At 42.1% G+C, this 71,807-nt stretch overlaps 2 protein-coding genes across 4 annotated transcripts; both read left to right on the top strand.

Annotated features, from left to right (window-relative positions):
• The first annotated feature begins 4,553 nt into the window (after window positions 1-4,553).
• On the top strand, window positions 4,554-44,596 carry OBI1 (ORC ubiquitin ligase 1). Of its 3 annotated transcripts, XM_043478009.1 has the most exons (7): window positions 11,947-12,161; window positions 16,207-16,282; window positions 17,013-17,148; window positions 19,239-19,330; window positions 21,808-22,056; window positions 25,324-25,412; window positions 41,852-44,596. In XM_043478009.1, exons 1-7 carry the CDS (start codon window positions 12,145-12,147, stop codon window positions 43,365-43,367), a joined length of 2,175 nt encoding a protein of 724 aa, XP_043333944.1. In that variant the 5' UTR covers window positions 11,947-12,144; the 3' UTR covers window positions 43,368-44,596. The 3 variants fall into 3 exon arrangements, with proteins under 3 accessions (XP_043333945.1, XP_043333944.1, XP_043333946.1); XM_043478010.1 differs by lacking the exons at window positions 11,947-12,161; window positions 16,207-16,282 and adding an exon at window positions 4,554-4,918; XM_043478011.1 differs by lacking the exons at window positions 11,947-12,161; window positions 16,207-16,282 and adding an exon at window positions 16,351-16,369.
• Window positions 44,597-53,836: 9,240 nt separating this feature from the next.
• POU4F1 (POU class 4 homeobox 1) lies at window positions 53,837-58,383 on the top strand. The gene is made up of 2 exons (XM_043477983.1): window positions 53,837-54,194; window positions 54,886-58,383. The coding sequence occupies exons 1-2, from the start codon at window positions 54,072-54,074 to the stop codon at window positions 56,026-56,028; spliced, it is 1,266 nt and encodes a 421-aa protein (XP_043333918.1). The 5' UTR covers window positions 53,837-54,071; the 3' UTR covers window positions 56,029-58,383.
• Window positions 58,384-71,807: the final 13,424 nt, after the last annotated feature.

The raw sequence follows: 71,807 nt of genomic DNA on the forward strand, positions 1-71,807 counted from the left end.
AATAAAGTAAACTTTCCTTTCCACCAACCTGGACTGTTTATTGGCTTTTGAGTGGCAAGCAGTTGGACTCCACATTCTTTTGGTAACAGAAGCATGGAATCTTAACCATTGGACTGCCAGGGGAGTCCCTGTGGGGCACCCTAAAGACAAACCAGCCAGGATCTTGGAGCTGGGGTCCCTATTCTGCTACTCTGGCAAGTTCTACAACCTCTCTGTCCTGTGATTCCTGTTTTGCCTGGAGGTAATATTTCTTACATTTATTCTTCAGTATTCAACAAACATTTGTGAAGTACCTCTTAGCCTTAGGTGGAACTAAAATATTCTTTTAAAAAATTACCTGATTTAAAACAACCACCCAATTTGCAACATTTAAAAATATTAAAAATTATAACTTGCTACATCATAATGCCAGGAGCTAACCAACCATGAGAACACCCAGAAGAGAAATCACTGTCGAAACAGACATTTTTACATTAGAATAGAAGACTTGGACTCGGTACTCCCATTTATAAAGTGACTCATTAATAGTACAGGGGCTGGCATATCACTGATAATCAATAATTTGTTGAATGAATAAATACAGGCAGGGACACTGTCTGATTTACAGCTGTCTACCCAGCTCTTACTTCAGTGCCTGGCACATAAAAAGTATTTAAATGTTGGTGGAATAACAACTAATTACATTTGTTTACTTATTCTGTGATCATTTATATTGTGATTACATACAAATTTGATGAGCAAATTCAGTATTAAAACCTCAAATGCTACTCAAGAGGCCAGGATTTGGTTCTAAGCCAATGCAGTATAACTGCAACTTTTCTACTAGAATGTAAGCTCCATGAGATGAACTTTGAGTTAGTCTTCTGTAATGTTTTAAATAAAAATACATTAGATGAATGAATGCTAACTTCCAACATCTATTCTAAAAAGAAAAATGGCAAGAAGACAGCAACAAAAAACCACTGTGGAAGAAAAACCTAAGTTCCTCTGTCTGCTGTAGTAACAAGCATCTTTCATGACACCATCTTGAGACATTTTAGCTCAGAATTTCCAGTCCATGAGAAGATGGCACCATGCTTGACATCCACACAATTGGGCCAGCACCTCTGATTAATTTTTAATCCAACTTTTATGAGTTTTCTCAGTGTTAACCACAATCCAAGTGGGGGTGTATAAATTTAAAACCAAGGGGGAAAAAAAGATCTTCTTCAGGAATGAAAAATAAACGTAATCTGAAATCAATATTTATGAAGTTGTGATTAATTGACTGATGACCAAATGATTACAAAACGTCTGAAACATCTACTCAAATTTATTAGCTTTGACCAAAAAAATTAAAAAACAATCTGAACTGGGTCAATGAAAGAATAATGCATTCCTAATCAATTTTTAATAGCACTTAAGATTTTATATTTTTTTTAACTTGCTTTTAAATAATTTATCATAAAAATGAATCTGATTTAAACAAGGGGTAAAAGGTGTTCCATGGCTATTTGATGGTTTTCTTAGCAAAGAAATTCTATTATGACTGACTTTTTATTACTGAACTACTTTATTAATAATAATACATCTTGCACTTACACTAAGGCATTTAGCCAACAATCTCAAAGAGTCTAAGTGCAATCTAGGACTTAGTTTTTCTTCCACTGTTACCTGGTAATTTATTTTATCTGGGTCTTGATTTCCCCATTTGTAAAAGGAAAGGCCTGCATATAAACCCCTAAAGATCCTTCCAAGTTCTAAAAATTTATAATTCTAAGGATCTGGGGGGCTTTAGCTCATTCCAGGTATTGTATCTGATCAAACTTCTCAGGTCACAGGATGCTTCATGGGGCCATAAAGAAGTTGAGAAAGAAATTGAGCAGAAAGTTAATGAGCCATGTACTCTTGCCTATTAACATAATAGCAACACTATTTAATGATTTGGGCCATACAATGTCTGTTTAGAATATGATTTGTCAAAAAAGAGAAATGCCTTTCATGGGGCAGAGGGAAGAATGAGTTCCTGGCCTTAAAGCATTTGCATTATTTAAAGCAAAGCCTGGGGATTGACCTGGAATCAATCTGGACCTAGAGAAAGTCCTAATCAGCCTATATTGCCAACAGTATTACTCAGATATGTGTGTGTGTGTGTGTGCGTGTGTGTGTGTGTGTTACTTATCTACAAAGCATTAGTGAGCAGAGCAGGTATGTTATGGTATGATCCTATCTGTGCTTATACACACAGTAATATATGAAAGAAAATGTAAAGATATATTACAGAATGTTAATAGTGATTACCACACAGGATCGAGAAGTGAAGCATAAGGCTAGGGGAACTTTTGCTCATTATTTTATATATTTACAAATGGCATCATTTTCAAGATGATTCTTATTATGCTTATAATTAGCACAATGTAAAACAGTTTAGAATACTTAAGGTAGCTGGGTCTCTCATAAAGTTAGTTTGTGGCTAATGAAAATATTATGGTTTGTGGACTAGTCACTCAGTACTAGATATGAGATAAATTGAATATAATCCCAGACTTCAAGAAACTGTTGTGGGGGCAAGCACATAAACAACTATAATAAAATGCAATAAAGTTAGCACGGAAACAGCTACATGGTCAGAGCACTAGAAGGGCATTCAGAAGCTATGATGATGATGGTTAACGTGGGAAGGGCTGTTGGAAAAGGTCTAGGTTTAAACCTTCTGGGCTTCCCTGGTGGCTCACATGTAAAGAATCTGCCTGCAATGTGGGAGACCCAAGTTCAGTCCCTGGATCAGGAAGATCCCCTGGAGAAGGGAATGGCTATCCACTCCAGTGTTCTTGCCTGGAGAATTCCATGGACAGAGAAGCCTGTTGGGCTACAGTCCACGTGGTTGCAAAGAGTCAGACATGACTGAGTGACGAACATTTTCACTTTATCATTCTACTTAAAAGGCAGGTTTTTATTTTCTAAATATATTTTTGTGACAGTATTAACACCAATCATCAGGATGATTAATAAGAAGTGAACTTTCCCTAGTAGCTTTGGAAAAAAAATATTTTTTTTAGATTATCTTCAACATATCTTCCTACCGCATAGTCTCCAGGGATCGGTGGGAAAGACAGAATAATCTCAGCCCTTCATCCCACTCAAGATTGTGGGAATGATAGGTACTAAAACACCATGATAGGTTTAAGCAAGGTGACAACAGGACAAGGAAGAATACAGTAAGATGGGGAAAAGGCAAACCTTGAATGACAATAGGTAATGACCTAGATCTTTCTCTTAAGCCTTAACCTACAGCCAGGAATATGAAAGATGCATTAGCAAAACATGTGAAGCCTAGACCCCATTGAATATGACTTCAAACAGCCAGAAAATAGCCAAACCAGATGACTTTTAGCCCAGGCTTTCTGGAAAAGTGGCCAGTTTAAACAAACAATGTGACTATTTTGCCCAGATCGCCAATTCCAAGCACACTGGGATGGTCTCCAATTCTTAGGAAATTAAGTTACTGAGCTGTTTGGAAGAATTCTGTCACTTGTGAGTCGATTTTTAACTGGAACTGCCTGCTCCAATCTCATTATGATCTGTTCTTTTTATAGAGGTGATAGTAAACATATTGACCTCATTCATCACACACACACACACACACACACACACACACACACACACACACGCTACACCAATGAGGAAGCTAAGAAGCAGAGGGGTTAAACAATAGTTAAACAAATAAAAGCCCGTAGAGCCAGGAATTTGTTCAGGCTGGGATTTCTACCTTGCAGTCCAGCTGCAGAATCCCTTTCTTTTATCCATGAGATTGCTTCTTGTAATTATACTGCTCTCCCCTGCAAAAAGAGTACTAAAAATAGTTACAGTTTTGTTTCTAAATCTCCTTGTTCACAGGTTGCACTTGTTTACATAAATTGATCACATTGGCTCTTCCTTACTTATATTGCAGTTAAACTCCAAATCTGTTATTTATACTCAAGATTTACTTAGGAACTTTTAGAGTTTTGTTTTCATTGGTAGGAAGTGCTAACTTATAGCCTCACATTCTTCTTCAGAGCTTAACAGCCTAGTGGTACATTTCATTCCCAGCCAGGCGCCTGAAATGAAGAATTAAACGCTTGTGGGACTGCTGTAGGGAGTGTGGATGGTTCACACTATTAGCAGCTTTCTCACATGTGGGTGTAAATCACAGTCCACGGCTCTGATCGTTAAGTCTCTTTCAGATAGAAACTACAGGAGAACCAACAGTGAAAGCATGTCTTCACGGAAAGCAGCGATTAATGTACCCAAAACGTTTCTGAAACAAATGAGATAATCACCCCGTGTCGTTTTTAAGGTGACATTACATCATTAAAGAATGTAAAGAGAGCTGAGCGCACGAAGTTGTTTGGAAAAATTTAAACGTAGAGACAATATCTTTCCTCTTCCGTTTTTGACTGCGCCGCGTTTCCAGACTGTCAGGTTTAATCTTTAGGCGGAAAACTCTCCCCCAACTCCCCATCTTCCGGGAAAGATTCTGGGATTTCAAATCGCCTTTCCGCATCCTTCCTCTCCTCTCGCTACCATTCAAACTTTCATTTAAACTTTCAAGATCCTCGGCGCCCGTAGTAACCAGCCTTCCTTCCCGTTCTCAGGAATCCTTGCAGCTTCCCAACCGAGGAAAGTTTGTTTTCGAACTAAAAAGGAAGGAAAGGAGGAAGGGACCAGACGCCGGCGGCCGCCCGTTGGGAAAGCGCGTTTTCGTTTCCGCGGCCGGCGCGTCGTGGCCCTGCCCGGCCGCCGTAGCCGGCCTCGCGCGGCCTCAGTCGCTGAGAGAAGCCGCGGTCGGCGGGACTTCCGTGTTGGCGGGATTCTGAACGCTGCCATGGCTCAGACCGTGCAGAACGTTACATTGTCGCTCACTCTGCCCATCACATGTCACATCTGCTTGGGGAAGGTAATGGGTGATGCCTGACACGGCTCCTAATCGGGGTTGGGTGTGCAGGGGCCCTCCGGAGCCCAGGGCTGGCTGGGTGTGCGGCGGCAACGCGGCTCGAGGCGCCGGGCTGGGTGAGGACGCCGACCCCGCGTTCTCCTCTGGCCAGGGAGGCCGCGTCCCCGGGGGACAGAGGGGACGCGTCGGGACTCACGGGGTCATCTGTGCGCCTTTCGGAGGAAGATGACAGCGGCCTGGGTTGGGGAAGAAGGATGGCCTCAGCCGGGTGACTCGGCGTCGAAGGAGGCCTGGTCAGAAATGAATCCCCGCAATTGACGCCCCCCCGGTGCCACCCCATCGCGCCTGAAATCACTTTTTCTGGGAACCTCGCGACGGTTCCTTCGTCCTTTGCACGAACTAAAGTGTTTTGTTCTTGGGCCTTCGGTGCTGGCTGGGGAGGCTTTTCCATTTTCAAGATAATTTTCTTTACTTCACTCGGCCTTGAGAGTGGCCTTTGCTCTGGGTTCAAAATTTGAAAAAGTAAATAGTGAGTACCCCCGAATGACGTTTAGAATGGGAGATGTGGTCTTTAATTCCAAGAACGGATCAGCCACGAGGTAGAATACCCTCTCTCTTGTGATGCAAGAGGTGTCTACCGTGTTTGTGAAACCAGGTGGAGAAAGTTATGAGTTCTGAATTAGAAACGGAGTTTTGAAGGTTCTCATGCGTTTGTCTCCTCTCATTTCCATTTGTGCCTCCCGTTCGGTTTTTAAAAGAATATATTGTTTTACTATGTAGGTCCAAAAGAAACTTACCCCCCCCCACCCCCGCGCCACGGTGAATTGATTATACATTTGTGGGATATGTGTGAATGTGATGTGTTTACGCCCCACCCTGAAACTGCAGCCACAGGCATAGCGTTAAGAAATACAGACTTCATGGAGCAAGCATTTGAGTGCCAGTCAGTATGATCATCTAATCGTCTGCTTTAAGTCTATGTGAATTTTCTGAGTTCAGGAAGTAGTAGGAAGTCAGGCTTGGGAGAAGCTGATAGCTCTTGATAATCCATCAGAATGAAATGCCAAGGAAATAGCAAAGATGCTGTGAGAGGATATAGAGATCGTTAGATCAGCTCTGACTGGAGAGCTTAAGAATGGCCTTTGGAGGGTTATTTGAGCTTGGCACTTTCCACTACTGCCTACCTTGGTAGCTGGGAGGAGAAGATGTTTCTGTTTGTTGCAGTCTACATTTGGCTCCTGACCTGAAGTTCCACAAGTTAACTTCTGAGTGAATTTACTCGCAACAGTAGCCTGTTAAAAGGCTGATAAAATATCCTTGGGAAATAATTTTCACTTGGTTGTAGTTGTGTACTTTATATCTAGTTTCCATTAGTTAATAGGCAGTGTTAAAGATGTCTTCTGCCTGGTTGATTTTCCACGCCTATGCTTTCTGTGTTTTAACAAAAATGATAACTAATAGAATGTAGTGATTTGCAGATTACAGAATGCTTTTGTATGCGTTTTATTGTTTCATTTACCACTGTCACCAGTGCTATGAGAAAGGTAGGGCTGGTTTCCCCATTTTTCAGGTAAGGAAACTAAGGCATAGCGTCTCCAGCATTTGAACCTCTCTTAGCATTTGTGTCTTCAGTAAGTTACATCCAAAAACTCAGCTGATAACAGCAGACACTTTTGGTGAATTTTTCCCTCCTATACTGGTTAGCTGTATTTATCCCTAATTAGAATTAAATCTAATAACAAAAGGTTAATGATTTGTAAATAGACATTTTCTTACGTCTACTATGGAGACAAAAAGGCGCAGTTGGTTGACGCCCTGAGTACTGTATTCAGACTAAGTTCTAATCCAGGTCTTCCACTTAACTGATTCTATACAAGTTACTTAACTTATACAAGTTACTTAACGTCCCTAAGGGCAGTTTCCTTATCTGTACAGTGGGAATAATAATAGTATTAGGGCTTCCTTGGTGGCTCAGACAGTAAAGAATCCACCTACAATGCGGGAGACCTGGGTTCAGTCCCTGGGTTGAAAAGATCCGCTGGAGGATGGCATAACAACCAGTACTCTTGCCTGTAGAATCTCCGTGGACAGAGGAGCCTGGCAGGCTGCAGTCCATGGGGTCGCAAAGAGTCGGACATGGCTGAGTGACTAAACACATACATTACATAGCGTGAATCTTGACACTTATCATTTAAGAAATGTGAACCTTTGTTATGGGCACTGAGGCAGACAGACCCTCAAAAATGAGGAAACCAACCTTTTCAGTCCCTGCTCTTCCCAGTTGCTTCCTGAGGCCAGTACACTCACTTGATGAAGATTTACATTTCCAGACGAGTAGGACCTGTTTGGTCTGGAAATTGCCACAGTACATCCATTGATTTTTGTTGTCCATATTCCTGTTGCCTTTTGTGTAGTTAAAGCAAATCTGATCTCAGCCTCCCCTCCTCCACACCTGTATTTATGGGGTGCTGGAGACAGCCTTCCATCTCCCTGATACCGACATTTCTGGCTACCTCTGGAGTCTGCCTTCAAGTCCTTCCTGGCTAGGCCTCATCTTTTGCTGCTCTCGCCATTTGTTCCTTACAGAGTTAACAAGTCTTCATTTTTTATTTTTCAACAGAATTAGGGACCATTATCCCTGAAGAGTTACTGTTAAAAAAAAGAAAAAGATGCATATTACTTAAGGAAAACAGGGGTGGGAAAGACTTTGAATTTGAAGAGTTAAGATAGTTGCTGCTTGGAATGAGGGTGAAGGTGAGGGAGAATGGCAGGGAGCAGTAGTCGAGATAGCCCAAATATGTATGTGGTTAATGCTTTGCCTTTTCAATACACATGTACTTAAAATTGAAAAGTTTGAACATTTTCCATTTGCCACCCCCAGCTCTACCTTAGTCTTAAAGCTGGATTATCTCTGTTCAGTGTTTAGCAACCTTGCCAATATTGTAAGTAAGAGCTCCGTGTGACCTGGAATGGTGAAGTACACCATGTGGGACAATTCATATCTAACACTTTCTGGCCTATTCCGCTTTAATTTTTTCCCGTACCTTGGGCTAGTAGGCCAGCAAGCTGAAATGATCCAGCCCAGGATATGTTAAGTGACATTTTGGTACTGCTACCAGAATTCTACAGACCAGTTTATCTCTAGATAATTCCAGGCTTTTATCTCTTCAATTAGGATTCAAGCTGTGAAAAGAAATTGTTGCACGTGATAGTTTTATTGACCGACTCTGCGTTTTGCCACGAGTGACAGCCAGATGTGGACTGCAGTTAGTTTTAATCAAAGGACAAAGGAGTTTCTCAAGAGAAGTGGCAAGCGACTAGACTTCTGATACCCTTTAACAGTGACATAGCATATCCAGTTATTTCTCACTTGAGTATGAATCCAGATTCGGGCACCACCCTTTAAGATAAATATACATAAACTGAAGTATTTGAAATCGGCTAGAAAGGATATGAAATTGAGGTTGGAATATAGATGGAACAGAATAGTGTTGGAGTGAACAGACATGAGAGCAAATCATTAAATAATTTCAAATATTTTTGTTTGGAAGTAAATCAAACTTTTTGTAGCTCTACTATATTAAGATTTATACTTAATATAAATGGAAACTTTCTGGCTAAAATAATCAGAAATGAAATTAGCTTTCTTAGGATGTGTCCAGTAGTAGGCTAGATTGTTTTCTACTGGGAATACTATGGGAAAGAACCCTTCTTTCAGGGAGGACTTCTTGCTTTGCTTTCTATGCATATCATTGATTTAAAAGGTTGCCAACATAGGGCTAGAGGTAACACCTTAGCAACCTAGCATTCTAACTCTTGGTGACTAAATTCATTAATCAGTGCTCATCAGGGGCGCTTGATTGGCCAGCGAGCCATTCTCCTTAGTACATTAAGTCCATGGTTGAGTCCTGATTGTCCCTCAGTTCCCAAGAGTGGATTTAAGAACCAGCCTTGTACATAATCATCCCAAGTAGTTTGCATTGAAAAAAAGCCATGTGGAGTATAAGTTCTGCTTTTTCTTCCTTATCTAGATTAAAATAAGCTTCAAGAATGCAGACACTTCCAGAAAAGTATAGCAATATTGTGTTTTCACATAGAGTATAATAAAAATTAATTCAAAAAAGTGTTGATATATTCTTGTAATTTTCAAGTTTGGCATATAATAGGTGGCATATAATTTACTTCACAAATATGATTCCAGTTTATCCTTTAAGCCTTCTGGGTAGGGATAAAGGTGGGAGAGAGGAGGTGTATTATCTTTCTTTCTAACCCAGAGCGAAGTGGAGACCCAGACCAATAGGCATTAAGTAGCTTAGTTCTCAGGATCACACAGTTTTAAAGTTCTAGTCCTAAATTCTGGCCCAGAGCCAAAGATTTCTTGCAACATAGCAAGAGCAATCCAGGAATTTTGTTTTTTAAAATTGCCAAATTTGTAAGGTTGAGAAGGTAGGCTCTTCCTACAGTCATTTATCCCTCAGCTTTGTTCTTCAGTCTTTCTGTAATAGGTTTCCTCTAGTGAAACCAATCGGAGAAGGCAATGGCACCCCACTCCAGTACTCTTGCCTGAGAAATCCCGTGGACGGAGGAGCCTGGTAGGCTACAGTCCATGGGGTCGCTAAGAGTAGGACACGACTGAGCTACTTCACTTTCACTTTTCACTTTCATGCACTGGAGAAGGAAATGGCAGCCCACTCCAGTATTCTTGCCTGGGGAATCCCAGGGACGGGAGCCTGGTAGGCTGCCATCTATGGTGTCGCAGAGAGTCGGACACGACTGACGTGACTTAGCAGCAGCAGTGAAACCCATGAAGTTTTGATATTGGTGCAAGAGAAGGGAAAAGAAAGGTTAGCTCTAGTCTCTGGTAAAGGTGACTGAAGAGCAGAGAAATTGATTTTAAATGTATTTGCCAGACCAGTTGGTAAAGTTTATTTACAGCCTTTTCCCTTGCATCACCTCCATCAATACGGTATCTTTTCTGCAATCCCTGCTGATCCCAGTGTCTCGATTCTTTCAGGTGTGTTTAGTCTATTTCTTACTCCCTGATTATTATTTACTAAACTTGCTCTCAGGAAGAAAGAACTATTTCTTAATTGAAAGAGCACTCAATTTGCATGTTTAATGGTAGTCGAATGCTGGCTCTGCCACTTAGAACACGTATCATTATTTCCTTGAGTCTCAGTTTCCACTGGCTGCAAATTAATTTGATACTATCAACCCCATTAGATTGTTAGGGAAATTCATGTACATTTCCCAGACCAGCAGTTCTCAACAGGATGGGAGTGCATTTCATTCCACAGAGACCTTTAGCATTGTCCAGAGACATTTCTGATTGTCTTCAGAGCGGTGCTACTCACATCTAGTAGACAGAGCCTCAGGGTGCTGCTAGCTAAACATTCTATAATACATAGGACAGCCTTCTACAACACAAAACTTTTTGTTCCAAAATGTCAGTAGTGCCAAAATTGACAAACCCTGCCCTAGACCAATGTGTAACTCCTGTTAGGAAAGTCTAGGACAGATTTTGGCTTCCCCAGTGGCTCAGACAGTGAAGAATCTGCCTGCAGTGCCGAAGACCTGGGTTCAGTCTGTGGGTTGGGAATATCACCTGGAGGAGGGAATGGCAACCCACTTCAGTATTCTTACCTGGAGAATTACAGGGACAGGGAGCCTTGTGGACCACAGTCCATGGAGTCACAAAGAGTCAGACACAACTGAGTGACTAAGCACAGGATGGATATTAATGGACAGCACCTTTAGGCATGACTCCTTCCAGATGTTTGCTTTTTAAGAAAGGGATTTTGGTGGTAAAGTCTCTCAAAACTGAAACGTCTTCAGATAAAAGACACTACATAGTAGGATTATGTATTATTGGGCTAATATTTCTTGTACCTAGGACTGCCTCCTCAGGTCCATTCCAGTGAGAGAAGAGCCTTCTTTTCACACCTTCCTTCATCTTCTCTTTCTCCTTTTCCTCCTCCTCACCAGCTTCACTGGGCATCACCCTGGGATATCACTTCAGCATGCTTACTCCAGATGAGTTTGGAATTGTACATGCCACTTATCTTTGCCGTTGTTGTCTAGCATGTTTTTTTCATAAGAGTGCTTACTATGTTAATGCTACAGATCTCATTTGAGAGTAAATAGGATAAAAAGTCTAATAACATAGGCAGATTGTGACTATTTTGTATCTTGAGAAGATCTTATTAAAGAAAATTATTTGTGTGTGTTTTGCTATTATATATATAATATATATATATATATATTATATATGCTATTATATATACTCCTCTGAGTAGAGGAGATGGGTGGACAGGAGTTGAGGGAGGGCTACATTCTTTGTATTTTGTTTTTATAGTTTATGGTCAAATAAATAACAAGTAATTTGTTCTAGTAGTTCTTTCTCATTTATTGGTTCCTGTTCTCCTAATTTAAAAATTTGTCTAGAAATCTTCATCTGATAAGTACATGATCCAAAGAAATGAACTAGTCAGCTGTTTCAAAATCCAACACAGTGGTGGCGATAATACCAGGTATTGACAGTGGAAACGACTCTCCTTTGGGTGACATTGCCAGCGGCTTTCAGCTGACAGAGCCAAGTAGTCTGCCTGTGGTTTTTCTTCTGTATCATTTTGGCAAATTAAATGGAAAGGTTAAACTTTCACTTTTTCAAAACTTGGCAGTGGCTGTTGACCTTTTGCTTCTTGAGATGCTTTTAGGAGTATTATCTCAGCCTTTCATTTTAATACATCGAAATTCACTTAAATTAATATTAGAGTGTACATTGTATAAGTTGTTGGTGGTGGACACAAAGATGAGCAGGACAGTGCCCCTGCCCCCAGAGAGCCTAAAATCTAATATGGAAAGCAGGATATAAACAATTTTTCAAGTCCAGTGAACATTAAATCAGTGCATAAGAAATGCCCTTATGAGAATTCGATAAGGATCCAATTAATTATAAAAAAAGATTAGTGAAGGCCTCACAGAGGAGATAAACTTTGATTTTCATCTCAAAAGACGGGAAGGATTTTATTTTGATTGGGTAAGTTGCAGGCCAGCAGAACATATCAAGCTAAAAAATGAGAGCCCAGTAAATAATAAATCTCTGTTCTTCATATTCTTTTTGATGAATATCAGGTGTATATCTATGTGGTTGAAGTATTGGTTTTGTCCAGTATTGAAATGGATCAAAAGAAATGGCCATTTAAGAAGCAGATTGCATTATTCTTTGGATGCTGTACTCCAAACTGTGAGTAGGGGAAAAAGTTGTTTTTCAGGAGAGCAGTGCTGTGTATTGTAGCTGGGTGGGCTCTGGCATCAGTATGAAAGGTGGACAGGAGTGAACATGTGGCAGCAAGGATGCTTGGAGGAGGTCATTGCAGTAATTGGGGTAAGAGAAGGGAAACCTGAACTCATTGAGTTGAAGATGGAAAAAGAAGGGATAGATGGTAAGTAAAAGAACATTTAGTGGTAGGTTTGCCACATTTTGACTATTTGGGGATATACTTTATTTCCCCACATTATACCGTCTCTGGAGTCTGGTTGTATTTTATAAGCCGTGGCATCTTACAGAGCTTCCTTTGTGGCTCAGTTGGTAAAGAATTTGTCTGCGATGCAGGAGACCTGGGTTTGATCCCTGTGTTGGGAAGATCTCCTGGAGAAGGGACAGGCTACCCACTCCAGTATCTTACATTTTTCATCCTTTTTTCCTGGTGATGCATAAGATATGGATATATCTTAAAATCCCTGGCTTTTTAGACTGATACATGATACCAGAATTTGGTGCCAGATTGGATGGTGAAGGTGAGTAAAAAGGGTGAGTCAGAGACAGCTCTGAGGATTCTAGACCAAGGGGTGAGGTGGAGATGCCATTAACTTAGACAAGAGGGAGTACAGGAGCGGGGTGAATGTGTGGAGGCTGGGCTTGTCTTTGGGCATACTGTGGTCGGGGCAGCTTTAAGATCCCTACATGGAGTTGGCTTCTGGGTATGTGACTATAGTCCTTGTCTCCCTCCCGCCACCCTTCTCTCTTTTCTTTTCCTTTTCTTTCTTTTCTCTTGAGGAATTGCTAAGTGGAAGTCTCTGTGCTTACATGTTTATATTATTAAATCTTAAACAACAGCTGAATGAAAAGTGCACTAGGTTAAACCATATATTTCAGAACAGGAAACTGATGCCATTGTTTAACGGGCTAATCCAAAGTCAAACAGCTCAATAAGTAGTAGAGCTGGAGTCGGCCCCAGGTTTCTTTTGAAGCCTAAGCTCTGCCACTTACTGAGATCCAGCTACAGAGGCTTCTCAGGAACTATTACTGTGGAAAAGATGGTGACACTGTGTAATACATGAGATTGAGAACAGATAGAACCTTGTCAGGTAAGATGTCCCAGGACAAGACTTTAGGGAAAGCAGCTGGACCACTTCCTGTGATTTGATTGTGAGCATCTCACTTTCCGCTCCTCTTCTCATCACACCGACTCCTCCAGTGTTACTTCAGCCTTTTCATGTCATCGTTGACACCCACAGACTCAGCAGCGTTTGACCATCCTGCTCCATGCATGACCCTAGTGAATGTACTTTCTTCCCTTTCAAAATAATTGCTTTAGTCTATTTTCTCCAGTTGATATTCCTCCCTGCTTCCCACTTGCAGCTGGTAACCTCACCTCCTATTTGATGACAAAGTAAAAGTAGTTGAGTTCTCTCATCTTTCCATCAACAGATCTTCCATCCTCTTTGTGTCTGTTCTTATAGCCTTGGTCTTTCTTCCCTTTTGTTAAATTGAAAGGTAGCTTCTCACTCCATATGAGCCACAATCTCCCTGCTTGTGCTTTGGATCTCATTCCCCTCTTGACTGCTTAACAACGTTGCTGTTAACAACAACAACAACGTTGATCCCTCCCTGTCTTCCTGCATCATTAACTAATACCTGCTTTTTTACTGTACCATCCGCATTATCATTCCTTTCTGCGGTCACATTTCGTCCTCTCTCCTTTACAGCAAAACATGAAAGATGACCTGCCTGTAGTCTCTGTCTTCATTTCTTCACTTTTCCTTGTCTTGCACTCTCGAATCAAGTTTTCATCCCCACTATTCACTGGAAACAGTGCTTGTCAATTACAGACCACAGTGACTTCCATGCAGTTAAATCCTGTAGTCACTTCTCTGTCCTCATCAAATTCAGTCTCTCTTCAACATTTGACATGCGTGACCACTCTTGACAAACTTCCTTGTGTGACACCAAGGAAGGACACACCTGTCCTCCCACACAGGCCCGCCCTCATTTCCCCTTTCCAGTTGCTCCTCCCCTTCCTCTGTGTGCTGGAATGTATACTGTTCTGCCCATGCAGGGGATCTTCTCCAGTGCTATGCCTTTAAATGCCGTCTTTTATGCCACTGATCCTCAGACCTTGCCTTGTCCATTTAAAAGCCAGGTTGGTATCACAAACTTAACAGACCAAAGCAGAATTCTTGATTTCCACTATGGTGTGAGGCCTTTTTTGCAGTGAAAGTTGCTCAGTTGTGTCTTGACTCTTTGCGACCCATGGTATATAGCCTGCTAGGCTCCTCTGTCCATGGAATTCTCCAGGCCAGAATACTGGGTAGCTGTTCTCTTCTCCAGGGCTTCTTCCCAATCCAGGGATTGAACCCAAGTCTCCCACACTGCAGGTGGATTCTTTACCAGCTGAGCCACCAGGGAAGCCCAAGAATACTGGAGTGGGTAGCCTGTCTCTTCTCCGACAGATCTTCCCGACCCAGGAATCAAACCAGGGTCTCCTGCATTACAGATGGATTCTTTACCAGCTGAGCTACCAGGGAAGTTTTTAGTTTGGGGAGATATTTAATCTTTGTTATGAGAGCATTTACTTAGAAAATACCGATTAGAAAATGCCATCTAATATGGAGTGGAAGAGTGTTTTGAATCCCCTTAGTATGCACAGTTTATGTTTTCACCTTTGACTTTCATCCATTTTCAGATGAGTTAATGACTAAAAACAGAAATAAACTCACTGCCCTAAAAGTTCAAGGAGATAACTGTTAACTAGCCATCTTAATTTGGGGGTACATATCCAGCCAGGACCCTTATAGGAATGTGGAGTGTGTGTGTGTGTCTGTGTGCCTGTGTTTGGGGAAGCTACCGGATAGGCATAGTAGTATCTTCCTGGTACTTCCTTTGAGAATTTTTTGTTCTGAAAACATTTCCTGACTTAGGGATAAGATTAAAACACCCTTGAATGTGTTATGGTCTGGACTTCAGAAACAGATGAATTTTTAGAAAAAACTAACCTTCAGAGAGAGTTCAGGTTTGTCTGCCTTTTGAGACTCTGACCAGGAGTACCTCCCAGACGAGGACTCACTCCTTGTTGTTGGTAGGAGCGCTTTGGAAGGAGTGCTGTGCTTCATGGTCTTACTTTGTTTGAAAGTCTGTCTGTCTGTGTTTTAATCAGCCCTATCAAATCAGTTGAACTCAATGAATTAGAATTGGTATTTCTACAAGAGGAAGTCTAAATCTGTGCAGAGTTATCTGCTCTGTTTAGTTTTCTTCTGTTAGTGTTCAGAATCATGGGAGCATCTGAATGTTTGGAAAGCCAAACTAGACCCAGAGAGCTCTTTGCAGGGAGACTTAAAATGACTACCTGCCTGGCATGGATCGTTGTGCATTTGTGATTTCTTTGAGGGTTGGGACCCCTTTCAAACTAGTGGGCAAGATACTCAGTATCCTTCTGAGGCAAATAGAGCAGCATCAGTGTTTGTGAAAAGTGGTTTGTGGTGGTTCTGCCTTTCCTTCTCCTTCTCCTCATTCCACTTTCCCTTGATCTTCTAGTCCCTAATGCAGATGGACTCTACAGTGGTAGTGTTTTTATTATTAGAACAAAATATTGAAAATGGCTATAAAGTATTTTGAGTCCCACGGTAAAAATACCACATAAATAAAGTGAAACCCTAAGCGTTTCTGTGTCCTTTTCTAATTTTGTTTTATCTTGTTACATTTGTGCTGTTTGAAGAATATTCAGTCATTATTCCCTCTGGCAAGTTCCCCAATATGTGGAATTTTAAATACTGTCTTAATAGCAATTACTTTATTCAACAAACCTTTAGAGTACCTACTGTGTACTAGGCTGTCCCTAGGTACTAGAGATTCAGAAGTGAATGAGATGAAGGAAGTTATTGCTCTTCCAGAGTTTCCATTCTAAAAGGGGAGATAAGTACAGATTTATAAGAAATATGTAAACAAATGTATAAAGTCAGGTAGAAAACTAAATCAGCTTCTTTCTTCTATTTTCTCTCTGATACAACAGCTACACACAGCCAAAACGAAACACATCGTTAACCCCGAGCAAGCCACCTGATCTCTTCACCTTGGTTTCCTTATTTGTAAAGTATATTTACTGTTTATCTTTCAGGATTAGAGAGAGAGGATATGCATGGAAAACTCATTGTGAAATATGAGACACTATAAATGTAAAGTATTTGTACTTGATTACATTGAGTCAAAGATTTATTTATTTGATGTCCGTCAGTATTTCTGTCAGCATTGTTTGCTATTTAGATTGTAAACCACTTGAGTGTATGTCATGTCTTTTAGGGTTGTTTTAACTTTTGTGCCTCTAGGTTTTGAGGGCATTCTTGGAAGACGTCAGTGCTAAATTGTTGATTGCTATTGTTCTGTAATATAGTGGAATGAATTGAGGGCAGGATTTCAAGCATCATATGGATGACTGGACTAAATAATCTTCAAAGAACCTTCTAGATCTGACATTTTATAATCCTTGACTAGAATAGTTGAAGAAAAATTATTGCCCCAGCCTTAATGGAACAAAATGCATTTTTTCTTTGGCAGTAAGTGTGATTTGGAACAAAATAAAACCATTTCTTAATGTATCAAAAGTTTCCATCTCTATGACCAGATATCTAAGCTAGTAACTGTTACACGTGTGTAAGAAACTGTGGTAGCAGAAGCAGTGTTTTTATGAATACTAGATATGTCCTCTTAAAGCACCTACCGCTGTACTCTAGAGAAGCGATGTTTGCCCTAAGCTAAACCTGTTGAGATTCTGATTATGACTGTTGCCCTGTACTAAAAGTAGTGTTTCTTTTTTCAAAGGTACGCCAACCTGTCATATGCATCAACAACCATGTATTTTGTTCAGTTTGTATCGACTTGTGGTTGAAGAATAATAGCCAATGTCCAGCCTGCAGAGTCCCCATCACTCCTGAAAATCCTTGCAAAGAAATTATTGGTAAGGGTCTATTGTAAAAACACATAGAAACTAATTTAAAACAGTGTTTAAATAGTGTCTGTTTGGAGGAAGACTGAAATAGACAACTTTTGGTGGTGTTATTTTGCCAGTATCATACTGGGTGGATTGATCATTTGGCATAACCTATATAAGTGGAGCAACTGAGGAGCATGAAGCACTGTGAGAAATTGCAAAGCCTTCTGGAACTTTGATTCTGGTAGAGGCTGTCCATGTGGATGAAGATTTAAAAAAAAAATTTTTTATTTATTTATTTGGGTGCACCAGTTCCTAACTTCAGCCAACAGCTTAAAAAGCAGACAAACAAAAAGGCCCACAGAGTTCAAACAAGCTAGTTCAGCTGGGAACATGGAGAAGGGATTCATGAATCAGTAGCCTCTAAGATTTAAGGATAGATAAATTTTCAGTTGGTGGAGGTGAGAGAGGCCATTTCTTGTAGAGGGAGCAGCATTCACTGCAGTTGGGAAACAGGAAAGTCTAGTTGGGTCTGACTGTTGAAATAAGACTGAAAAGGTAAATTAAGACTTTAGCACAGAGCATCTTGAGTGACAGACTAAATCAGGGAGTTGCTGTATGGGTGAGAAGGGTAAGGTGGGCATAATCCAAAGTGTGCTAGGAATGTTACTCAGGTGATGATACATAGCTTGGGCTCCAGGGGAGAAACAGGACATGAGTAGGTCAGACTCTTGCCCAGGTGAGGGAGAATGTGAATCTGGATTAAGGGTATGAAAAAGAGCATTCAGTGCTATAGTCACATAGGTAAAGTGGGGTGGGGGGAAGGTGGCAGGGATAAAACTTGAGCTGGAAGATTCTTGGAAAATGAACCATTTAAAGAGATTTTATAGTGTTGTTTCTTTTAGATTGTTAAAATGATTTTTGTTTCTGTTTTAGGAAAAATTGAAAGTGAATTGATGATAGCATGAATCATAGGGGAAAAACCTTTCATCTTCGTAATAGTCCCAAGTTAGGGAAAATGGACTTAGATAAAATTTTTACAATAGAAAGGAAGATATATATGCTAGAACGAAAGAACCACCATTGGAACTTTGAAACTAAATGATCTGAAAGTGAATCAGAGGTGGCTCCAAGGTTTCTCTCTTGGGTACCTGGCTGAAGTCTTATAAAGGAATATTTCTCTGCTGTGCTACAAACTGGAGTGTTAATCTCTCGGCCTCTAATTTTTTATCTGCACTGATCTTTACCAGGAGTCAGGTCTTTCCTTGCAGACTATGAGCTTTGTTGATTAAAATAATTTAAATGTTTTTTCCCAGCTTCTTTTCACATCCCTTCTTTCTTCATTCATTTGTATCTAAGTGATATTTCATAATTTCTCTGAAGTAAAATGGTTCATCCTTCCTTGCATTTGGATGGAGTCCCCTGAAAAAGAACATTTATAAATGCCTTTGTTATCATGATGCTAAGAAGTACAAAGAAGGTAACCACAGGATAAGTGAAGAGCTCTCAGGAAGAATACATTTTGAGTGTGTATATGTGAGTTATTGTGGGCATACAATTAATGCTGTGATTTATAATCCATCATAACTGGGTGGTTAGTCAATGAAAAGACACATTCATCTTTTCAGTTGTGTTACTAGTAACTTTATATATTTGAATACATTAGTTACAATAATATATATTATAATATATAAAGATAATATATTTGATAATTATATATAGATAATATTGATTTATACAACACATAATATTTTAATTATACAGCTTATTGGTTAGATGTAATCACTGATTTTATCATTAACAGTTGTCTGGTATTCAAAATTTGCAATAGTCCAAATGAGTTAATAAAATATAGCCTTTGCCTTCATTGAGTTTAGTAAGATACACAGGTAAGTAAACATAACATGATATTTTACTGAAGGTATTTCTGATGGTGTTACTTATTTTTTCTCAGAATTGAAGTATAGAAAAGGATGGCAGCACAAGTGGATGTAAGAAAAAGGAGAGGAATTAGGCTAGAGAACTACATAGAACAATAAGGAAAGGGTTCATTTTAATTTTCATTCTACCCAAATCAGAATGAAAGGTTAGATTTTTTTTTTTTTTGGTCCCTATAGGAGGAACAAGTGAAAGTGAGCCTATGCTAAGCCATACAGTCAGGAAGCATCTTCGGAAAACTAGACTTGAATTACTCCACAAAGAATATGAGGTAAATACTAAGTAAAACATTAAATGATGACAGCATTGAATTCTAGGTAAAACTGAGCTATCAATCTGGACTTCTTAGAGTAAGTATCCAATGAAATCTTAAATGCCAGTTTAAAAATATCTTATTTGATGAATTCTTTTTTTCTTTCCTGTTTCAAATATGGAAACTTTTTCTTGCTTTTAATTTTAAATTTGTCCTCAACAGAAACATCATTTTTTTTCTTTTCTGTATATTTTATTTTTCTATTTATTTTTATTAGTTGGAGGCTAATTACTTTACAATATTGTAGTGGTTTTTGTCATGCATTGACATGAATCAGCCATGGATTTACATGTATTCCCCATCCCGATCCCCCCTCCCACCTCCCTCTCCACCCGATCCCTCTGGGTCTTCCCAGTGCACCAGGCCTGAGCACTTGTCTCATGCATCCAGCCTGGGCTGGTGATCTGTTTCACCCTAGATAATATACATGTTTTGATGCTGTTCTCTCGAAACATCCCACCCTCGCCTTCTCCCACAGAGTCCAAAAGTCTGTTCTGTACATCTGTGTCTCTTTTTCTGTTTTGCATATAGGGTTATCGTTACCATCTTTCTAAATTCCGTATATATGTGAGAAACATCATTTTTTAAGTTGCTCCATCAAGAAGTTGGGAGATAAAGGAAATTCTCATGTAGAAGTCAGTCTTCCAACCCCATGAGGTGTTATGAATGCAAACAAGTACTATAACCTTCATTCTGTGTTTGTTTCTACTTGTAAATTCACTGCTAATTATAAGTCTGATAAGTACTGGTAAAGAAAATATACTTATGTCAGCTTCTGACAAAGAGATTTTGGTTTGAGATATGCTATTGCTTAATTGTTTTTTTTTTTTTTTGCATGTTTTAAAAAACATTTTTTAAAAGTTTGTTGAATTTTTAAAACATGTTTTAAAAAAATTAAGGTGTATATTTAAGGTGTACAACATGTTTTGATAGACATATACATGGTGAAGTGATGACTTCGGTCAAACTAATTAGCATAGCCATCTCACATAGTTACTGTGTATGTGTGGAGGGGGGGTCAGTGAGGGCACCTGAAATCTACTCAGCAGTGTCCAGTAGACGTACAATATTATTACGTATAGTCATCATTGCTATATAGTAGGTCTCTAGACTATCTCTAGCTGCAACTCTGTACCCCTTGAACCATCTCCCCATTTTCCCCACCTTCCATGCTTGGTAACCACTGTTTAACTCTGCTTTTATGTGTTTGACTCTCTTAGATTCCACATGTATGTGAGATCATGCAGTTGTTTTCTGTATGTGATTTGACATGCAGGTGATTTGACATGGTGATAGAATTTTTTATAAATTAGCTTCATGCTAATGGATATACATACTTTTGAATAAACATTAAGTCCAGTTGTCATTTTATATTGACTAAATGGGGGATAATATTGCTCTCTTCCTTTGACACAAAATATCTTTAAATTACACTACATAATTGGAAACCAGTTCAGCTGCTTCAAAAATTTTTTGAAATAAAACAGGGCATAGATAAATGACTGAATAAATGTTCATTCATGTGTGTTTTCTTATTTATACTTATTTATTCACTAATTTATTCAAACAAGTAAAGCCCTTTTCTCATTTTATGATGCCATTTAACTCAAAACATATTGTAATTTAAAATAATAAATAATTCTGTGTTAACTCTAAAATGTATCCTTATTTATGTAATGAATATTTATCACACTAGTTGCTAATCAAATTAATGCTTTAGGAGATTGCTGGAATGTTGAAGTTTATTTTCTGAGAACAGAATTCCTAACAATTTTAGTTTAAGGTGAAATATCCATTATAGATGAATAAATGGTATCACAGAAGAGAGTTATAGCCCCAAATGTTTTGTTGCTGGATTCAAGGTGGTTCTACATGGGAAAACTAATATTTGAAATAGTCACAGTAGTAGTTAAAGAGCTAGAATGTAGAAGAGTTCAAAATTACAGGTATTATTCTGACATGGAAAGTGAAAGGACATGGTATATAGTTTTACTTCTATATAAAGCAAAAGAGAGACATCAGCCAAAACTGCAGATTTCCTTGATCAAAATGGTATTTTTAAATGCCCCTTAGTAAAGGAATTAAACATGCCTCAGAATTTTTTTCTGAGGAATCTACTTCTTTGTTGAATTCATGTGACTTTTCATATTTTCTGAATATTTAAAATGGAATTAAAGATTTGATATTTTCATTTTTTTAATCATGAACGATCATTGAATTAAAAGCAATAGAGATGCCAATTTTTATCAGTCAAAATACATTTTGAGAATTTCAGCTGTATGTGACTTTCTGTCTACAGAGTTATTCCGATGCATAAAGAATCTATGTATCTACAGGATTTTGGATGTACATTTTACAGACACGTTGACTTCAGTCTAGCATGGGTATGTGTTCAGTGTCTGTGTCTACCTGATGGCTATGCAATGCTTTTTCAGGATGAAATAGACTGTCTGCAGAAAGAGGTAGATGAGCTTAAGAGTAAAAATCTCAGCTTGGAATCACAGATCAAGACTATCCTGGATCCTTTAACCTTGATGCAGGGCAACCAAAATGAAGATAAACTTCCAGTTGCAGATACTCCAAGTAAAATTGACCCAGAAACTGTAGCAGAGTGGAAGAAAAAGCTTAGAACAGCTAATGAAATCTATGAAAAAGTAAAAGATGATGTCGATAAGCTAAAAGAGGTAAGTTGTGGTTGTGTTTAAAATTCTGTAGTATTTTAAGTACCCTCAAAAGAATAAATAGCCATACTATTTTGAGTCATCCTTTAGATGATTTGGGGAGAAAGGACAAATCCCTGGATGAGCATTTATAAACAATAAGAAAACTTTTTCTCCTTAAATCTTAATAGCTGCCAAGAAATATCAGGTGGTCCCATTTGTAATTGGAGACTGTAATTGGAGACTTTGTAGTGCCTCTGTATGAATTTACATCTTCTTGTGGAATAACGACATCAGTTTAAAGGTTATGTTTTTGTTTCCCCTCTTTGTGATTTGGCTTCCTTTTTTTTAAAAGCTTATGTCAGTAACTGCCATGTATGCATAAAGACAGAACTGTCTGTTTCCCTACCTATAAAATGAAAGGTTTGGACCATCTTTTTTCTAGCACTCCCTTTCTCTGATGTTTTAATATTGTAAATAGTTAAAGACTTACTAATACCAAGAGAACTGTGAGTGATGGCTTTAGACTACTCCATGCGAAAGAATATTGTGGCTGAGAGGCAGTTTAATTTTTTCAGTTATTCTTCATCCAGGCAAGAAGATAGAGAAAGCATAGAGGAAAAGGGCAAACCTCTAGGATTTTCCAATCTAGGAAAGGAGATGAATTCCATGGCATCAGCGTTAGAGGTAATGAAGTGATGAAGAGCTGTGCTGGCTAGAGGGACTAGCCTTTTTGTCTTGGCTTCAGGTTTATCCACAGTGGAGGCCTGTTGTGCTGAACAGAGATGGGTTTGTGGTATCCAGGTTCACAGCCCCCTATTCAACCTATCTGCATTCTCTTAAAATACTGTTACTGTGCTGAACTACTGAATTGCACCTCCCGAAATCATTAATGCCCGACATGATATTTTAGAGATATGCTGCCACATACCGGCTCTCTGATACTCAGTGAGATTAAGTAGCAGAGAATTATCTACAACTTAGTGTGAATACTAAGTCAAATTGCATACCCACGTATAAAATAAATGCCATTTGGGCTCAGAGAAGGCCAAGATGAGAGAAAGTTGGGAACATAGTGCTTTCAGAGAAAAAAGAAACTATGGATGTAATTGCACTGAGTTTGCTACAAGTCTAGGGGAAGCGTATTGTTCTCTGGTTTATAGTGGCCTCCATTTCCGTGTGTGTTTGTGAAGGGAAGAGGACATGAAAAGGAAAGCTAGCTGAGAAGTCACAGTGTTATCAATCAGCCGTGTCCTCATCAACTTTCCTTCTTGATCTATCAGTAATTTCTGTATGGTCTCTTTTATATTATTGAATTTCATTAAAATATTTGGCAATAAATGCTTCTTAGAGCATGAAGATATGTATGAAAACTCTACTCTGAGCTTATAAAAGTGGTATAAGGAAAAAAAAAGAGTGGTATAAGGGATGTATGTAAAAGAAAAGTACATAAAGTACAGTTTTTCTTTGTTCTTTTAAAGATCATGTGTTAAATTCGATACCCAAAGCCATCTTGAGACTTCACAATCATTTGGGATACTTGAAAAGCCCATTTTGGATACCTAGTGAAGGAATTAGGTAGAACTAGGCAATAAACTGGAACATAAACTAAAAAAACATGGACTACAGAGGCAAAACTTTACAAAATAACAGCATACTATAAAACAAATATAGGAATATAGGAATTCTGAAGATTCAGAATAAAGGACTACCTAGATTGAGTGAAATGGACTTTTTTCCTCATGTTTCCAAGACAGTGAGTTTTGAACCATTATGAAGCCAGTGTTGAGATTGCAAAGTATAATAGTTAGCTGAAGTCTTTATTACTCTTTTAGGTGCAACAAATAGGCAGAACTCTCCCCTTTGTAATTTTACCCATCCAGTTCTCCTGAACTTGAAAATATCTCTGATAATTGAGGGTTAGCCAGCCTATAAAGAGCATCTTAGAAAGCCTCAGGACTGGTGAGAGACCTTGTCAAGGGGGATAGGGAAAAGAAATCAAATGAGGTTCTAATTTAAGCTTGTCATTCATCATCAAAAAGCATTCACTAAGTGCCTCCTCTTACAGTGCTATGCTTGAGGGCTTAATTCATTGTGTGTGTGTGTGTGTGTGTGTGTGTGTGTATGAGGAAGTATATTACCTTTCCTATGTCTTCAGAGGGGCAGTAATGGTGTTTATCAGTCACTTAAAGAATTAACTCTCCATAGTCCTGGTTGGTTTGCATCCATGAAGATAAGCAGGTACTCAGAATCCAAATGGAACCTGTTTACATCTGAGAGAGTTAAGCTTGGTGTTCAAAAGAGTGTTGTCTGTCCTGCTTCTCTTGTCACCCTCTTGGGGCATTTGTGTGTGGATGGGCAAGTAATATAGTCAAAAATTCTAGAAATTATTGGTCAGATTTTTAAAATCTGTTTTCAGATTTTCTTAGTTTAAACCTTTTTGTTGACAGTTGTTCTGACACATTGAATGTTAATAGTGAGAGAATTAATTTCTCTTGCTAGGTTAGTGAGATTGGTTCCTAGCCTGTGGAGTCTTATTTTTTGTTGGAATTCAGAAACACAGTGACTAGCGGATTTAAAAGAAGTCACTTTTAAGAAGATTCTACAACAGACACTCTACTTTTGGGGCTGCCCTGGATCAATACTGAGCCTCTAGATTTTCTAGCAATAAATATTTTGTCAGGCAGTTTTTAGGTATCATGCAACTCAAAAAAGGAAATTATACTTGGGATTAAAAAAAAAATCAAAAGAGAATCCATACAATTTATTAGAAAATATTGATCCAAGAAGTTGTGAGCCAGAGCATTTGGGAAAGCCATTTTGAAGAAAGTAGGCAAGTAGTTTAACAATATTAGATATGCTATCACTAAAAACTTTTTAAATAGCAACCAAAAATCAATCTCATAGTGCAAGATACTTAACCATTAGTTTTGTGAATAATTGCATGTGGTATATTGTTACCATGCTTAGAGTATTCAGTTACGTGAAAAAGGAAAAAAAAAAATGTCGTTAGTTTAGTCCCTTAACGACTCTAAGCTAACTAACATAGCTCTGTTTGTTTCCCTGGATAGAAGATTTGCAAAGTGCTTGGGGAATTTGGATTAAAAATGCGTGATCGTGTTCAGTTTCCCAAGTCATTCCCAATGGTGATTTTAAGTTTCTGAAGACATGCTCTAGTATTCAGTTTTCTCATACTGTTGCTCTAAAAAATACAGATGGCTCATGTCATAATTTTTACACATTTGTTTTTAACTTGTGCTTAATTATTTTCAACACTTTTTTTTTTTTAAGGCAAATAAAAAATTGAAATTGGAAAATAGTGGCCTGGTGAGGGAGAATTTACGACTGAAAGCTGAAGTTGATAACAGATCACCTCAGAAGTATGTATTTTGCTCATAGAGCAATGTTTCAGGTTATGTCAATGTTTTAGAATAAGCTGCTGTTACATTATGTTTTTCACTGGATTCTTTGTTGAAATATGTAAGTTTAAATAGAATGTCTTACCTGTAAATGTCAAGTGTATATTTAGGTTATTGGTAAAATCTTAGTCTCAGTTAACGCTAGTGTCGGAAGAAAGGATTTCCTTCTTATCCTTTTCCTTTACCTAATTATCAAGAGGTTTGTTTTATGTGACCTAAGACTGGTGAGCCTCCACTTGGTTTTACATATAACTGTTTAATGATCCTAACAATGAGTAGGGAGACTAACATGATGCCTTTTGGATATTTTTTGAAATAATCTTAATGATAGTTAAAATTCATCCATTGCTTTGTCTTTACCAGGTACAACAATCTGTGATATAGAACTACTACTATTCTCCATTTACAGATGATTAAATGGAGATTTAGAGGTCAAATTAATTTTTCTAAATCTTCACAGCTAGTAAGTGGTGGAAATAGGATTCAAACCCAGGTAGTCTAGCCCCAGAGCTGTGATCTGTTACATTACACTGAAAGCTGTTACACTACCCATTACCCTAAAAAACCTATCTGAAATAGAATTTAAGGCTTCATTTGTTGAATTTTGTACTGATTTGAACTGTACAATTAAATGAATTCTTTTATAATGGGGATATTTTCACTCCATTCCAAAAGATACAAGATTGCAACATTTTGAACAGTTAGTTTAAAATGCTAAGAAACAGTTGAGAATTAAGACTTGAAGATTAAGAAAACATGAGAGAGAGCACTTGAGGTTGTTACTCTTCTAGGGGGAAAAAAAAAGACAAGTGAAAAGAAAATGTGGCCCCCATCCCTCTGAGGAGTGGCATATCAGAATTCCACACTTTCTTCCTGTCTAGCCATTTTCTCCTAGTGGAAAAAGACAAGAAAGGCATAAACAAACAATGGAAATTTATCCTACCAGAGGTAGTTCTCTGCTTGTCATTTGAAAAGGAGAAAATATTGCCCTCAGTAAAACCAACTGTGGTATCAGGAAATGGTAGAAGTAAACCATAATTACTCAAAGCAGAGATAACTAACCAATAGAGAAAGAAGCATAGCTTTTACTTTTAAATAGTTCCTTCCCCTGTGCTCTCCAACCTCATTTTTCTTTTCACTTCAGATAATGTCCTACTTTGATGAATTAGTGAAATAAGTTTAGGAAGTGTTGCCATTAATATATGGTGGTTTGAATCTCTGCTCTTCTTATTTATTGGCAGCTCGCCTTGCCAGTCATAATAATGTTTGTCCATTAGCCATTTCCCACAGCAGGCTGAATGGAACTAAAGCCATTTTGTTCGTAGCTTTTATTTCTTGAAAAGTTGCCCACCAGATTTCAGATTGAGCACTAGCCACCAGGATGTTTTGTTTTTAAATATCCTTGATTCCTACCTGATAAACAACTGAAGAATCTCACCTAAAGAAACCTCACCTCTGTCTGTTCTCACAAGCAGTCACACTTCTGAATCTCATATCAGTTTGCAATGCACTGAGGTATTAGAAGCGTGGCATTTGTTTACCTCTGCATCACCAAACCCCAGTGGGCGTCAGAGAGACACTGACCGCAGCTGAAAATATCCAGATCTGGTTCACTTGAGGAACACTCTTACTTGTATTGAAAACAATATGAAATTTTGAGAGTTTAAAAGTAAATGCAAGCAAACAGAAGCTATCCATTCCATTTCATTTCCTTGATTAGCAAGTGCCTTGACCAATTACTTTTCTCCTCTACTTGGTTAGTTGTCAAGGTGTACTTTTTACACATGTGGCCTTAGTGTCTAATGTATCTTTCAGGTTGTTCAGACATATTCTACGAATCAGGCAGAAGAGAGAGCTTTAAAATTTAGATACTAGAGAGGGAAAAAAATTAGGAAGGTGCATTTGTTAGCTGGGCTGCCATAACAAATACTATAGACAGGGTGGCTTAAACATTGGATATTTATTTGCTTATAGTTCTGGAAGCTAGAAATCCCAGGTCAAGGTTCAGCAGTTTGGGTTTCTGACAAGGGCTCTCTTTTTGACTTGCAGTCAGCCACCGTCTCACTATGTCTTTGCATGTCAGAGAGAGAGTGTGTACTCTTGTCTCTCTTCTTATGCGGACACCAGTCCTGTTGGATTAAGGCCTCCTCTTTATGGTCTCATTTAACTTTAATTACCTCCTAAAGACCCTGTCTCTAAATATAGTCATACTGAGGGTTAGGGCTGCAACAGATGAATTTGGTGGGGGAGTGGGGGAAGAATGGGAACACAATTCAGTCCATGGCAGAAGGTATTTCTTTTAAGGACTTGTGTGTGTGCTCTGTTGCTTAGTTGTGTCCAATTCTCTGCGACCCCATGAACTGTAGCCCACCAGGCTCCTCTGTCTATGGGGATTCTCAGGCAAGAATACTGGAGCAGGTTGCCATTTCCTCCTACAGGGGATCTTCCTGACCCAGGGATCGAACCTGCATCTCCATGTCTCCTGCATTGGCAGGCAGGTTCTTTATCACTATGCCACCTGAGAAGCCCCCCTTTTAGCACAGTCGAGCAAATATCATGCTGTTGCCCCAAAACTAGACTACAGTCCAGTGTGAACAAAGGGAACTTAGACATTTACATTGATTTCAAGTAAATAGTATTGTATAAAAGTAATGTATTTTATGATTTTTAAAAACAGTGGTATAATCTTTAAAATGAAATCTGGATTTAGTCTCTCTCTTCTAATTTGTTTTACCTGAAGAAAACCATCTGCCTGCCCTTTCGGTTTTCTCTAACATGGGCTTCTAAGACTTATTTGATATTCGGAACTCAAGAGGTGGTGATAGTGTCCTTTAGTTTGCAAGACTGGTATATGAAGAAAAGCCATTCTTCCAGCCAGCCCAGAAATACTGAACATGTATTTACTTGACAGTATCCTCGATACTTTGAACTGTACAGAATACTGTTTCTGACCCCTAAAGTTGGTTAGGTTCCCCTTACTATCTTGTACTTTCCCTTTTTAACACATAATCACAATTACTAATAATTAGTGTTTCGTGTATTTATTTCAATGAATATTAAAGTTTTGTGAAATTATTCCAGTGAATTCAATCCTGAATATTCATTTGAAGGACTGAAGCTGAAGCTGTAATACTTTGGCCATCTGATATTAAGAGCCGACTCATTAGAAAAGACCCTGATGCTAGGAAAGATCTGAGGGCAGGAGGAGAAGGGGGTGACAGAGGATGAGATGGTTAGATAGCATCACCAACTCAATGGACAGGAATCTGAGCAAACTCAAGGAGATAGTAAAGGATGGGGAAGCCTGGAATACTGCAGTCCATGGGGTCACAAAGAGTCAGACATGACTTAGTGACTGAACAACAACAACTATTACTTATTTCATATTTTTCTGAGTGAGGGCTATAAAACTATAGTTTTATTCACTATTATAGCCATGCATTTTATAGAGTTCTGCTCCTAGTATATATATCTGTTGAGTAAATGAATAAAAATGTAGCTCCTGAGAGAATTCCCCTTCCATTTTGCCAAAGATTTAATGAAGAAATTGAGTAATTTTTCCTGTTCCTCTTCTCCATCTCCCATTTAATGGGGGATCCCAAGAGTGTCACACCTCCACATAGTAAGAAACAAAAATAAGAAGCTGAAGGAAGGTAGAACTGCGTTTCTCCTATTCCTAAACTGTGCCTAGAAGTGTGGATATATTTGTCCTTGATAGAGTTAGGAGTTCCTTAGTGATTTTTTAGCTTCAAATATTATGAAGCTTATTAATGACTTGTAAAGCATTTGAAAGTATGATGCCCTGTCTCCAAGGCCACTCTGTTCACTTGTGCCATTCTTTTTGCTCTAGTCTCACTGGGCAGAGTTTGTGCCATGTTGCCACCTATTTTGAGGCTTAAACAGAGCAGCTGGCCTATGCCCTTAGCTTCTAACTTATGTTAATAGTGTAGGGTATGAAATATATATGTACATATACTAAATTTTGTATACATAGAATTCCATAGGTCATTTAAATCAAACTTGGTTATAATTGGATTAATAATGGCTTTCCTTTCTATAAGTATGTATTCGGTAATGTTATTGTATCTTTAGTGAGATCTGTGGGTTTGATAGTGTTTCCCTGCAAGCATCATTTTCACTGCCCAGCAACACTAAGACTTATCATTATGGATCCGTTTTTACCCATGCCTCAGCAACTTCTGGAGGAAGATGAATGCTCCAGATACTCCTGGGTGGTGATCAGTATTCTATTAGGACATGAAAAGAAGTGTTCTGAGTAGGACAGAATAGACTTCATAAATCATAAGCTGTACGTTCTTCCCCTCTTGCTGTGTTTGTGTTCCTTGAGCCATCTCATCAGCTCCCATGGCTTTAATAATCATTTTCTTAATATGTCAGCGATTACAAAATAAAATCTAAATCATTGGCCTTGCCTTTTCTCCTAAACTGTAGATTCATGTTTCCTTCTGTTTATTTTATACTTTCACTCAAGATCCTATACCTTAAATTCACTGCACAGCACAAGAGTTAAATAAATGCCTAATTCTGGAGACAGACTACCTGGTTTCAAGTTTCCCTTCTTCCACTCTCTCCTTCCCCTACCCAATTCAATTTTCACTATACTCAAAATGTTTTTTTATGAAGTGTAAATCACACTATTAAATCTCTTATCTGAAACTGTCCAGTGTTTTCCTAAAATACAATCCGGACACTTTACCATCTAGTCACGATGCTTGCCTGTTCCATCTCATTCCTGTAGCTTATCCTGCTGTAGCCATACCGGCTGCCTTCTGTTTCTAAAACATGCTAGAATTTTTCCCTCTGCTAGAATGTCCACATCTTTATATGGCTGTCTCCTATTACCAGATTCAGAGAGGCTTTTCCTGATCATTCCATCTAAAGCAGTCCTCTGAAGTTGTCCCTATGACCTTTCTCTTGTGGAGTTTAGAATGGAGAAGACAGAACAAGAGGTCAAGCAACTAAACAAACACGGTAATTTCAGACAGTAATAAGGGCTAAGAAGACAGGTAATACTGTAACATTGGTTGTGCATTAACTATGGGCTCTGTTATAAGTACATCTCAAGTTTTAACTCATTTAACCTCACCCACCTATTAGATAGGTACTACTACTAGCTCCATTTCACAAGATAAACACTGAAGTACAGAAAGTTTAAATATCTTCCCCCAAGTCACAGTGCTAGAAGGTAGACAAAGCCAGAGTTCAGCTCTAGAGAGTCTGACTCCAGAGTCTGTGCTAATAATCATATGCTGTATTACTTCACCATGCCATGATTTTATCACTGCAGTTAAGACTGAGGCAGGAAGTGGAAGGTGCAGAAGCAGAGGGCCGCTTCCTTCCTAGCTTCCCTCCCTCCTTCTCTCCCTTCGTTCCTTCCCTTTCTTTAACATTTAACGGTGGCTTTATGAGGTGAATGCTTGAAAATATTCAACATGAAATTTAATTTACTCCACACTAATGTTTGCAAATACATTGTTAGCAATTCTTAAATATTTCAAATCAACTAACTTGAAGTACAGAAGGCTTGTTCTCAAATAACTCTTCTGAGGTGACATGAAATCTGAATGAAGCCTATATGACTTGATTCTAGCCTTGCTGCCCATCTCCTTCACTTGCAAAACCCCAGCACCTGAAAGGCACGTGATACATACTTGTTGAATAATTAAATAAATAGATAAATAACATTCGATAAATTACTTGACCTGTTGGGGCCATTACTTTCTTTATGTAAAATGCGTATAATGTACCACTTTGAAGATGAAATAATTGTATGTCCTTGGCACACCAGGTAGCACAGAGAACTGGTAGAGGTTTGTGTCTAAATAACTGGATCTGTTATCCATCCCACACTAGAGATTGTTTATCCTCTGGCTTTGTTTCTGTCCTCGTTAATGGCTCTACAACTTACCTGGTTGCCCGAGATAAAAACCTCAGTCTTCCTTTCCTGTGTTTTCCACCACTTCTTCTCATCCCATTCCTTATTGTCCAGTATATTCTATCCTATCCATTAAATTCCTATGTAATGACTCTTCTTCTTGTTCCCACTAGTTTTGATCCACATGGTTTCGTGCTTAGCCAATTTTAATAGCCCTCTGACTCATTGCTCTTGTCCTGTCACAGCTCTGGAGCATGTGCTGAATGTTGCCTGAATTCTAGAATATAAATTTGCTCATCTCACTCTTGTTAATAACCTTGGGCGATTTCCCATTGTTCATAAGTTGAAGGCAGGATTTCTTAGGATAGTACATGAGCCTCTTTACTAATAGGACTTTAGCTTAGCCTTCTTAGCCTCTCTTTAGCCTTCTTCTTCATGTACGCTGCTGTGGCCATGATGAATTTCTCACTGGGCCTAGATTTGCATGTGGTGACATGTACCTTTGCTCATGTCTTTTCCTTTGCCCCTGGTCCTCTCCATTAGCCTTTCATTTTTTATTCAGCTTGATTAATCCCTACCCATCCTTTGAGACTGAGCCCAGTTGTCATTTTGTCTATAAGGCTCTCTTAAGATTTCCTATTGTTCTTTGTATTGTTTTAAGGATTATGCTGTATACTGATCAGTTCCTTGACTGTCATGCTCAGTTAATCTTCCAATTCCTTGGAATTAAGACTTTTTTTTTGGCCATGTCACATGGCTTGCAGGAAGTTAGTTCCCTGGCCAGGGATGGAATCCATGCCCCTGCGATGAAAGTGCAGAGGTCTAACCACTGGACTGCCAGGGAATTCCCATGACTTTTTTTGTGTGTATGATGAACTGAGTGTGTATCTATATAAAGTGTGTATGTGTATTTTCCTCTGGGACATAGCAAAAGGACAGAGCATTCTCACACTCTAATGCTTTACACTGCTGCGTGGAGGGAACGGCCCAGGGAATTAAGACTGGAGCTTTCTTGAAGCTTAAGGTATATAGGGTTTAAGAAGGCAGAGAGGGATTCCCGGCATTCTCCAAATGAGGAGAGCAGAGGGATTTCCTCAAGTCTTCCAAAATTGTCCTAGAGACTGAGAGTTTGAGAGAGGAAGAGAGGAGACAGTGTCAGGGCTTGTGTTTTGAGTCTGAGTCTCCTCAGTTGGACAGGTTTTCCTGCCCTTACCTGTCTCCATGCTGACTGTGAGCTGTGCCTCTTCCTAGTTCACAGGTCTAAACTCTTCCTCAGCCGTGTCTTGAGACATACCACCAGTACCGTGCCTGGCTTCAGCTTCCTCAGCAACATCTCTGCTCTTGCTGGCCTCGGCTGTTCTCTCTTCCTGACCTTTTCTGGCCTTTTTTGTTTCTCATGATTCTGCTCTGACAAACACAATGATTCCTGGTATTTGACCCCAGCCTGATCCGCTGACTGATTCTGCTATGCCCTTTGGTTTTCCCGGAAGGGGAACTTGTAGACTGTCAGGGGAGCCTGATGATACCCTGGGGCCAGGCTGTGACAGCTGGGTGTGCTCAGGCCCCTCAGCCGCCCGAGGGGCCCTTCTCTGGATATTCAGCTAATTGGGGGTGGACAGTTACTGCAGTTTTCTGTCACCTCGTCTTTATTGTATTGATAAGATATTTTAGGAGCCTGCAGTGCATGCTAATGACTAAGCGGTAAGGTTGTCAGAAAGATTAGGAGCTGCTTGAGAACAAGGATAATGTCCTTTTGTTTTCTTCCTCATCGCCCCTCAGCATATATTAGTCTTCAGTAACTGTCATCTGAGTAATAATTACAGAGTGGCTGGATCACAGTTTTTTGTTTTATTTTGTTTCATATTGTTCCTCATGCTGAGAGAGAGAGATTGATTTAACTGTAGTGACAAATGTATAGATCGTATTAGTCCAGAGATTTTTAAGTATGCTTTTTTCCCCCAACCACAGTTGTATTCTTTTATACTATTGAGATTTTATTGTTGTTAAGGTTAGTATACTTTGGGGAAAGGTATGAAATCCTTTATTCCTCTGAGGACTGTAAAAAGATATGAAATAGCATGTCTCAAGGTTCTCTCCTTCCATGAAAGATTAGGATTGCCATTTATGTCATGTCAGCTTCAAGGCTGCTCTTAGAGAATAGAAAATTAGGGTATTCCTGTATGGAACCGAAATATATTTATCAAATAGAATGGAATTTATTTCACAGTAACTTATTCCTTTTCAATTTACATATAGTGCCCAACACTTGAGTGTCCTCTATTAAGAATTTCTAGGTAGAATTGAAATGGCAGATGCATGATTAGTTTAATAAAATAAACATACACAAAAAAGCTTTCTTTAAAGTCATGTTAGTAATATGAGCTATTATTTTTAAATTTGGTTCTGTGTTTGAAAACTTGCAAATCCAGACACTGCCTTTATTTTTTTGAGAGGTGGAGGAAAAAGGAATGGCTGCAACAGCTGACCTTTGTCTTTAGGGAGAAACTGTGGCTTTTTTTGTTGTTGTTGTTAAATTGCAAATATTGGAGCACATTCTGTTTTGGCATAAAACTAAGAGGCAGTATAGCATAGCTTATGTTTTTTATTATGTTAGACCTCTATGTAAGTAAGTATTATGTGATGTTTAGGTCCTAAAATTTTTGCATTTAAAAATTTCCTCATTTCATCGGTAGCTTTGTTTCTTTGTAGTTGAAAATGCCTACTGATTGTGCATGAGGTAGACAAGATCATGTATGTTTTTTATACACAGAACAATTAAAGATGGAGCTTCCAATTTATGATTCTAGTTCAGATTTAGTTTACATATGTCTGGTTAAAATAGTCACCCTTTTTGGGTTGGCATTTGCCAGGTTGATCTGTGCTACCGTTTCCAGGAAGGCCATTTTAATAAATGATCTTTGGCAGCTTGAAAATTTCTCTTGAACTTATGTCTAGAACATGACAGATGTTTGATAAATGTTTATTGGCTTTGTGCAGACATATCTGAATGTCTTCCTACATCTTATTATTTCCTCTCCATATTCCTATTAGCAAATGTATGTGTTAATAAATATTACAACGGTGCTAGACTTGGCACTCAGTAGACATGCTAGCGTTTTTCCTGCATCAGAGTATGAATAGGTGCTGATGTTACCTAAGCAGGGATCTCACGTCCAGGCACCTCATGGTTTCATACATGATATTTGGACTTGGACAGGCTTGGCTTCCTACTGCTTCCTTTCTGTATAACCTGGGACAAGAGACAAGTGCTTTAAGTGTCTTGTTTTTTTCATCCTTAGAATAAGAAACATAGGTCATGCTTCTTAAAGGTGACATGACAATATATATCAAGTATACAGCAATGTACTTGACACAAGGAAACTTCAGTAAATTGTGACTGCTGCTGTTCCTGTCACCATCATCGTCACTAGTCGTCACGTACACTACTGTAGATTTACCTGTTATACTTTTGGTAATTTCCATCCCCAGAGTTCACTTTTATTTATTTATTAGGATGTTGGGCCAGGGAATAGAAACATTGTTTTGGGTCCTCAGGAGGGAAGGTTTTTTCCAGTTCTCTCTCAGTAGGCTTCATATGGCTTAATAAATTTTTGTGGACTCAACTATTGTGACAGGACTGGCCATAGATAGTAACTTTTATGATTACCACAGTCTCAAGGAATGTAGCATTTTCATAACTGAGTGTTCCATTTTAAACTGAGAAAACTCTCTTGAAGAAACCCTGGCAAGTCATTGGGTTCAGCAGCGGCTGAAAATGTCTAGGGCACTTCCCAAAGCTTCTCTTGTAGTTAAAGACAGAACGCTTTCCCCAGTCCTGCTGTTACACACAGAGAGATGAGAATAGATACGGGTCACACACAGGCAGGTCATTGGGAGCGGGTAAGAGAAAGGCCCCCACCAGCAGATACAGTCTTGAGCTGCCTCAGTGCTGGTCCTCCCTGTATGCTCTCCCTGGAGTACGCCCCTCCCCATCCTCTGCACACATGCGCAGTGCAAAGCACACACTGGGACCTCTCCCCTCCTTCCCACTTATACCCTAACCCAGGTCCCAAGGAGCTCCTATTACACGCTACTCACTTAAGTTACGTCTAATCAAAGAGAAACTCCAACACTTTGGCCACCTGATGTGAAGAACTGACTCATTGTAAAAGACCCCAATGCTGGGAACGATTGAAGGCAGGAGGAGAAGGGGACGACAGAGGATGAGATGGTTGGATGCCATCACCAACTCTATGGACATGAGTCTAAGTAAGCTCCAGGAGTTGGTGATGGACAGGGAAGCCTGGTGTGCTGCAGTTCTTGGGGTCACAAAGAGTCAGACACAGTTGAGCGACTGAACTGAACTGAACTGAATCAAAGAGAGGCATTTGCAGACTTAAGGAATCTCCAGCTCACATATCATGCATGCTTTATGAGAAAATACTGAGGGAAGGGAACAATAGAAAGTGTTTTCCCCTGAAGCTCTACCTTTCCTCCATGTTTAAAGTGAAGAAGATACTTGCTTGGTATCTCTGCAAGTCAGGGAATGAGAAGGTATGCAACTGCAGCTATGTAGCCAGGCAGTGCTTCAATAAAATTTGCTCTATGACTGGGTCATTTTTTCTTAGGTATGTGTAATAGTTCTTTAAAAAACAATTATTAAGACTCACTTAAGTTTACTTGGTTTTCCCACATACCAAGCATTACTTTAGTACAGGTAATCCTCACTTTCCATGTTGTGCAGAACCATAAAAATGACCATTCAACCTAAAACCATGCAAAGCAATCTTAATAATATCAGTGAGAAAAATCAGATTGATCTATAAACTTTAATAATTTTATCAAAACATTGAATCTCTATAAATGTATATAAAGATGAAAAATAGTAAAATTGATTATCTATTTAGTACTTAATATTTATATAGTACAATGAATTATATATAGTACATTAGAAGCACTGAGAATTGGAATGTCATTTCTTTATTGAAAACTTATGGATAATTGAATTGTGCTTGCCTTCTTATCATATAGCTTATGATAATAAAGGCAGCAGTTTTTCTTACACTTCAACAAATTGTCGTATTCCTAAGTTTGCGTAAATTCGCCTTTTCCAGTTCCTCTGGCTTCCCTAGGTTTTCTTAAATAGCAACAGTTTCAGCATTCCTACGGTCAGCTATTCTCTATATTTCCATTTGATTCTAACTTTACTACTAGCATCACCAACTCAATGGACATGAGTTTGAGCAAGTTCCAGGAGTTGGTGATGGACAGGGAAGCCTGGTGTGCTGCAGTCCTGTCGCAAAGGGGTCGCAAAGAGTCGGACACAACTGAGCAACTCAACTGACTGACTAGTAACATTAATCACTTTATGATTTATTTGCTACATCTCATCTTTGTTGGCCAGTTTTGAGTTTCCATTTCTGTAAAAATGTCATGTCACAGCACAACTCTGTGTTTTATTGTCTGTGTGTGAAGTGGGTAATGCATGCACAGTCACTTTCAAACTTGGAGAGAAATGACCTGATTGGTCACAGATAGGCTGGATCACAAACGCTGGCCCAGATCCAAAGATTACTTTTACTTTGTTTCGCTCTTAGCTCAGGTGCCAAGTTAGGCAAAGATATAAAATCAAAGGTACATGAAGTAGAGGGGCTCACTTCCCCAGAGCCCTCTTGTTCCTCAAGAAGATGTCTCTGAAATTTAGTGGTCTTGGCAACCTACTGGGCTTGCTGCATTAATCCGTTTTGTTCGGGCTGCCATTGAGAACTAGAGAGGCAAAGTCAGTCACTCAAGTTTCACAGCTCATTAATGGCTGCAGAGCTCTAGAGGTTCATTCTTTTCACACCTGGTTCTGGCATGTATTCTTTTACCACATTTACTTCTTCTCACCCCTTCAAACACATTCTTTTCCTCTTGTGTGATAAGCTATGAGAAAATGTGGTCTTGGGACTTTTTCATTATTAGAGATGCCCTTATTCTAGTTATAATACCTCAGAGGTCAAACCAGTAGGACTTTTCATTTCTCTTACTTCCAGTAGGGACAGGAACGCTCTTGTACCTATGTCGTTTTTTGAACAGGAGAGCCCTCAGCCAGAATGTGTACATCAGTTAACACTGCAAGAGAAAAAATCCCTTAAACTTCTTAGATTCTAGCAAAACATACTTCTGATATCAGATGCAGCTCTCAAACTGCTTTCTGTTTTCTCTGACATAATGAAGCCTTTGGCCGTCACTGCCGCTTTGAAAATCAAAGCCTTTGGTCTCTAATGGAATGTTTATAAAAATACTCCATTTTGAAATTTGCTCAGGAAAAGGAAGTATGATATATGATTTTAGAAATCCCTCTAGCTTGCCTTGGTATTGATTCATTTAATGCTGTGTACTCTGGAAATATCTGGAATTAGAGAATAAGGAAGTATTAAAACCCAAGGTAAATAAGCTCTTATCCTCATTGTTTTCTTCCATGGAAGTATGGCATCAGTTATGCATCTCTAATTGCTATTTCTGTATGGGCAAGTAAAGTGTCTTTTGCCAAATTTAATATCAGTATCTAGGGTAAGCCAAAAATATGTCAGAAGTCTCATGCGTTTTCATTCTCTTCCTAAGGTGAAAGTGGAAAGTTACTTTCAGTGGAGTGTAGAGCAGCACGCCTGTATAAGAAGAGGAGCTCCACTGTGTGTCTCATTCTCTGTTGCTTTCCTTGGTGTCAGTGACAAAAAGGAAATAAACAGTCAGACATATGGAACGTTTAGTTTACTAATATAGTGACTCACAATACATGTAAAAGAGGCCCAAGGACCTTTGGATTATCCTATGGTGTTGGCTCTGTCTTAATGTAAAGCATTGATGTATCTTAAAGTAAGAAAATAACATTTATTCAAGAAATATTTAATGAGAAACTACTGTGTACTAAGGATTGTTGTAGGGAGCTAACCATGATTCCTGCTTTCCTGGAGCTTATGTTCTAATGAGAAGGAGACAGAAAACAGATAAACTACATGATTCAATTAATTTAGTTGATCAATTCATTGACTTTCACTATATATATCTTTTGGTTTGCCCACCAGACCAGGGTCCTTAGTAGCATGGTAAAAAGGTGCTATTCAAAGTATTATGAAGTACTGAAGTAGAACTTTGGAGAATTGAGGGCAGTGACCTTTTAGAAAACAGCAGCTCCATCAGTGACTCCCCCTTGCTTGTCCCTCTCAGATGTGCTTTGTTGTTGGCCTCTGTTGTTAGTTCTCATGCCACTTTGGCCTTCTCTCCAAAGTAATACAAAAATTACACTTAGGCAATCATTTTGACTTCAACTCAGAACATTTGTTAACTAACTTTAAAAAAAAACATAATAATAAAAAATGAGGGGCATCATCAAATATAGCATCATAAAATGACATTATATCTGAATTTCAGGCTAAAACCTAGAATAAGAAGCTGCTAATATTTTGGGAAACATTCCTTGTTTGTCACTACTGAGTCCCCAGGGACATCCTATGGGAATAGCTGACTTAATATCTAGTAACATTATTTGATTTTAAATCAAATAATGATTTAAAATCAAATAATTTTGATTTGATTTGATTTTTTTTCCTCATCTGAGGATCAGTTCAGTTCAGTTGCTCAGATGTGTCCAATGTGACCCCATGGCCCACAGCATGTCAGGCTTCCCTGTCCATCACCAACTCCCGGAGCTTCCTCAAACTCACGTCCATTGAGTCAGTGATGCCATCCAACCATCTCATCCTCTGTCATCCCCTTCTTCTCCCACTTTCAATTTTTCCCAGCATCAAAGTCTTTTCAAATGAGTCAGTTCTTTGCATCAGGTGGCCAAAGTATTGGAGCTTCAGCTTCAGTCCTTCCAATGAATATTCAGGACTAATTTCCTTTAGGATGGACTGGTTGGATCTCCTTGCTGTCCAAGGGACTTTGAAGAGTCTTCTCCATCACCACAGGCCAAAAGCATTAATTCTTCGGCACTCAGCTTTCTTTATAGTCCAACTCTCACATCCATACACGACTACTGGAAAAACCGTAGCTTTGACTAGATGGACCTTTGTTAGCAAAGTTATGTCTCTGCTTTTTAATATGCTGTCTAGGTTGGGCATAACTTTGCTTCCAAGGAGTAAGCGTCTTTTAATTTCATGACTGCAGTGATTTGGGAGCCCCCCAAAATAAAGTCTGTCACTGCTTCCATTGTTTCCCTGTCTGTTTGCCATGAAGTGATGGGACTGGATGCCATGATCTTAGTTTTCTGAATGTTGAGTTTTAAGCCAACTTTTTTACTCTCCTATTTCACTCTCATCAAGAGGTTCTTTAGTTCTTCACTTTCTGCTGTAAGTGTGGTGTCTTCTGCATATCTGAGGTTATTGATATTTCATCTGAGGATAGTTTTATTATAAAAATTGCAGAAATAAAAAAGTTTTATCTTGGTAAGCAAATTTAAAGCTGTCACTTTTGCAGTTTGCATTAACTAAACATGCTACACATTTTATCTGTTAAAAAATATGTGGGTTTGATTATGCCAGAGTAGTTAAAGTCAGGAACTCACAGTTTTGTTTTGTTTTTAACTCTTTGATTTGACTAAGCTGTGCAGGGTCTTTGGACCCTGACCAGGGATTGAACCCACACCTCCTGCATTGAAAGTACAGTCTTAACCACTGGACAACCAGGGAAGTCCCCAAACCCCACATATATTTTTGCTGAATGAACTTAAAGATCTTTATCTACCTTTTAAAATTCTCTTGCAGAAACTGCTGCTCTGTCAAATACCACCTTTACAAACCAAAATTATTTTTCTTTGGCGAAAAAGGAAAACCAGCCATCATTGATTTAACCAAATACTCGTAATTGTAAACTTTATCTTTAAAACAAGGAGGCTAGTTATTGTAGTTGCTTTTATTTTTGTTATACTCATGGTGCCTGCTTGATTTTTAGAACTTGAAGGGAATATGCTCTTTTTTGGAGTTCAGTTAATTGCAGGGAATAGATGAATATTCAGCAACCTGTCTTTTAAGGTCCTTTCTAATCCTGAGATTTTATGAGTCTATATTTACCTTTGCCCTTATTCTTATCCCTTAGTGACAAGAGCAGGAATCATGTTAGGGGAGAGTTGGGGAGTGAACTGGGCTTTAGTTTAGGAGGAGGTGATGGGTGTTGAGTGGGAGTCATAGAACTTACAGTGGTTGACTCAAAGAGGTACAGTTACTGTTGACTCCCTCTCCTTTTTTTTTTTTTTAATACTTAGTACATTTTATTAATTTTAATTATTTTTGTAATTAGGGAAAAAAAGAGAAATATAAACCCATAGATTAAAACAATTTTTAAAAATCACCTTTTCTTAAGTACCTTGCTCCAAACAGACAATCCCTGAATTCTTCAAGATGGATCTCTATTTAAGTCATTGAAAAGATGACTAATAAAAAGCCTTTTAAAATACTTTTGTGGAGAGAAGTTATTTTTCATGGGATTAGAATATAAAACCCATGCTTATTGACTCCTATGAAGCAGTTTCCTGAAAGATGGAATTTTCCTTGGTGGTCAGATCAGATAGAATTTCAGGTAGATATTTTACATCCCTTGGAGCTGGACAGTCCTACCAATCATTTTATCATCAGCTCCAAATATACCAGCAGCCATACTAGGTGCTCAAAAACTGCTTTCTGAGCCAAACCCAGTACCCATTCTTAAGGGAATAGTGAACACAAGATAATCCCAAGTGAGGGGAGTGAATTATTGTTGTGTTCTTTTTCTCATACTTTTCAGAAAATCTGAAAATGTTTTTATGTGTATTACATTGGAACCTCAAGCACTGGCTTTGTATCTCAAAGTTGGAAGAAATGAGATTGATGTCCCACACGGTTGTAAAATGCCAAAAATAAGTAGACCTGAAATGAGTTAAAGCCCAGTACTCAGAAAGGCCAAGTAAAAACTTCAGATCAAGGGTAGCTGTAATTGAAAGGGTCCACATAAGTATTTAAAGCCACTCCCTGCTGGAACTGCTAAGATTTCTGAATTTCAAATTGGCATTTTATGTTTGACAAGGTGACATTGTATAAGAAATGTATTGTAAAACACTGCTGTACAATAGGAAAATGATTGAATGTAAATATTTCAAGATGTGGACCACTGTTCAAATGTTATCATAAATCTTTGCCATTGTTTTAGGGTATAACTCTTCATGCATATATGAGCTGAATTGATAGCGCCAGCTCTTGGGGAGGGAAATCATCAGCAAGTTTCTGCCTCACTGTCAGAACTAGCGTGATTTGACCACAGAAGTATCCTGTTAGGTGTTTCCTGTTATTATCATATGCTTGTAATTACATAAATGGGGAAACCCTCTTTTGAAGATACTACATCTGTCCTTGCTCTTATCCTGTTCATTGAGCAGTCTGAAATGTCACTGTTACATGAAATTAGGACAGGTGGACACAGTTTGCACTCTTAAACTTTAGAAAGAAGAAAGCTTAAACTGTGAGGTTAACTATCCTCCCATTCCTTGCAGGTTTGGAAGGTTTACAGTGGCTGCTCTGCAGTCCAAAGTAGAGCAGTATGAACGTGAAACCAATCGTCTCAAGAAAGCACTGGAACGAAGTGATAAATATATAGAGGAACTGGAGTCTCAAATTACACAGCTGAAGAATTCAAGTGACGAGAAGGAAGCGATGAATGCCATTTGTCAGAGAGCACTTTCTACAGACGGCAAGGGGAACAAAGGCACTGAGGAGGATGTGGCATCCAAGAACCAAGGTGATGGTGCCAGGAAGCAGCTTGGCTCAGCCCCCTCCAGTTCTCATCTGGCAAAACCTTCCAGCAGTTCTGCCAGGCAGGAAGGCAGCAGCAAAACAGAAGCAAACTGTTCTAAGAACCAAGACCTGTATCAGAAGCGAGTGGAAACAATGCTCACTGTGACAGACACAAGTATGGATACCTATCTGGAAAGAGAATGGGGAAATAAGTCAAGTGATTGTGTGCCCTACAAAGATGAAGAACTCTATGATCTTCCAGCCTCCTGTACTCCTTTATCCCTTAGTTGTCTTCAGCTTAATACGCCAGATAATAGAGAGAGCTCTGTGGTCAAAGCAGGAGGGTCTAAAAAGCAGTCAAACCATCTCAGAAAATTGATGTTTGATGATTTCTGTGATTCTCCGAATGTGTGTAATAAAGATTCTTCAGAAGATGATAGAAGTGAGAGTGAAAAGAAATCAGAGTGTTTCACTTCCCCAAAGACAGGGTTTTGGGATTGTTGTTCCACAAGCTATGCCCCCAGCTTGGACTTTGAAAGCTCAGAGGAGAACACAATAGCAAATTGTGTTGGAGAAATTTCTTCAAAATTGAGTGAGAAACCAGGTTCATGTTTATCCAAGAGGTTGAATTCTCTCCGCTCTTTTGAAATGAATCGGACAAGAACATCCAGTGAAGCATCAATGGATGCAGCTTACCTTGACAAAATCTCGGAGCTGGATTCAATGATGTCAGAGTCAGACAATAGCAAGAGCCCCTGTAGTAACGGTTTTAAGTCGCTGGACTTGGATGGGTTATCAAAGTCATCTCAGTGCACTGAATTCCTTGAGGAAACAGATAAGTTGGAAGAAAGAACTAAACCAAACCTTTCTAAAGGTTCTCTAACTACTGATCAGTTAGAAAATGGAAATGAATGGAAACCCAATTCTTTTTTTCTCCTCTCTCCATCTGACCAAGAAATGAATGAAGATTTTTCACTCCATTCCAGTTCAAACCCAGGAACCAATGAAATCAAACCACCAAGTTGTTTGTTTCAGACTGAGTTTTCCCAGGGTGTTTTGTTAAGCAGTACAAACCGGCTATTTGAGGATCAAAGGTTTGGTTCATCTTTGTTTAAGATGTCCTCAGAGATGCCTGGTCTTCATAACCACCTTCAGTCTCCTTGGTCTACTTCCTTTGTGCCTGAAAAGAGGAATAAAAATGTGAATCAATCAGCAAAAAGAAAAATCCAGAGCAGCCTTTCCAATGCCAGCCCATCAAAAGCAACTAAAAGTTGACAAATTAGAAAGATGTCATTTATGTTTTTGTCCTGAGAGGAATATAAGGTTTTAAAGTTACTTTTTTTTCCCCTCATGAAAGCTCTGTACAATTTTGAATTGATAATCTTTAGTCAGGTGTCAAGTCAGAATGGTGAATTAGCCTGTACCCTGGATACTTTTGTTCATTTTGAAGAGTTTAGTCTTTTCATTTTCATTTAGGGACCTTTTTTGACCAGAGAAGTTAGGGAGAGGGTTCCTTTTGTGTCTGGTTTGGGTATATTTTGTTTTCTTGAATCTTGATTTATCTATTCGGATACAATGACCTATTAGTAAGCCTCAGTTATCTTCAGAATTTGGATTTCTTAAATAAAAGCTTTGGTGCAGTCTATATACTGTTCATAAGACAGTTTTCTTTAAAGCTTCCTAGGGTGGAAATTACTTTTCCTGCCCCTTTTTATTTATGTTTAGTGATAGTCTTAACTTTTATTCAAGGCCACGATGGAGAAACAGCACTCAAACCTTAGTCCAATATTCATTGGCTCTTTTTTTAGATTTTACATGTTTGCATTTTTAACAGTGTGTTTTGTCCAGTTTTTGTGAAAATGTGTTGCTGGTAAGAGAGAATACATTTTCTGTATGAAAATATTTGTTTTTTGTCCGGTAGCTTTCATTCTTTTATCTTTTTGTGTGTGTTAAAAGTCAGAAATTTGCCTACTTTAGCAAGAAGGCAGGAAACAGTTGGGTTTGGAGAAGATTAAACATGGTAGCTTTTCATTATTTCAGATAGGTGCAAAAGCATTCATTGCCAAGTTCTTGATCCACTTATGTCCCAGGGGAGCTTTCTTTGGAGTGGTGAAGTCCTTGTTTGCATGTTACTGTTCTTTATGGAAACTCAGTATGCATGGTAGTGGTCTTGCTTGCACTGTTTTACTTACTTAAGAAAAAGAAGTTTCAGTTGGCTAAAAGATTATCTTTTATGTAGGACAAAAAAAAAGATTGTTTTTCATGAAGAGTGTTGAGAGGAGGGTGAAAATAGGTGAGCTAAGCACAATTTTTAATTTAGGTTCTTAAAAAGTATATTCTAAACATGTTTGGTATGCCCGTATAGGCCTTTAAAAATGGTTTGTATGTTAATGACTTGTTTATCTAATGTGCACTGAACATTTTACATTGATACTGTACTGTTTTACATTAATACTGCATGCTTTTCTATGTGAACTGAATAAAGGATGTCATAAACACTGTAATCCTTGATATTGTCCCATGTTGAATTAGCCTACAAAGACCAGTACAACTTAGCATTTTTTATTGTATTTCTCTTATTATACAGGGGTTGGCAAACTGTGGCCAGTGGTCCCAATTCTGGCCTATGCCTGTTTTTGTGAAAGGCCTGTAAACCAAAAATGTTTTATACATTTTTAATGGTTTTTAAAAATCCAAAGAATATTTCATAACACAGGAAAATGATATGAGGTTTAAATCTCAATATTTCTAGACAAAGTCTTGTTAGAACACAGCTACACGTTTTCCATTTTATCTGATAGGACTGCTTTAGCACTGGTAGAGCAGAGCTGAATAGTTGCAGCAGAGACCATATGGCCCACAAAGCCTAAAATATTTACTATTTGGCCTTTTACGGAGAAATTGGCTGACCTTTCTTATAATTGACTCAAGATTCAATGAAACCATAGAAGTATAAAAAATCACTTTTATGAGTTGAAAAATCATGACCTCTGCTTTTAGAAGTAATAAGAATCTCCCCCACCCCCCGCCGCCCCAACAAAAGGCTTAATGTAAAGTAGTTTTTGTTCTATCATATTTTTTCCAATAAGTATTTGTGCATGACTTTGTCTTTCTGATAATCTTTGAGTTAGTGGATAAACTTTCATAGATACTGCCATTTAAATATCTTTGACAATTGGATATGCATTTGAAGTTCTATTAAATGTAGAAATCTAAAATCTTTCTGAATAGAGTAAACTTGGGGGTAATCCTCACTCTAATTCTGTCTGTAATTTTTTTTTCACCATGAGTGTGTTAGTTTTCAATACAAACTGACACTGTGTCATGGAAATGCAGAGTGTGTAGCCTGATTGACTAACGCCTAATGGGGGTGAGGGTGTCTCTCTTGGGCTGGAGTATTTCCCAGCTGCTTCAGAAACACTGCTTCATCCTCTCCAAAACACTATCTCATGTATCATATTAAAATAACCTGACATTACTCAATTAAAGGAAATAATCTGTGCAGGATTTGATTTTAATGATCCTTCACATTTGTACTCCTAACCTCTTTACCATAATCTCAAATATCATGACAGATATGGTAGTCTCATTTTATTGTTTAGTTGCTTAGGCATGTCCAACTCTTTTACGACCCCATGGACTGTAGCCCACCAGGTTCCTCTGTCCATGGGATTTTTCAGGCAAGAATATGGGAGTGGGTAGCCATTTCTTCTCCAGGGGAACTTCCTGACCCACAGATTGAACCCGAGTCTCCCGCATTGACAAGCGGATTCTGTACCACTGAGGCACAAGGGAGGCCCAGTCCCATTTAAAGTGTATCTATTGTATATACACACTCAAAACAAAAGCTACCTTTTATTGATACCAGGTACTCTGCTAGCCTCTGTATTGTGTAATCTTTTCAAACTCTGTGAGCCAAGAATTTTCTCCAGTTTACCAATCAGTGAATTGAGAATTAGTGATCACTCAGCTAGAATGGGCTTAGAACCCTGTCCTGGAGCTGGGCCTCAGACTCCAGAGATTGTAGCATTCATCCCTCAAGCATCAGATGCATGGGAGCTCACATTTGCAGGCCAAAGGGTGAATGGATTTGAAATTTCCAAGGATTTTTTTTTTAAGTAGTATTTTGGAAGTATTAGCATGTTTCTTTTCAAGTAGCATTTAACTCCTGCCCGTGCCCTGGATCTAAGGCTGCTCCTAAATGGAAGCTCAGGGATGGGAATTGTGTGTGTGCCACTTTTAAGTTTATAAAGATTCACATTAACTCTGACATTTAGATGAATTTCAAAATAGCACTAAGGCTATATTTGAAAAAGATGTGCAAGTGATAAAGGGAAAAGACATCACTTCATGTCTTTATAAAAACAGTACCTTTTGACTGCTCATCTCTTTAAAATGCTATAGCTAAGCGAATGTGGCAAGATGCTAGTTATTTTTTTGACATGACCTTTAGTGTTTTAATGTTTAAAATCTCCATCTCATTCAAAATTGCATGTCTTTTTCCTGTTTTAATGGATCAACTGAAACTTAAAACGGCAGACAGTAAGATATATAGTCCCTTAATATCAAATCTGCTGTGTTTTCTTATAAACTCATATTTACACTGGTTTGAAACCTCTAAAGGTACCACTGAACAAGGGAAGAACTTTGGTCTTGATTCTTACGATGTTTCAGGAACTTGTTTCTATATACTTGAATGGTATTCAGTTATTCAAAGTGTAATTCATGCATTAGAATTTCCCTTCCTCATTTTTGTACCTGTGGATGATATTTGTAGAGAACAGTTTCATTTCATGGAGTTTGGCCTATTAGATTAGAAGGGTTTCCTGAAGCCTCATAAGAAGGTCTCTGTTCCTATTCTAGGGAGTCCTACCACAGTCTTTGCCTATCATGATGTAACCCGATCCTTTTAATAATACTTGGCAGAGAGAAAACCTTTTAAGCAATGATCTCAGAGTGCATAGTGAACATTTATTGCCTAATTCTCGGAACCCCACTCAGAGAGGAAGCATCTATTAAGTTGCAGTTTTCTTTTAAGAACCCATCTGAAGCTTAGGCTTGGTTGATGTTCAGTCTGCTGTGACAGAGGCAGTCTAGAATACCTTTGATTGAAGCTCCACTTCTTGAAACTAGGTACATTCCTAGGTCTGATTTGTCTTAACAGGGAGTCGATCCTCTCTAATGTTAGTTGGATTAACCAAGTGTGTAGAAGTGTGCGCCTAGTGTGACACATAATTTGAGGATGTAAAGATCCCATACCCTAGGGCAAGGATTTCACATAGACATATACCAAGGAGGACCTAGGTCTGGCCCACTTTAATTCTTCTATAAAATTGGTGAGTACAAAAGTGTCTGCACCGGGGATAGCCTGGAGCAGAGAGGAAAGCTGATGGCTTCCGAAGTGCTACTTGTATTGGGTCTTTAAGGATGGATAAGAGCTTGATGCAGAAGAGAACATCTACTTCTGCGTGTGTATCCGCTATCCTGCAAGTGGGCGCCTATTTCTCAGACGTCTCAGAAGAGGTGCTGAAGGAACCCTAATAGGGCTCCTGTTGGACAAAGGCTTCCCGATTGCTTCAGCCTGCACTGTCAAGTTTGGCTTTGGTCCGCCTCCTCTCTCTGAGCGTCCCCTGAGACTCCAGGCTCGCCCTCGCCGCCAGAACCGGCGGCCTGCCGGCGAGACTGTGACTCCCTGGGCGCTGGAAGCCTCAGGAGGTGGCAGGACTGGGCCATCATCTATCCATTAAGCCGAGGCTTGGCGCTCCGAGGGCCAGAAGGCGCGACCTCGCTTCACTCACCGGGTCATCTTTGTGCTGGGGGCGGGGAGGTGAGGTCTGGCCCGTTAGTCTGGGCTGCGATCCCGCTTGCTTTCCTCTGGTTCCGGCGAACCCCTCCTTCCCGGATTCTCGAAGCCAGTGACGCTCCCCCACCTCCCCAACGCTCCCGGGACAACAGACCTGCCCGCGCCCCTCCAGCTCGAGTTTCCCGCGCTCTTGAGGGCGCTCTCAGAGGCTCCCGTTCAGGCTCCACCCAAAGAAGGGACCCGGGCTGAGGATTCCTTTCATTTTATTACTACTCGCGAAACCTGGCGATTAAGACGCGAAACCAACAAAGAGTTTTCTTTCCACCTTAACCTTGCACACAATCCTTTAACAAATTAATTAATCCTAATGAATTAACACTTCATTTATTTAAACGCGCTACAGTCCATGAATTAAATTTTCATGCAGTGATTAAAGGCTGTTAAAATATGCATGATTTCGTTAAAATTTTATAATAAATCAGGGCAATGTGTTACATGACAAGGCAACTATTTCCCAGTCCCTCGCAAGGGGCTTTGATTTGTGCAGGCGGCGGGGAGGAGGGGCGGCTGACGACGGCGCGGGCGAGCGTTGGAGCCGGGCGGCAGGACCCAGCTCCGCACCTCGGCGTGAGCACTCGGCTTAGCGCTCTGCTCCGCGGCGTTGGGACCCTCCTGGGGATCCCGCTCCCGCAGGCAGAGCCTAGCCTGCGGAGTGCGATGGGCGCTCGTCTCTCCGTCCCCGGAACCGCACTCGCTGGGGGCTGGGGGGTCCTCTGGTATCTTTTAGCTCGCGCGAGCGCGCGTTCGGGTAGGAGCGCTGCGCCGGCGGCTCTCCGGGGACAGGAAGGCGACACAACTTCCATCTCGTCGCGTGGGGTCAGGGAAGCGGGTGTCTGCTGTAGAGTTGATGGGTTTGTTGCTGTTCTTAATTAACCAGGAGATCTCGAAGCCCCTTCTCTGACCAGCGCGATCTCCCTTTTCGGAATGGGCCGGGGCGGGGGAGCTCTGCTTCCTTTGGGACCTAAACCCCAGGGGCCCCGTGACCAAGCTTAGCGGTCCCACCCTTGTCACTCGGACAGCGAAACTGGTTCTGGCAACTAGCGGGCGGGGGAGGCCGGCCCCTGTCAGGACGGAGCCGTGGTCATGCATCATCCTTAGGGCTTTCACAAGGTAGGTGGGTTTAAGTCCACAGAGGGGTTAGGGTGGAGGTATATATCTACGAATGTAGATATCTACAAATGTAACGGCCAAGAGTAATGTGAACTTTACTGCCTCATCACCCAGGTCGCAAGTGTATCAGGGAGTGGGGTGGTCGCAAAGTTCCCAACGGACGTTGCCTTTGAATTAAAAGGCCAGATGAATGAAAGCAGTGGGTTATCCATCGGCTTCCTTGAGAACCTCCGCCGCGGGTCCTAGCTCGGAGCTTTACAGGAGCTGATCACCACTGGCCTCAATAACTCACCCACGGCCTTTTGGGACCGAGCGGGACAAGCGGCCAGGGTGCGGGTGGGAGAGGAGGTGGAAAAGGAAGGAAGAGGCCTTCGGGAAACGTACGAGAGCCTGGCGGTGGACTCGCGCCTTGAGCTGGGCTGGGCCTCGGGGATGGCACAGGACGGCCTGGCGGGCAGAACGGGCTGGGCGGGCCGGGAGCCCAGCCCTACCCCGCGGGAGGGCTGGGCCGGAATGCGCGAGGGGTGGAGAGGCCCAAGGTCAGAGCAGCCCAGCCTTGGCGCTCACACCGCCGCCCGGAGGGGAAGCGAAAGTCCGGCCGGAGTCCCTCCTCCTCCCCACCCTTCGGACAGACGGTGTCGGAGGGGAAGGGGGTCTGACGCCCAAGTGCATTCCCTCCTCCAACGACCGATCCCCACCCCCCAATTCTAGGCCTGCTACTTCCCTGCTGACCAGTTCAGCCTCATCGCTGAAGACAACCCAGGAGGCCTCGGAAGCCGGCCAACTCCCGGCTCTGGCGACTTTCCCCCGCGCAGGGCGCCGGCTGCACAGTGAATGGGCCGAGTTTCTGGGCAGGAGCCCAGAGGAAACGGGGCGCCCCGGATCTGCGAGGAGCAGAGCTCCCTCTGGGGCCGCCCAGGCTTGCAGGTTGGCCCAGCTCCCCGGGTTCGGGCAAGAACGTGGGGTCCGACCTCCTCCACTTATACACACAGAATCTCCACTCACTTCAGTGGACATCCCTCAGGACCGCCCCCACCCCCATCCCTGTCTCTGAATGTGGATTAATAAATCGGGTTCAACCCCAGCGGGGGTGGGGCGGTGGGGGTGGGTAGGGGCAGGTTGTCCCCGCGCTCCTCCGGAGAGAGAAAGGCTGCCCCGCGAGTGGCAGCTGTGGAGCGGGCGGGGTGGTCAAAGGCGGGGGCATTCACCCCCGGCTGGTCCCTCCCTCGCGCCGCTTCTCTCCCCCCGGTGTTCACTCCCACCGACCAACGTCTGCTCCCTGAGTTGGAGAAAGAGGCGCTGCCAAAGGAAACGTGAAGTGGGGCCTGCCAAAGAAGGAGGAGAAAATTAATTAATGAGGGAAAGAAATGTGTCTCTGATCCAGATGATAGACTCCCTGTCCCTGGGGGCAGAAATTCCTCGGAAATCAATAGCTGTGCATTCATTACCTCCCTCTTGATAAAATGCAAAGCTATGAGATGGGGAAGGAGGGAATCTGTGCTGGTCATTAAACAGGGGGGTGGGGGGGAGGAAACAACCCTGCCCAGAATTCTATGCCAGGGCTCTGGTCCCATGAGGGTATCACTAGTTCAGGCATGGGCCATCCAGTCACTGCACTCGCCAAACCTGGAAAACAAAGCAGTGACATGGGTGGACTCAGCCCCAGTTGGCCACCCTTTCTTTTCACTGCTCTGGGGCACTAGGGAAAGGCTTGATAAGAGCCAAGGAACTGCCTGCAGATCCACCACCATCTCCCACTCTCTAGCCTGGAACTGAGGCCCGGCAGGGAGCTGGCAGGTTAATTTTCCCAAGCATCATCCCCCACCAACTCCCTCTTTTTGCACCTTGGTCTTGCCCTGGACCACAGAAAAACACCCCTTCACCTGTAGCTACCCCACTATCATAGACTGCCCAGAGGGCAGATACCTGACTTTTATACTTCATTTAATCTCCAGTGTCTTGCCCTGGCCAAGATGGGTGCTCAGCAAGTATTTGAGGAAGGAAGGTAGGGTAGAAAGTAAATGAGGGAGGGATGAAATAAATGATTTCGGAGAAAGAGCTGTCTGGAATCAAGATACGCAGCTCTACCTGGGGACAGCAGGCCCTTCTGTTCGAATCTGCATCCCTTTTTAGGTAGAGAGGAGACCACTTCAGTGATCTTCCCTCTGGCCCCCCTCCTCACCGCCCCCCACCCCAATGACCCTGGCTTGCTGAACTTCCTTTTGCTCCCGCCCCTCCCCATCTGCCTTCTCTTCCTTCTTACACACATGTATTCTTCTATGGGGCATTTTCCTAAGTGCCAGGGTACACACAGATGTGCTCTAAATGGGCTTCCAATCCATTACTGGGAGGGGTGGGTAGGGACTTGGTAATTGTACCCAACCCTGGAGAAAAGTGAGATACTCTGGGCAAAGATCTGCCCCCCCTCCCCACCCCCAACTGGGCCAGTTCACTCAAGTGAACTAGGAGGAGTCTCAACAAGATGGTGAACTCTTGCCCTCAGGCCAGGGACTTACCAGTGGGTTAGTTGGTACCCTCTCAGAATTGGAAGGTAAACTGAGATGGGCTTCGGGGACTCAGGTGCCCCCCCCCCCCGCCCCCCGCCTAACGCAAGGTCCACGGAGCCCCAAACCGTATAGTCCATGTAGTGTAGCTATTTAAATTTCTGTTTCCCCCCTGCATTCTTTGGGGTCCCTAAAAGCCACTGTTTCCCTGGGGGGAGGGGGAGACAGGATCTAGGCGCTCCTCCTCTGCGGGGCCTTTCCTCCACCCCACCCTCCGCACCCACCCCCTCCCTCGCGAACCGCCGCCCTAGGTGTCAGGAAGGATTAAGTTAAGCCTGGACGCCCGGTGCGACGAGTACCATAGACGCACTCGCTCCCTCCAGCGATGTCCTGCTCGCCGTCCTTTCCCCGTAGAGATAAAGTTGCATTTAGCAGTCCCAGGGGACAGCGTAATGGATGAAAACAAGGTTCCTTCTCACACTAGCAAGTGAGCATCCTTCTTACTCCCCTCTCGAGCTGCAAGGGGGTGGGGGAGAGAGAAAGGTAGCGAGAAAAGAAAAGAAAGAGAGGAAAAAAGCCCTGGTGACGCCTGTGGGCTGTTTTTGGAATGTGAGTACTGAATGGGTCCTCTAAACACGCTCGCGTTTATCCAGAGATCCACGCGAACGCAAATTAGGCTTATAGAAATGAATCTAATCTTTGGTGGAAATACAGATCTCCTTGGTGTGAGACAGACCAGAAAGATTATCTATCTGATCTCTGCCTCCCACAAGCAGCCCCTTGCCACTCTCCAGCTCTCTCGCCGCAGATGCGATAACATCTGGGCTGTTATTGTCACCCTGGGCAAGCGCTGAGCCCCTGGGGACTCGGGCACCTGAACTGGGTTCCCCCGGGAGCCCCTTGATCTGTCTGCCACATAAGAGCCATATAGCAGGTTGGCTAATTGATTTATCCCTCTTACGTCTTGATTTCATAATAATAAAAAAATAAAAATAATTAAAGGCTGGAACAGAGCTTGAGTCCGGTTCTTTTAAATTGATTTGAATTAATTTTTTTAATCATGCTTTTCTATAAACTGGCTTGATTCTGTCTCCTATTGAAGAAAAAAAAAGTGTGTGTATATACATCTATCTATAGATAGATGCATAGAGAAAGAGGCAAACAGTCCAACACGATGTAAAGGAAAATAAAGTTCTCTTCAATATCTTATTCCCTTTTCTCTGAAGCGATTTCCTTTTCCTGGAGTTTCCAACATGAAGTGTGTGTGAGTGTGTGTGTGTGCGTGTGTGTGTGTGTGTGTACGCTGAAGCGAGGTAAGGATCCCAACTACACCCTGTAAACTATTTTTCCTTTTGATTACAAGAAGCCTCAGATCACCCGGAGCTCGTTTGAAATGTGGGTTTGTACACGGTTAAAGCAGACAAACAATAAGAGAAATTCACAATTTCATTTCAACAGCCGTTCCCTGGTAGAACGCACACGCTCCTTGTGGCTCCTAAGTGGCTGTCACTGTCGGTGCCTGATACAGTTATAGTCGCAGCAACAACAACGAAGTGTGCGGAGGAAATTAAATTATATGGAAATCAATACCAGCTGACTGCTTCAAACAAATGTCTGTCACCGCGATTATTCTCCAGGAACCTATTTATAAACCATGAAAAGAAACAGGTTCTTGCAGCAAAAGACAGCACCTTCTGCATTTCTGTGTTATTTATACTGTATACAGAGGAACGCGCGGGCATAATTTAACATACAAATGCTCAGTTGTATACATTATATAACAGCTTGTTAGACGTCCCCGAGAGAAGGTGTGCCCGAGTGATGCGCATATATTCAGGGCTAGCAGTCTGGGTCTGGGCTCGGAGGAGGGAGGGAAACCATCTAGGGGCCAGCGAGCATCTTGTCTTTCTCCCCCCTAAAAGGTGCCTACCCTCAGACAATAGCTGGCCCTTTTGATCTTCTCCAGACCCGCGATGGGAAAGGTGAGGCGTGCAGTGCGCATGTCCGGGTAGCTACAGGTGCATCACCTGCGCTGTCCTAGCTGGTGGTCACTATAAGAGCGGCTCCCACGCGCCGGTCGCGGCCCGGCGAGCGCGCGCGCGCGCGCAGACGCACGGCGCCGCCGAGAGGGAGAGCGCGCATCAGACAGACGGAGACAGCTGATGCCTGTCAGCACCGCTGGCCCGCGAGCTCTCGCGAGAGCTCCCCGGACCGGCCGCGAGAACTGGGGCTCAGGTGTAAGAGGAGTGCATCCCGTCGGCGCACGGGGCTAGAGCTCGCGGAGAAGTGGGATCGCGAGGCCGGTGCGCGGCGATCTGCGCGGTCAAAGGGAGCGCGAGGCGAGAGCGGCGGCGGCAGAAGCAGCAGCGGCCCCCGGCGCTTGCGCCGCCTCCGCGCCGCCAGACGCCGCGGCTGCAGCCTCCGAAGCGAGGCCGGGGGAGCCGGCGTGCGCACTTTCCCGCGGACTTTCGGAGTTGTGGATTTACATGCTAAACCATCAAGATGATGTCCATGAACAGCAAGCAGCCTCACTTTGCCATGCACCCCACGCTCCCTGAGCACAAGTACCCGTCGCTGCACTCCAGCTCCGAGGCCATCCGGCGGGCCTGCCTGCCCACGCCGCCGGTAAGCGCCCCAAGCCCGCGGACCCGGCCCGCGCGCCCGCCCCCTCCCCGTCTCCGAGACGCTGCATGTCGGGTACTGATATGTGCACAGATCCCGGTGCGGGGATTCGCGGGCGGGGATTTTTAGAAGAATCCCGCTGCGAGGCAGGCTTTGTACCGTGGCGCTTAATGTCGGGTTCCCGTCGCCTCCGCCTCCGTGTCGGGCGCCGGCGATCGGAGTGGGGAGCGCTGGGACCAGGTCTCTCGACTTCCCTCCACTTTCTCTGTTGATTTCATGCCTTGGAAAGGCGGTCTCTGTGCGTGTTCGGGTGCGTGACACGGTCCCCGGCTGCGAGTTACATCTTCATTTCTTCTTCTTTCCCCCTCCTTTTTCGTCTTTCACGCCCGTCCCCGGAATGTGTCCCCATGTCCCTCTCTCCTCTGCATCTGCCCCCCTCTCCGCACACGCCCGTCCCTTCTCGTCTGACCCCCTATCTCGTCCCCAATGTGTCCCTATTCTGTCTTTCCCGGTCTCCACTATCCCCACTCCCGTTGTTATTATTTTGGTTGCTTTGTGTGTTGCCTTTGGCTCGCTGTGCTTTCCGGCTTGTGTGGTTTTGTTCCGTGTTTTTGCTTTTTTTTTTTTTTTTTTTGGTTTTGTGTTGTTGTTGTTTTTTTGTTTTGTTTTTTGGTTTGGTTTGTGTCGCCTGCAGCTGCAGAGCAACCTCTTCGCCAGCCTAGACGAAACGCTGTTGGCGCGGGCCGAGGCGCTGGCGGCCGTGGACATCGCCGTGTCCCAGGGCAAGAGCCACCCGTTCAAGCCGGACGCCACGTACCACACGATGAACAGCGTGCCCTGCACGTCCACGTCCACCGTGCCGCTCGCGCACCACCATCACCACCACCACCACCACCAGGCGCTCGAGCCCGGCGACCTGCTGGATCACATCTCGTCGCCCTCGCTCGCGCTCATGGCCGGCGCGGGCGGCGCAAGCGCGGCGGGCGGCGGCGCCCACGACGGCCCGGGGGGCGGCGGCCCGGGGGGCGGCGGCGGCGGCGGCCCCGGAGGCGGCGGCGGCGGCCCCGGGGGCGGCGGCGGCGGCGGCCCGGGGGGCGGCGGCGGGGGCCCGGGCGGCGGGCTGCTGGGCGGCTCGGCGCACCCGCACCCGCACATGCACGGCCTGGGCCACCTGTCGCACCCGGCGGCGGCGGCCGCCATGAACATGCCGTCGGGGCTGCCGCACCCGGGGCTGGTGGCGGCGGCGGCCCACCACGGCGCGGCGGCGGCGGCGGCGGCGGCAGCGGCCGGGCAGGTGGCGGCGGCGTCGGCGGCGGCGGCCGTGGTGGGCGCGGCGGGCCTGGCGTCCATCTGCGACTCGGACACGGACCCGCGCGAGCTCGAGGCGTTCGCCGAGCGCTTCAAGCAGCGGCGCATCAAGCTGGGCGTGACGCAGGCCGACGTGGGCTCGGCGCTGGCCAACCTCAAGATCCCGGGCGTGGGCTCACTCAGCCAGAGCACCATCTGCAGGTTCGAGTCGCTCACGCTCTCGCACAACAACATGATCGCGCTCAAGCCCATCTTGCAGGCGTGGTTGGAGGAGGCCGAGGGCGCGCAGCGCGAGAAAATGAACAAGCCCGAGCTCTTCAACGGCGGCGAGAAGAAGCGCAAGCGGACTTCCATCGCCGCGCCCGAGAAGCGCTCCCTCGAGGCCTACTTCGCCGTGCAGCCCCGGCCCTCATCCGAGAAGATCGCCGCCATCGCTGAGAAACTGGACCTCAAAAAGAACGTGGTGCGGGTGTGGTTTTGCAACCAGAGACAGAAGCAGAAGCGGATGAAATTCTCCGCCACTTACTGAGGGGGAGATGGGAGGGACCGGGCGGGGCAGAGCTGGGAGCCGAAGGGGCATTTCGCCGGGAGGGGGGGCCTTCCCCGAGCCTGCTTACCACCATCACCCCCACTCCCCCGGATTTAGAGCGGCCGTTATCCTGCTTGCATTTGAGAAGTCCCTCCTCGAGCGCTCCTTCTCCACCTCCCCTCTGCTCTCCCCGTCCTTACCCTCCCCAGCCTAAAAGACTGGGTGCCCGGTGTGTAAGCGGGAGAGTAGTGTGGAGGTGAAGGGGGAGCATTTGGGGGAGGGGGAGTAGGGGGAAGGAAAGAGGAGACTGGAGAAGGGGGTTTGAGGAGCAGGATGGTTCTGGGGGTGAGGGGCGGGGGGGGAGACGGGAAGGGTAGGGAAATGGACTGTTTTTGACCAGAGACACTTATCAGAATCTCCTGGGGACCAAGGAACAATGTACAAAAAACCTACCAACCACCAAAAACTAGACAAATAAAGACAAACTAAAACAAAACAGAACAAAAGCAAAGAAAAAAATACTTTAGAAATGTAACTCCAGAGAGCCGTATTCTGCAGCTTCATTCCACCCTCCTCCCCCCACAACTCTTAAGGAAGAGGAAAAAAGAGCACCACGCACGATTATTACCACCGCCCCAACCTTAAGCACATGAACTGAGTCAAAGACCAAAAAAACCAGACGAACCCGAAGGTGAAATTCTGGGTAGCAAAGCTAGTTGTTCTGTCACTGTGTTTAATTTTCTCTCTTAGTCTTACACCCCATCCAAACCCTCTTTGATTTATTTTTTCTTTTTCGATAAGACTCCTCCGATGACTCCTCTCCATTGCCAGAAAGGCAGTGGGAGCCCAGCTGAAAGGAAGGAGGCGGGAGTGGCTGCTTGTTTAGGTGAAGTCCAAGTTTTCCAGTGACCCAGCCTATATACTCCTGTGGCCTGATTGGTCGGTGAGGGTCTTTAGGGAGAGAGCTGACTAAAAAGCAGAATTTTAGAGGCTCTGAAATAAATATTTATTTAGGAAAATAAAACAGTTTAAGCCAGGTTTTTCTCTTTCTATATGCGCTCTTATTGCTAAGATCTAGAAAACAGACCATTTCAAAATAAGCTTTTCCCTCCACTCATAGAACTTGCTTGCCCTTTCATTTATTTTCCTAAGTGGCTTATTTTAAACTACTGTTTGTTTTTTTTCCTCTCTATTGATTCAAATAGATTGATGGGGTGGCAGACAGTAGGAGAGATACTCTGACCCGTTTTCTCCACAGATCAAGACCCATCTTACTCTTCTAGGTCCCCTTTCCTTCTCTTTTGGAGAACAGGAAATCATTGAAATAGTGAGAAGTTTCTGCTTTCACTTGGAGCAGGACTTGGCTGTGAGAAAATCAGCTAAAATCCCAGATGAGAGAAAGACAGGTTTAAAGCCCTCCATTTATTTCAAAAGGGTCTGCATGTTGGGAGGGGGGGGAAGCAGAACAACTGTTTCATTATTATTACTATCCAAAAGTAATTTATTGCTGGGGATAAATGTTGGGTAGCAAGAACTTTAATTTGCACTATCAGTCTCCCAAATAGAAAATCATGTATAGTATTTCATAGTAATAATCAAGGTACTTTATGAACTGCTTATGGATTAAAAAGAAAACAATTGAAGGTGGTTAGGTTAAATGCCTGCTTGGTGCACAAGACACCCTTGATCTTGATTGGGTGGAGATGGTTTATTACCATCCTTTAGTAAGAACTAAAAAAGTGAGAACAGATAAAAAAAGAAACAAGACTGAAACCATGCATGATCTGAAAGGTGCAGGAAGAAACACAACTAGATCTCACTCTGGTTAGGCATTATTTATTTAATTATGTTGTATATCATTGTTTGCAGCGCAAACATTCTATGCATTTGAAACTGAGCACTAAACTGGGCTAGCTTTCTGATAGACCGTTTTGTGGATAGTGTGATTTCACAGTCGACTGCCTGTTTTCACCGAAAACACAACATTCTTGTCATATTCTTGTATTTAGAGGAAAAGGAAAAAAGGAAGATTACTGTAAATATTTTCTTGAACGCACACACTCACACAGTGGTTACAAACTGCCAGTGTTAATCCTGAAATGCCTCACGGATTGATCTACCTGTCCATCAATGTCTGCTGAGCCTTTTCCTTGGTTATGTCTTTGCTCTATTATCTTTCCCTCCTCCCTTATCAGAACCACTTTTGTGCACCAAAATACAACAGAGAGATATGTCCCAGTACACTTACAAATAAAACATAACTGAAAGAAGAACAGTTTTATGATTTGGGTGCGTTTTTGTGTTTCTACTGGGCCAAGTCCCAGTAGAGCCAGTCAACAAATGAGACTCAATTCAACCAAAAATACAGGGAAGGGGAGGATGTTTAAGTTGGGGGGGGGTGGGCACAAAAAGAGGGGAAAGGATGAGAATGATGTATTTTTCTGCTGAATCAGAATTCACTTTCAGATAACTCATGTGAAAGCGGTGCTCTTGAATAAAATGAATTCTATATTAGTTGTCTGTGTTTATCAAAGTTTTTTTTTTTTTTTTTTCTCTCTCTCTTCTAACTGCAGAATCTCTTCAAGCACAGCCCTCACTTCAGAGTGGTGGAAGGTAATAGCCAGGCACCTTCAAAATATTTGAATCAGGATTCAGGGGCAGAGGCATTTGGAGGTTTACATGTATTGTTCTAGCCTAAAAAAAAAAAAAAACGTTTCTAAGAAGATGTTGTAACTAAATAACTTTTCTCCGGAGGTTAACATAAATAAAAACCATCCACTGATCTGTCCAGCCATGGTGTCAAATGCCTCTGTTCATTTGGAACTGTAGTGTGCCACCTACTGCTCTGGAGGGATTAGAGATTCCCTATTGGTGACCTGGGACTAGATCAGATGCCAAATGTATCAAGTTTCTTAATAGCTAGGCTTATATCTTCTGAAGTCATCCCACTTTAGCCAAATCTTTTTAATTTCACCGGCAAATCTGTGAAACAAAATGCTTGATGTTAAAAAAAAAAGAAGAGTACATTTTAAAAGCTGTGATTTTAAAGTTAATTTAAAAAAAAAAAAAGCATTAGAGGTATTTTTAAAAATAGATCTCTTCCATCAAAATTGATTTGTTATTAATTTGAAATGTCATCAAAGTTTTAAATAAAATGCATTTTTAAAAAATGTTATTTTATAGAAAAATGTGACCAGATCTCATTGTTGGAAAACCAGGAATGAACAAATAAACAGATTTACAAAGGCTGTTTTTTTTAAAAGTCAGCCCCAAACGGAAATGTTGCAAATATATTTGTATTATATAATGATGATCAATGTATGTAATAAGAACCTAAGCATTTGTTCTGTATTAAGTAAAATCTTTACCAAATAAAGAGAAGACAATATTATGTTAATAAAACAGATCATGAAAATACAGGCTTTGCAGAGTTTCCTATTTTATGTAGTAGGAAACTGTGCAAAACAAGAAATGTCTTGCTATCTGGTAAGTGAATCTGTGTACTGTCCCAAGGAATAATAAGACTATTCTAAGATACCTTTAACTGTCAAATAACTCTAAGGATACCTTTAACATGAAGAAACAAACAAGCAAACAAATGTCCTCCTGGAGAGGGTGCTAAGGCTTGCTACTCAGTGGTAGTTAACCTTTCAAAGTTTTCTGGTTCTGAAGAGCAGAACTTCAAGCGAATTCCTGCACCAGTCGTTGAGTGGAATCTTTTAAATAATGTCAAAATAAGTTGGAGAGAGTGGGGAAATCGTGCTGTGTTTGCATTTCAGCCTCTCAGGAAATCCAGGCGGAGGTGGAGTAGGAAAGGTAAAAGAAAAGCAAACATAAAATGCATCTGCTACGTTTAAGTCATCCATTCGTTTTAAATTTCCTCTTTTACCCAGTCCTAGTTCTGGGGCCCGCTCCTTCTGTCGGTCTAGGTAATGATGTCCTTAAGACGCTTCAACTAACTTTTGATTAGATTTTTGTTTAATGCGTGTTCTGAAATTGCTCTCAACTTCGATTACACTCTCATAAATAAACCGTAGGCACTCACTGCCGTGACTGTATCTATGTTTAATTTCTTGTGATACTAAGATGACTTCGGCCCCGTTCCTACACAAGGCTGCGCCAAAGGAGGACAGGGTACCCTGGGTCCAGGACTCACCTGGCCATCTAGCGCCCTCAACTCCCTGCCCCGTCGTCCTGGTCTTTCCTGCCAATCTTGTCCGCAGCATCCCACCCCGTCTTTCACTTGGATTGGCTTTCATTCTCTAATCTATGAAGTTGGAATTGTGACTTTTGACCTGGCTAGAAGCAGCGTTCCCCACCCCATTCGAATGGTCTTGGCGGCCGGCGAGGTGACAAAGGTGATGATCACAATTACTCTCTGGTGTGGGTAAGCTGATGGGTGTTCCTGCCGCTGCAGTCTTAGCCCCAGTCCTCTCGAGTTGGGTTTCAAAGGAGACGCAAGCTTAATTGATTTTTTAAAAATAGCAGCCGAATTCTAAATCTCACGGGGGACCTCTTTCCCACCTGCGAGATAAGTCTTGTCGTAATAATTACGTTATTTAATATTTGATCAAACCTCTGTGCCACCGCTGTTGGCGGGGCTGGGCCGCCTCCCGCCCTCGCGGGGCAGCGGGCAAGCGGCGAGGCCCGAGCCGGGCCGGGAACGTGCGGCTGGGGCGCCCAGCAGTCCCGCTCGGGTCGGCTTGTCCTTTGAATAATTAATGGCCTGAGAGTTCTGGAAATTAATAAAATGAATGATAACAAGAAGCTAATTAAAAACTTTCTAGCTGTCTAGTCAGCTTGGTGGGAGACTGGCAGCCCTCCCTCCCCCAACTCCCCGAAATCCCGTGGCTCCGCAGGGCCGGGGGGCGCGGGCCCGGATGGGCCTCGAAACGCGAGCGGACAAACGCTCCTCCCGCTCTGGGAGTGATTTCAGAGGCGGCCCCGTGATGCTGCTCCCTCCCCTCTAGCCCCCCACGGCATCTCGCCCGCCTCCCCGCTGGACTTTGGAGTGGGTGGAGTGGCGGGGACCTTTTCAAACCTCGGGCAGAGCTGATTGTGTCAGAATTTGCAGCCCGGAGGGGACCCACTCTCCCCGGAACCAGGCAAGGTCCCCGTTCTCCCTAGAAACACCCATTCCACCCGGACATTCCGCGCGGGGCACCCCAGCGCCCGAGGCGTGCGAGCCGCGGCCGAGCGCCCTGGGTACGCTGGGTCTGCGCCCCTCCGCCGCCGGCCGCCACTCGGGTCCCGAGGCTTCCAGATGCCCGAGGCCGCAGCTCCTCTCGGACGGCGGGAGAGCCACCGCCCACTGGCCCCGGCCGCGACTCAGCCAGGCCGTGTGGATGACCCGAGCAGGTCAAACGAACGAGTCCCCGGCGTCCGGCGCGCGTGCGCAGGCGTGACCCGCAGGGTGCGGACCGCTGGGAGCGCCAGGCGGACCCTGCGCGCTCCGGACGTACAGCGGGCGCGCCGAGCTCGCGCATGCGCCGTGCGTGGGCAAAAATCACCTCCGAGAATAGTGCCGGAGTTCAGCAGCTGGTAATTAAGCGCTCCTGGAATATTCTTTCCCACCCTGTAAGTGCTTCTGAGGGCGTCCTGCGAGAATAGGGGAATGGACTAGTCTCTCACAAAGATTAAAAAAGACTCCCCCTCCCCACCGTTTGCTTAAAGTCAACAGACGTCTTAAACACCGCAAAACTTTCAAAACTGGTCATTTTTGTAAAAGAACGGGGAGCAATAAGGTCTCGGTCTCTGTTTTGCTGTTAGGATGCACCCGGCAACGTCCTGCTACTAATTTGACCTTATTAGGGAAGAATTTATACCGGGCGCGGAAGGAAGGCTGGCCGCTGGGCATTCGTCCCGGAGGATTCTGTGGAGTTCTGGATTGAAACACGGAGGATGAAAATTTCGGGCCCGAGAGGTGCTGGCAAAGCTCAAGTAGAGGGACCAGTGTTCAGTTCCTGAGCCCCAGGGTTGGGGCGAGGAGCGTCTGCTTCCCACCCCCTGCCCCCAACCCGAGTGCCCAGGAGGTCGCTGCTCTCCGATTTAGAAAAATAAAAGGATAGGAAAAAGAGAAGGGAAAGTAGGGAAGCCTGGAGAGAAGTGGCGAAGGAGGGATGCAGGAGAAAGAGAGGCAGATTCCTTGCATTGATTAGGTAAATCGAATTGCAAACCAAAGTTTGGTAGCTATGATACCTGGCTTCAGGGCAGCATAACGCATGCAAACTTTTGTAGGCATGATCAGAATAAAACAAAGTGTTGACAGTTTCCCACCTTGGAAATTCTCTTGCTAGAGTCTTTCCCGCGCCCCACACTCCCCGCCCCCGCCAAGTGTTGACAATAAACATTTAATGAAGGCAGGGATCTGGCTGTCTCCAGTCAGTGTCTGAATCCTTTAAGCAGACCATTAGCACGGCTTCTACTTCAAACACCGCGCGCTACACTGTAACATTACATATATGTAAAAATACAAAGTGTGAGACAAATAATGTGTTTATACGGATATCTTAAGTGATCTGCAGTAGTTCTGATACCCCCTGTACTTATTAACGGAAACTAACTCATTGTAGAGTACTCGCGCTTAAAAAAAATGTTAAATACAGTTAATGCAATATTAATCGCCCTTTGGTGATATAAAATGCAATATTTTCAGGCAGCTATCGAGCTTTTCTAGAAGAAGAGCTGATGAAAAGAGTCACAGCTGAATAGTGGAGAGAAAAAGCCCGGTATTTATTGCTTTTGTTTGGCTTTTGGCTACAGAGACAGGAACCTTCTAATGGGGTAAGGACATTTATTTTATCTGCAATCTATTGCTGTGAGAGCAGGGGCGGCAGATGGGGCTGGTGCGATAGTCACAGTGTAATTTAGAGCAAATCCTAATAACTAATAATGATTTATGTTAATTTTGATCACTTACGCGACTTTACCAAGGCGTTGTGATGAAAGAAAGGGAAAGAAAGAGAAGCAGAATGTGACAAGGAGCTCTGAGGCTGAGACTGGAGCTCAGCTACCCTGCTTAAAATGTATTTTATGAGTTAGCAATGGAAAAAACAGGCATTTTAAAAAGCAGGTAGGATCCGTTTGACTCTGGGCAGAGGTATCTCCCGGGGGCTTTCATTTCTTCTAAGAAGATATCTAAATAAGAGGAACCATGACGCTTTTGAGGGGGTGTCTCTTTCATCCCAGTTTTAAAGAAAACAGATATGGTTTCAATTGTTTCATTTGCTTATATTCAACTAAGAGGTAGTGTGTGTGTGTGTGTGTGTGTGTGTGTGTGTGTGCGCGCGCGCGTGCCTGGGTTTGTAGGGGAATCAAATGTGTGAAAGGCATTAGTGCGCGCCGGGGTCTTCCTTCCAAAGTGTAATCAGAGCCCGAGATTTGAAAGCAGATTTAGCGCCTAAGAACAAGCTCTTGTGCTCCGTCTCCACGCCTTATGCAAAAGTTTGATTACTGAGTGATTAAACAGGTTGCCTTTTCTTAATCTTCACTTCCCGTCTGATATTTTTTTGTCTAGAATCAACTTTGGGGAAGCTTTGCCTTTTCTGCCTCCTGTTTTCATCCTCCCTCAAGGGATCCCAGGGCTTTTAAACTTAAAAGTGCGTCCCCCTCTCCTCATCCTCCAGGTTACGTGGCACGGGTTCAGAACCCCGGGGGCTGCCAACAGGACGCAGTTCTGCCCGGGAACAGGCGATTTTCGGCTGCCACGCAGTGCGGTGCAGAGGGTCGGAGCGATTTTGAAAGGGAGGGTGCGTCTTGCTCGTGGCAATTTACTTTTTCGGTTACCTTTTGCGCGTTTCAACGCCTCGAGGCTATAGTTTGAAAGTAAAACAGCATCAAAGCACCTCCTTATTAGCTCCGTATTTGAGAAATCCGAAGATGAAACTACCTAAAAGGTTTAATAGGGCGGAACAGCATTTATTTGCCAAGCAAACATCCAGAGTACAGTTCAAAAGGGGTACAGCGGTTTATCAGCAGGAGGCTGGAAGGAGAAGAACGTTGAGTAAAGGGAATTTCAAGCTTCAGTTACGATGTTAAAGTGAATTAAATAAGCTTCAAGTGGGATGCCTGCTTTGATTTTAAGTATCATCTCCCTCGCCAAGATTGTATATATACACACGTGTATACATTATGTGTATATATGTATATATATATATGTTTTCACATATATGTACATCCTAGAGGCTTCCTCCACCTTTCAGAGTTATTGTCAATATTTTGTAACTTTAGGTTTTGTAGAGCAATAATAGTAATCTTTCCAGGAATTTGATCTGCAAATGTATTTAAAATATAATCACACCTTTTAAAACCCAAGGTTTCATCACTATCTTCCCCTTTCTTATTTCAAGGCTACAGATGTAAAAATGCACTTAATTTCATCTACTAGGGGAAAACACCAAGCTACATGATTAAGAGTTTTTCCTTTCCTTAACATTATGCTGTATTTTGTTTTCACTTTTGAATCATCTCTATTAGTAACTGTAGTGTTATTGTATTGTTCGTATTCCCAGTATAAAGAGAACTTTAAACAAAATAATTCTTTAAACAAAATAAATCCAAGCAGCTGATGTTGCCTGTTTACTGATAATACTCAGGAGCTGGTGCGTGTTTGTGAGCTTGAAGCTGCGCCTCCACGTGCATATCTCTACACAAACATTTTTTTTTTTTTACTGTATTGTACTAAGCACAATTTTTTACTGTTGTTGAGTGTGGCGGAGTCATATCTCTCAACTGTCTTCTGGTTTTGCCCCAGTGTTTCAGCACCAGAAGCATCTCCCTTAAAATTGAAGAGTGGTGCATTATTGAGACCCTCTATCAAACAGCTCTGGGGTGCAGCCTTTCTGAACACGCCGGCTCTAGATGAGGTCTGACTGTCTGACTGCACATAAGCCCCTAATATGTTAATGGCCGTAGGGGATGCCTAAGGTACTATCTCAAGCTGCTTCGAACACCATATGTCAGGCCGTTAGCCACATGGATCTATTAATCAAAAAGAGCTGGAGAGGGAGAAGAGGGTCTTGGAAAGGGAGCGAATGAAAGTAATGGGGGAGGGGGGAGAGGGAAAGAGAAAGCATTTAAAACCCCCCATCATTTGTGTTTCTTGTTGAAAAATGAACAAAAATAACTAAAGACTCATCCACTGCAGATTTCCTTTCTGTCAAGTTAAAGATGGTTCATAAATCCCTACCACAAGATCTTGAATAGTATCTGGTTCTATTAATATAGAAGTTAATTTTACTTGGAGAGTCCTATTTAGAGTTCCTCTATTGCAAAACTTTTATAAGCAAGACTCTTGATACAAAAAGTTGTTTTTGCCACGTAAGTTTGTTTTGTAGACGAACTTTATTAAAAGTAGTAGGAAAGGTGGAATGAGGCAAATGAGTGTTTAGGGGATAGAAGGGGGGCCAGAGAGGGAGGTGTCTGGAGAATTTGTAATGAATATATAATTCATCAGTGTGTATCTACACTGACAGTAGTTTGCACCACCTTTAGTTCTTCTGATAGTACATGTACACTGTTTACATTTTTATCCCTTCTTTTAAGCTGGCTTTATGATAAATGACATTGCAGAGTCCACAGGGTGCAAAAAGTAATTCTTTTAGGAGGAGAGGAAATAGGAAAACATTTAAAACTCCCTTATTTCTCACTTCTGGTTTATTTACAATTATCTCTGCCACTTGAATACTTTAAAATAATTTTGGTTAGATAAATACTTTAGAAAGTTTGCACAATCTTAGGTACTCAACATGGAGATGACATACATAAAAAAGGACAGTAAGTCTATTAGAAAAATTTACATTTTTTTTTCTTGAAGCAGTGAATATGTTTGTCATGTGCCACAAACTTAGAATTTTTAGGGAAATCAAATGAAAGTACTGATTTTAAAATGTCAAAACTCTCAGAAACAGCAGTAAGAGGAAAACATAAAGGCACTTAGATTTAAAAGTTCCATTCTTTTCATGTGTTACCTAGGGATAGAGAAAATATAGAATCAGATGTTCATTTAGGTATCATTATTTTCTAACTTGATAATCAATAATTATGACCCATGTGAAGACTCAATTTCTGGATTATCCATTTTAAATTTACAACCTGTAATTGATATGATTTAAGAAAGAATACCCTTGAATATGATTTTTAATGTTGCCATGATAATAGGCTTATACTAAAGTATTTATAGGATAGTGAAATGACTGAAAAATTTACGCAGCTTAGGTTTAAATGTCTATATGCAAGTGATTGACTATTTATATATATTGAGAACAAAGATTATTCACTCATTCCACAAATCCTCTGTCATTAACAGATTCATAGCACTCTATATATTGGACATGGAGAAGAGAGAGGCAGCAAAATGTTTTTTTTTTATGATTTAAAAATACATTAAAGAAGATACTTGTGAGGCTGCTCAATGTAAACAAAAATATAAATGATATCTGTTACATTATTTAGAGTATGTAAATAGAGTACTCTGTACTGTGTATTAGATTGGATATATTAATTTTTTTTTAAATTTTCACCAATGCATCTATTTCTGTTCATATAGAAGTAAGTCCTCAGTTATAGAGAAACGTTAACATTGTTAGGTGCCTTTAATTAAAAACACCCATTAGGTTGTTTGGTTTGCTTGAAAAATCATCTATAACTATTTCAGTAAAAGAAATAAAGAAGCATTTAAAACAGAGAATTGTCTTGTAGAGAACTGCAGTCAGTCTGTAAATATGAGGGGTTCTAAAGCACTGTATTTCACTCAGGAGATGATGAATACAAAAAGTCAGATCATCCTGAATCTCAAGAGTAGTTGCATACAGAGAAACACTTATTATCTTTAAATTTTGGTGCATGCCACACGAGCCTTCATTTCCTTCCCTGTAGTTAAAAGGTAGCCCATATATCTGTCGCATTGGGTTTCCAAAGACTCGTAACTTAATTCCTTCAGGCTATTCATCAGCACAGTAATTAAACTAGCAAATGGATGTAAATAAAGTGAAATTGGTTTCATGACAGATGAGGCGAAGAGGCCTCTGACATGAAACGAGGCAGGACAATAATGATTTCGGCAGCATTGGACTACAGAAAGAACGCCAGCTGGATTTATTAGATGCTGCAAGTGATTTGCTGGAAGCGGGCAAGACATGAGCACTCTTTAATTTGACAGGAATTTTGCATCCTAAAGAGCATATTGAAATATAAATCCAGAAACAAGTTCAGGCAAACTGTAAACAGATGTATTATTGGACTGAAGGTACTATTCAGTATTAAAAAAGAAAAAATGGAGAACTACAACCTGACCCCCATCCACCCACCCTATAGTGGAGCTTCAATTGCATAACTTATTACCTAGTCCTGGAGAGTGACAAAATAATTATGAAACATTCTTTTCTATTTATGAATTCTATTGCTACTTCAGGGCTAGCAATTTTGTATTTCCAGGTTTATTTACTTAGGAAAACAGCTAACACAATGGATGATTTAAAAACCAGCATGATAAAAACATCTGTAAAAAATTATGTATGGGTACATGCATACCTGGAAGGGGAATATGACAAACTGGGAGAGAAGCCCCCAGATGGACAACTTATTTTACAGAGGGCAATTATTACTGCATTTAAATAAAATCTGGGATAAAGATCTGGTACCAGCTTATTGCCTCTAGCAGTCTCTGCCGGGATACCCAGAAAGCAAATTTCTGGCTACAGAAAGAATTGTCTTAAGCTCTTGATCACACGAAGCTTTAAAATCAAATACAGATTTGTCCCTGCAAAATAAGCAGGTCCATAGATTAGGGGGAGTCAAACCATAGACGAAAATTGAGAAACAAGAGGAGAAGGTGTAAGGAATGAGTTCTTGGCTGACTCAACAAGACTTAAATGGAAATTGAGTCACCAATTCCACTACAATAAAACAGTCACACGTAGAATAAATAAAAGGCAGATTTTCACACTATGAGCAGATTAGCCCCTTCTCCGGGTAAAGAGGAGAAGTGAACTACTTTATGCTTAAATATATTCTCAATTATTTAAGCCCCCCTTTCATGAGCAAAAGCCAAGCCTTCCCTTCCCACAAGATTCACGCAGGATTTTCAGCACCGTGGCCAGCTCCCGGGAGGCACTGGGCGGGGGTGGGGGTGGGGGGTGGAGGCCAGGGGCGGGGGAGTAGGAGGGTAGCCATTGACCCAGGAAAGGTGAAATCTAAATACTTCTGAATTCTAGGGGCAGTTTAATTATTTAGCAGTGGATTCAGATCCACGAGTGGGATACCAACGTGGCCCAAGTTCTCAAATCTTTTGGAAAGCTGTGTTTTAAAGGAAGAGATAGGACGGGGTGGGCGGGGGGCGAGGAGAGGAGAGTAGGTTATTATAACTCTTAATGAAAATAAGATCTTTCAAAAAACTAAACACAGACTGCATCTCGCTATTAGAAAATAGTGGGTGACTTTCAGGCCACGAAGGAATTTATAATAAAACTCAATTGGCTTTTCCCCCAAGCCTGTCCTTTTTTTTTTTTTTAACAGAAAAAATATGCCTAATTATTTTAAAGTTCTTTTCCAATCGTTAGGCATAAGCAAGTCCTTTAATTATAATACAGTCTGAATAGGGGGAGCATATGGAGGAGAATGTCAAGAAGAGGGTGCCAGGGCAGAGCCTCAGAAATCTGTATTCATTTCGGGCTCTTATTTGTTCAGTAATCTCTACCATCATAACTAAATCTTGAAGCACTGATGTAGTTCGAGTTGTTGTTGACTTAACGTCAAAATTCAATCACTGGGGGTTTTGCATCAGCCGGGCTACTTATTTGTCTAATAAATCCGTCATTTTGTAAGAAAAATATTTGAGCAGCCGTACTTGACCTCTTGGTATCCACAAGTCACATTTATTTCTCCCAGTTTACAAATGCAAAATCGAGATGATCATCTAATGCCTGGAGGAACTGTGTTGATTTCTGATTGGATTTTAGATGGAAATGTCTATTTTAAATACCTTGTGATTAAATTGTACATATAATAGAATCCATGCATTTTAAGCTGATTCCTGCTTGGAAATTTAACAACCTGCGCTGCTGGTCACACATACCGATGCCAAAAAAAAAAAAAACCCCACAAAATATCAAACTCATCTTTTCCAAACAAACACTTAAATTCGTTCTCAATTGTAAGACTTGATAAAAATCAGGGTCTTATTTTTTCTTATCTTCAAATAGCTCTCATGTGGTTGGATTTTCTTACCCCCAGAAAATGTTCTAATTCCTGGAGGGTAGGGCTTTATTATCTCAATTCCAGAGAGAGCACACATAGGAGAATTCATGGCTGGCACTTCAATCTCAGGGCAGCAGTTTCAAGCGTACTGCTAGAATGTAGCTAGAATCTAGGACGTCCACATCTACATTTCAGAACATTATTAGTCAAGGAAAAGAAGGTGATATGTTTGGTTGAATTAATTTTATCCTCCGACGTAGCAATGCGTTTGGAGATTACTTTAAAATATTTGTTCCACTCCTACCCGATCTTAGTGCCAGGCCCCTTCACAACTCGAGAATCTTTCCGAAGTCTTTGGCAAAGACTCCAAGGTCCATTGGAGAGTTTCTCTGTGTAGTGTTGGGAGAATGAGTCACCACCAGGATCCCATCTGTTGCGGCAAAGTGCTTGACTGGAAATGAACGTCTTCAGAATCAGACCGAAGAACTGGTTTGGTCAGCTGGGGATGAGATTGGGCTAACTGAGGCCTCGGAACCCTGGAATAACCGAACGCATGCATTTATCCACGAGGCGTGTCCTGCGCACGCTGTCCCTCGGGCTCAGCGGGGAAGAGAGGGGTGTATGTGTTGCTGGCTGTGCCTTGGTTGAGAGAGGATCAGGCCCTGGTAACTCACTCAAGTTTTGGACCCTCTTTGTTTTCGACCCCATTTACTTTCTTGCCTGCGTGTGTGTGTGTGTGTGTATTATACAATAACTGGGAGATACGTACAGAAATGTGGTTCAAAGTTGTTTGTATCTGAAACCGTCCTGATGGTCGACCCCATGCACAAGCGAATTCAAGCCCAGCGCGGCCAGTGCAGGGGGAGGGTCCCTGAGCCCCTGCAACCTCTGCCCTGGCTTTCCCTCCCTTGGAACCCCGCGTGGGTTCCGCCTGAGTTTACTGTTAGTACTTTTCCCTCTCCTGCCCAGTTTACGCTCAGGATCCCCCGAGACTTCTCTACGGTGGTGACGAGAGGGGTGCTCTTCTCCAACATCTCGGCGCTCCCCTGGGCGGGCGGCCCGCGAGCTGGCTTCCCTGCGCCCGGCTCTGGCGCCCAGTCTCTGCCGGGCCGCTAGCAGCCTCGGGGATGGGTTCGGGGATGGGTCGGTCTCGGGCCCGCCTGGCCCGGGGCGAGTGTCCCGGAAGTGCTCCCGCTTCTGCTCGTTTCCCCTTGAGACCTGGAGGGGTCGCTAGTGAGCAGCGGCGTTCCTGCCTCAAGTTGGCAGTGATCCTGCGCTCGCTCCCTAAGCTTCGCGGGTGCCTGCTACTGACCAGTCCTAGGAGAAGGCAGCTGCGATCCGGGAAACTTCCTGCAGTATTCATTTCTGAGACTTTCTCATAAACATTTCACTTCCATTTCCAAGCCTGCCCTCCCAAACACTGATTACTTCATTTCCCCCCTCATTGGAACTTGAAAGTGAAAGTGAAGTCGCTCAGTCGTGTCCGACTCTTTGCGACCCCGTGGACTGTAGCCTACCAGGCTCCTCATTTAATATATTCAGAAAGACGCTGGGAAGAAAACAAAAACACCCTCAACTGTAGACCCACGCTTGGTGAGAGAGGAACCATCTACACGACCTACTCCCAGTTCCAAGGCTTGTGGAGGATGGAAGGACTGGATTATGTCTCTGTGGTTTATGCCAGTGGGTCTTGCTGGATGAAATTCCCGAATGAGCAGGGGAACGGAATCCTTCTTTTATTATGTGACGATATTGGGCCGACTGAACTGGCAAATTTGTTCAAGATTTTTTTCTGTAGTGAAAATGTACTGATGGGGTTTTTGGAGTCATGTCTCAATTCCCTCCTTCTTCCAACTTCCCCTCAGTTCTGAAGAAAAACAGAGGAGGAGATGTTCCTAGTGGTCTGGGCGCTCTCTGGCTCCTAGCTGATTCTCTGTTTTGCCTTCAGATGTGGAATTCTGAGGGAACTCTATTCCTTGTGTGTGGTTAGGCTAGAGAAACATGGTAAGTATCTAGGAAGGCCCAGCTCCCTGGGCATTCCTGCTGGACAAAGTTCTGTCAGACCTCCTTTGGTTCTCAGATACTTCTCCGTCTCCTGGAATATTACAGAAGGAACTTCTGCATTTCCGTGGGTACTTCTCCGTCTCCTGGAATATTACAGAAGGAACTTCTGCATTTCCGTGGGTTTCCTTTGGTTTCCCACATGTAGTCACTCTATCAGAAGCTGGAATTAAGTGCAAGAAGGTAGTTGTGTCTGGTGGGATAGTTGGGAGATTTGTTGTTATTGTTCAGTTGCTAAGTTGTGTCCGACGCTTTGTGACCCTATGAAGAGCAGCACCCCAGGCTTCCCTGTCCTTCCCTATCTTCCAGAGTTTGCTCAAACTCATGTTCATTGAGTCGGTGATGGCATCCATCTGTCTCCCCCTCTCCTCCTGCCCTCAATCTTAATGAGGGAAAAATATTTCAGAAAGAGATATAGTTTTAAATGCAGGTGATCCTATACTTGCAGATGTATTAGACATCATTTCTTGGAGAAACCTTTGGAGGATTTAAAAATACTCAAGGCTTCTACCTATAGGAGGGTT

This window comes from Cervus canadensis, chromosome 9 (assembly GCF_019320065.1).
Source record: "Cervus canadensis isolate Bull #8, Minnesota chromosome 9, ASM1932006v1, whole genome shotgun sequence".
NCBI classification, from domain to species: domain Eukaryota; kingdom Metazoa; phylum Chordata; class Mammalia; order Artiodactyla; family Cervidae; genus Cervus; species Cervus canadensis.

Bases quoted from the DNA above. Each gene is read 5' to 3' on its own strand.
- OBI1 (XM_043478009.1), top strand. The intron at 19,331-21,807 runs GTAAATACTAAG...ATGCTTTTTCAG, and splicing joins TACTCCACAAAGAATATGAG to GATGAAATAGACTGTCTGCA. The intron at 25,413-41,851 runs GTATGTATTTTG...CATTCCTTGCAG, and splicing joins GATAACAGATCACCTCAGAA to GTTTGGAAGGTTTACAGTGG.
- POU4F1 (XM_043477983.1), top strand. From the start codon at position 54,072: ATGATGTCCATGAACAGCAAGCAGCCTCACTTTGCCATGCACCCCACG. The intron at 54,195-54,885 runs GTAAGCGCCCCA...TGTCGCCTGCAG, and splicing joins CCTGCCTGCCCACGCCGCCG to CTGCAGAGCAACCTCTTCGC.